At 46.4% G+C, this 72,089-nt stretch overlaps 1 protein-coding gene across 1 annotated transcript; it reads right to left on the bottom strand.

The window, feature by feature from the left end:
• Nucleotides 1-37,828: 37,828 nt before the first annotated feature.
• LOC119449001 (phospholipid-transporting ATPase ABCA3) lies at nucleotides 37,829-52,318 on the bottom strand. Its single transcript, XM_037712200.2, has 8 exons — nucleotides 51,994-52,318; nucleotides 51,013-51,155; nucleotides 49,074-49,209; nucleotides 46,339-46,607; nucleotides 45,105-45,342; nucleotides 41,850-42,023; nucleotides 39,694-39,872; nucleotides 37,829-37,840 (listed from the first exon to the last, which is right to left on the bottom strand). Exons 1-8 carry the CDS (start codon nucleotides 52,316-52,318, stop codon nucleotides 37,829-37,831), a joined length of 1,476 nt encoding a protein of 491 aa, XP_037568128.2.
• Between the last annotated feature and the right edge of the window lie 19,771 nt (nucleotides 52,319-72,089).

The following is a 72,089-nucleotide window of genomic DNA, read 5'->3' on the forward strand; positions in this document are numbered from 1 at the left end:
AGCCACATACGTTGTAGTGAACGCTTCTGATTTAAGATATAAAAAAATGTAAGTTCACTGAGCTTATCTATATTTATTTTCGTGACGTTTTGTAGAAGTGCACAACTCCTTGTTCTATAACACTGCTAGAAGGCAAAAGCTTATGAAATTTGTGAAATTAGGTAACATTCATTTAGAATTATTTATTTCATTTTGCGACTATTATTGGCATGTCCAGAAGAGGTTGGACAGGGAATATGGTGCCAGTTACAAGCAGCACAACCACTTGTAACGGCTTGCAATCGAACTTTGAAATGGATTATTTTTCGGAGAAAGAAATAATTGAAATATGGGAGTAATGAGAAACTTAAAATACATACTGAAGCTTGTTTTCAGGCAATAAACACGCATTGTGGGAAGACGCCTACCATGAGCAGTTCACGATACCTAGAATAGGGCAGTTGCTTTTCTCAATTTTCATAATTAATCGCCCACGTAAAGGAAGAGAAGAACCACACTGACAGCGTCTAAACTGCTGCAATCAGAGATGGAAAAAGCAATAATGCCTTCAACAGCGTGACAATTTAACAAGCGTGAATAGAGAGCGAAGATTCTGTCGAGCTGAAGAAGTAGTTATGGCTGTAGAGAACACAAGAACGAAAGCGTAGAGATCGTTTTTCAATACCAAGAAGCAATTGGTTGGCTCCTTCACAGGTCCCATTGCAAAAAACTGCAGTCTAAATCTCCTAAAGCGCATGAGGACATCGAGAATGAGACCTTGTTTTAAATGAGAAATTTACTCAGTACTAAAAAAAATACCTATTTCGGCTTCTCTGCTTAAACCAGAGGAAACGAAGGTTAGGGGTCGCAAATGTTCGTTTTTCCGAAGGACCAAAACAGGATGAATACGCAAAAGATACCACACCTAATGGCACGCATGTGTCAACAAACCACTCGCGGACTAATGTCTTGAACCGCGCCAAATTTATCGCATGCGCTATAAAGAAAAGTTTGGAATGGGGACTGTGTAATGCAATCAAGCGCACAACTTTTCGACTCCAATTATTTTCGAGCGTGCGACATTTGTCAGTAGTCTTCTGTAGCATTTTACACGCTGTGTACGTGTGAAAACTGCTTGGAAAAACGGTAAAGAAGGTGCGTTTCGTCCGCTTTTCAATAAACTCAACAAGGGTGCCTGCGTAAGCGACTCCTTACGGCACTATTGCGCAGAAAACATAACTCGTCTTTGTTGTTTTGTTACGTTTTGGCTTTACAGAATACAATATTACCCTTGGCGCTTCGAGCTGTCAGGTGTAACAGAAACATACACGTAGATGATTCTTATAAGCACGGCGGTGACAGCTAAAGGTACCAGTGACGGTAATAAAATAAAAAAAAAACTTCAATTTTTGATGCCTCGCTACACAAGCTTCAGCCAATATAAATAGGGAGTGCTGAAGATGAATGCAGAAAAAGAACCACATCAGTGAGAGCTTTATCCTCGCAGAATTCGGTGCATCATGAACACAATGCTCAGTGCGTGACGTTATTTCTTAAACAAGATGAGTCTCAAGTGTATTCTATGTGCCCCCATATTGGTTATATTTATTTTTCCGAGAAATTAACAATTCGTATCCGCTACTTGATGGCATGCTTAATATTATTCTCTGAAAAAATACAACTTACCATAATATTTTGTCTAATCCTTTTTTTGTGCGGTTAAGTTCATAGTAATACGATTTAAATATAATTGGCTATACAATATACCGCTACTACTGCTATATACTACATATGCTATATACTGCTACAGTTAAATTTCGCATAATTTTCCCCAAAGGCTTCCTTAACATCTTGAAATCTCTAATATGATGTTCTCTTGGTAAACGCCTCGGATGCAAAATTATGAAGAAGGCCTGCGGACTTCTTTTTAAAGAATACGTTCAATTACCGATGCCGGGCAGTCTTTCTACGGTGAGGATCTGTTGTAATAATTGTTTTACAAGCTCTGATAAGTCAGTGAAACACCCGATTACGCGAAAATGTTGCCTAACAATGTCATTGCCAGATCCTGAGCATTATGCTGCAGAATTCCAAGAAGCGTTGCGTCAAGCGTGATACTTTCAACAGCAAAAAAAAAAAGAAAGGAATTAAACGACCACTGAAAACTCTTCTACTCAAGTCATTTTGCTTATTCGCCCCAATACGACTCGGTCGCCTTAGAGAATTCATTGCAACGTTTCTTTTTTTTTATGACGTGGCGGCCAGCTTCTGTTCTATATTCAACTGACGTGAACCTGGCGATGCCTTGGTACTACAAACGACTGCGCCAGAACAGCCTTCTGGGAAAAAAAAGCAAGAATACTTTTCAAAACTTGGTCTTTGTTTTCCTTCCTTCACCATAATCTTCAGTAACTTGTTCAAGTTAGGAAGTCAATCCAGTCACAGCTAACATGCTTATATTTTTATTCCTTTCTGTGAAACTGAACCCACTTTCAAGGTTTTATTGTATTGGTGCTCTATCAATATATCGATGGGTGTTTCCTCTAAGGTGATTAGTGTGCCGTAGCCATACACACTGCTCTGCGACATATTCCGCAGCCTTGCCACCATGCACTTGCTCAGCGCCAGTGCGGTAGTCAACATAGCACCAATTTAGAAATAACGGAGTCGATGAGTTTGTGGTCTTAATGAAGTTTAGGTACCTTAATTAAACTAAGTTACAAAAGATTACTCATTGACACTACAATACAATTTAAAAAGTCGTTCTGAGCTTATGAGAAAACAGATTTTGGAAGTGCATAATGATTTTGTTAAGATGCGTAGAAAGAGTGATGAAGTAATTATGCATTATAGTTAACTGTTCGCTGTAGACATATACACTTTATAAAGAATGCAAAAAAACAAACATATATTCCAATACGCAAACCAGGAATCAAAATATATCCCACTAATGAAACACCTAACTCCCCAGCTTGCACTATTTGCAAACTGCCCATGCATATAATTCTTCCGCAAATAACAATACACTTAGAAAAACAAAGTATAATGCCATGTTGTCAATACCAACACACTGAACTAGTAGAAGACTTAGCTCATAGAATAGCTAACAGAAAAAAAAATACTCCTAACCTTATTCGACTGCTGTAAGGTCTTCGATCGTGTAAGGTCTTCAATCGTGTAATAACACAAAAAATGATTAATAATCTATAAAGCAATCAGGTTCAGTGGTACATTGGATCAGCGACCATGAGCATACCCAATTTAAAAGGACAGGCCTTATCACAAAGTTCACATCCTAGTTTTTTCTTTAAAGTTAGCAAGTTTCCTTCATTACATAGGACATTATGAAGCGTTGTTCATTAGAGGAACAAATGGAGCATTAGGAGCAAAGAAGTCGTTTTTTCGCATGCACAGGACTCATCAGAGATGGCGCATGATCTCTGTATAGCCTGTGAAATATGACTTACTAAGCGACATAGCCTGCTCGACTACGCAGGTTCTGAAGCTTTACGTCTAAATGTGCCGTCTGGGTTAAAAATATAGAGTGATATGTGTGCAATTTTATGTTTACTTGGGTGAAGTTGACGTTCGGAAACATTTGAAAAGTATTCGAAAATATTCGCAATTACACGCAGTGACTATTCCAGTTAAAATCGAATCGAATAGGGCACTATTAGATACGTTAGTGGATTGTTTCGAATATTTGCACACTCGTACAACCAATGTTTCAAAACCCGAATGAAGACTTACCGCACGCAAAGACGACCTAACGCTAACGGAACACTATTTTTACAATAAATGTTCTAGGAATTTTTTTTCTCTTCTTACCGATGGAGAATGTAAGAGCTTCGAGCCTTCTGGTACTAACATCACATAAGTGTAACCCTTTTTCATGAGTGTAAGATCATGTAGAGAATAAATAGTGCATAAGTTTACTAGACATGTACCGTAAATCATTTTAATGCGATTAGGTTTGTTTGCAAGGATTGAATTCTTGGTTTGTTGGTGCGACATTATTTACATATAGTTTTAGCGCGGAAAATTTGCCACATGTTTTTCGCAATGTTTCGTCTATCTATCTATCTATCTATCTATCTATCTATCTATCTATCTATCTATCTATCTATCCAACTATCTATCTATGTAGCCGCTTTCGCAAACACAGAAGCCCAAGTTGTCTTTCAGCTACGGCGACCGGGTATGGCGTCAAGGTCGTGATCCCGTCGTGGTCCTTTCATTGTCGGCCTTCCAGCTTCATTTGAATCTCGACGTCATCGTCGTGCCTACTACATCGACCAAGGGGCCTGAGTTGTCGAATAGCTTGGCCCAGTGGGCGTGTGATCGTGATCGTGATGGCGTCATAGTCATTACGTTGTCGTCAATCCACATACGCCACCCGACTCTCGTCACGCCATCGTCGTAATACAGTCGTCATGCATTCGTTGTAATGCATCATGGTGATGCCATCGTTGCCGTTCTGCCGTCGTCTTTGCAGCTTCGTCATCCGACCCTCGTCACATCGCCGTCGTCCCGTCATCGCTGCCATTGTATCGTCGACATGATTTTGTAATGCCGTCGTCGTGATACGTTCCCGGTAGTTCCATTGTCGTCATTTTAGCTACGTCACGCGACTGTGATCACGCTGTCGTCATGACGCCGTTGCCGTCACACAGTCGTTGTCATACCGCATCCGTCATGCTCATGGTCGAGATGTCGTCATCGCCTTTTCGTCGTCGTTATTCTAGCTTCGTCCTTTGACTCTAGTCATGCCTTCGTAGTCACGCCTTCTACGATGACACTGTGGCCTAAGCTGTCTAATATCTTGGGCTACTAGGCACGTGGCAATGGTGATCAACATTTGAACATGGGTTGTCAACATGTGAAACGCAACAAACAAGAAGCAACCTTGCGTATGAAGAGTGTCGGTGGCAAAATGAAGAGGAGTGAGGGGCTGCGCAATTTTTCACGGTTATTTATGCGAGCCGTGTGGACACGGGTCAGTGGAGACCAAAGTGGTATGACATGAAATATGGATAATAATGTGGATCGCTAAATACCGAGGTTGGCTTGGAACAGGAATAGGATAGTCAGCGTAAGCTATCCACATTGAGATCAGGGGCCGTAGTTTCCTATGTTTGTTTTTCTTGTACTCAGTGCGCTTGTTGCCAGCCTTCCCACCGTGTAGTGGATCCATTTATTCGGAGGGCGCCGTTGCGGCAAATTTACGCAACATCGTTAGTACCACCACAATATCACAAAATACCACCCCAAAACACACTGAAACATTTCGTCAATCCCGGTGCTCACATGCAAAGTGACGGGTGTTACGATGGTTACAACGCCAGGTGCTATTCGGAGGGACGTTTAGCTATGGTAAGCTGTAAAGCTGGCTATTCAAATACATGTCAAGCGCAGAAATACTTTTTCTCGGATAACCCCCGGGACCGATTTTAATAAAATGAGGGATTTGAGTGAGAAAGGTAAATAGTTGTGATTTTAGTAAGTAGACGTTGGGTCCCCAATGTATATAAAATTATTTCTACAGTTTAGTAAGATTTAAACTATAGCAGCACGAAGTTTACAAACCCGCAACTTTGCACAAAAAACAGATATCGCTGTTCTGTAAACTGCATCCTATGTTTGGAATAATACGTCAAGCCGAATATACCGGCCGCCATGGACAGAATCATCCCTATATATCAGACGGAATGTAGAGACATAAAGCAAAACTTTCCGAAAGATTCGCTCTGTTCCTCACATTCCAAACAACACGATACCATGGTCGCTTAACCCATAATACAACATAGCGCTACTGGCCATAACGGATAATTTTCAAAGTCATACATAGCACATGCGTAGCGCTGTCATGGTTTTTCAGAAGCAATATTTAAAATGTAATTCAACCGTCCGACACAACGTCATTGATTAAAGCGTGGGTGATATCATTTATTCGATAATTCCATGCTGGGGTGTGAAGAGACAACATCCATAATACATGAACTCCTTCAAGTAAAGTTTTCCATCCCTAATAACGTGCGCACTCAAGGTAGGGGTGTGTTATAAGTGGCACTGAACCGGATAGTAACGTCCAGAAGACGACAAGAAAAGGAGGAAAGAAAAGAGCACGGTAGGAGCTAATGTGATTAAAAGCCTGCATTTTCATGCTGCATTGCACATTCGTATGAAAAAAAAAATGAATAGAGAAAAAGCGAAGGATAGGACTACGGCTGCTAAGTCGATTATGCGATGAATGGCGTCGTTAACTTCACCTATGTGCCGTGACGCATCTCTGAGCAGCTTGTGGGAGACTGCCCTGCGCAGCTCCGATCCCACCCTGCAGGACCGAGTCCTGAGGTGGGCTGAGGAGGTAGCGGAGGCCTACCACGACTGGTAGGCGGACGTCTGGCAGCACAAGGTGCTAAGACTGGAGCACACAGGCCTCCCTCTCTCCCCCCCCGGCCCCTCCCCTTTCTTAAAAAGGGAAATAAAAGTTCATTCATTCATTCATTCGGCGAAAAATGCGTTTGGTTCGTACGTGGGCTTTTTGCAGAGGAGAAATGGTAATGGTGATTGGAACCGCCTCCGCTCTCTCGTGTCATTGATAACACTTATTACCACGCTGCCTCTCATTCAGAAAGCGTCGAAAGAAGCTTCTGGCTATCCGCTTACGATACCGGCTTACTATGCTCACAAGATGCACTTAGCATGCAAAAGAGCGACTTGGCGTTGTCTTTTAAGTGAGCTTGCTGCTAGGATGAAGATTATGTATCACCGTTACCTTAGGACAAAGTTTCTGGAGCAACTTTAATGTATCTCAACAGTGTCCTGTTCTTTTCCAATTTGTTCTTCTGTGTTAATATGTCGTTGAGAAGAAGGTGAGTATCCTAGAAAAAAAAGTACAACAATTAGGATCGTCCGAGGGATATACTAACCTTGTTGGGGATTTACACATATTCATGTTATACAAAAAAGGTAATGAATGTGCAGTACATTAAAAAAGGCAAATTTGTGTGCATTTCCTTGCTTTTGAACATATTTTCTTGTAACCTATAGCAGTCATGTGCCAAGGAACAAAAAATTTGAAAGGAAGAAACAAGACAACCGTGACAGATTTGAAGAATTGAACAGCTATACTGCACGTCACATTTTCATATATTCTATCTTTGTGAGCCTCTTCTCTACGGCATTACCATAAGTATGTTGCTGCAGCTGCTGTGAGTTATATAATTAAATCAGGACGATTTCCTTGCCAAATTTGGAGATTTTATATGACATCATTCTTTTTAGCTATTCAAAATTTCTAAATAGTCCTTCTGTTTTAGACTCGTGTAACCTTTTTCTTAAATCACCCGATTCTCGGCCAATCCCCTATAGTGGGTATGAGCCACTCTCTCAAGAAAGCAAGCAAGCAAGCAAGCAAGCAAACAAACAAACAAACAAACAAAAACAAACAAACAAACAAACATGTCACATCAAATAATACTCGTAGTTGATCGAACATGAGGGTAAAACTCATTTAACGAGAGATGACATACAGCGCGTTTTTTAGCCATACACTTTTTTCTTCTTTTAATTGCCGGTGGCAGACAGGATAGTTCAAGTCATCGAGCTGGATTCCTCAGAGTAGCACCTTACTGGAACTAGCAATCATATTGCATGATCAAATAATCAAAGAAAATTCTGGAATTACCAAGTTGATTATTTACTTGATGGCACATACTGCAATTCATTCATTGCAACCAATAAGCTCGCAAGGCGTATATACTTGGAAGTAATCGCCAGGGTGACAAGAGTTCCGAGGTATTCAATCCAAAGTTGTGCAACGAATTATAATGGCGTGCCATTACGTGTGCGCTTCAGCGCATAAAACGGCTGCTTATTCATAAAGAAAGTGGAACAATAGTGCATTTCTTGCCGCAATTTTTAAATCGGATATCTCAGAACCCATACGGTCCTTATAATTCGTTCCAAGGGTCGTACGATTAGCTTTCCAAGGCAACCCATAAGCATGATGGCATGACGACGACCGCATCTCGACACTGCTATGGTGACAACTTTCTAACGACAGCGGCATGACGAGAGTCGGATGGTGCGTTTAAGATGACCACGACGGTGTCACAATGACGCTAAGACAACGAATGCATAATGACGACGAAGTGACGATGTTGCAATGTCGACGATTGAATTACATTACAAAATGATTACAACGATCGCGTGACTACCAATGTTTCGCGGAGATTGTAGATTGCGTGACGACCATAGTATGACGATGATAGTTTGATGAGGACCTCATGACGAGAGTCAGATAACGAAGCTAGGGCCGTATTCTGAAACGTTGCACTTTGGCGATATTTCTTTCTCGCTTTCAGGCGTGCGATGATTGGCTGTTTTAGCGAAATTGGATCAGCTGATTGGCTGGTTGAACCCGACGTCATTCAATTTTGCTCAGCCAACCAATCAGCGCGCCTGAAAGCGAAGAAGAAATATCGCCGAAGTGGAACGTTTCAGAATACGGCCCCTGGAGGGATGCCATATAGGAACGAGCACGAAGGCCTCCGACGACAGCGAGACAACTAATGCATGACGATGGTTGGACGCCGGTGGCGTGACGACCACGGCATGACGAGAGTCGGACGGCAGAGCTGGAATTATGACGACACAACGACCACGCTGGCAACACAACCACGAGCACGTACGAGTAGCCCAAACTGTTAGACAACTTCGGCTTGTGAGTCGGCCTAGAAGGCGCGATTCAGCTGACGACGCTGGAATCACGACGATCGAACGACCAGTACGGCCTCACAACCACGAGCGCATACGTAGGGGCCGAAGCTGTCAGGCAACTTGGGCTACTACGTCGGTGTAAGGGGGCTAGGTAGGTAGGTAGGTAGGTTGAACCGCAGCGATGGCCTAGCGGTAGAGCATCCGCCTCGTATGCGGGAGGTACCGAGTTCAAATCCCGGTGCCGCCGGGAACCCACCGGTTTTTCTGATGGGTAGAGATGTCCCCTGGCCTGGTGCTCGGCTGTCGTGGGGGTCCACATCTCGAAAGAGGGCCCAATAGAGATTTCAGCTGTTGTCTCAGGGCGCCTCTTGTCCAACCACAGACGGCCTTGTAGACGAGCATCCGCCGCGGCTGTGGGAGGCAAATGCTGCCGCCGGGTACCTACCGGTAAAATAGGTACAAGCGCGCTCCCGGCCTGGTGCTCAGCCATTATGGGACCTGAATGCTTGGAAAGGGGTGTTTGACCTCAACCCGAAGGTGCCCCCACCTCAATAGGTGCTTGGGGCGCCACATGGGAAATGACCGCCATGGGAGCGGCCCAGACACCACTTGATTTCAGTGCTCACGTTGGTTTCGACGGGAATTCAGGGCGCAGGCTCCTTTCCCAAGCGTATCACCCCTGAAGGAAGCCGAACGCCAGACCGGGGTACGCTTGTACCCTTTTCAACCAGTGGGTGCCCGGCGGCGGTGAGAATCGAACCCACAGCCTCCCGCAGCCGAGGCGGGCGTTCTACCACTAGGCCACGGCCTAGTGGTAGAACGCCCGGTAGGTAGGTAGGTAGGTAGGTAGGTAGGTGTACCTAGATAGGCTCAAAACGCCCGAAGAAGGCAAAAATGCTAATCGCACGAAACGACGCAATGACAAGTGAAGAAAGTGCAGGAAGACAGCAGGAATATTGATAATAATAGCCAGGCCCCCGTCCGCGCCAGCCTCATTTGGAGACCCATTCCGCAGGGCTCGGATGGAGGTCGCTCCCCGGTTCTCACGGCTACGCTTTGTCGACTTAGCGGGCACAGCAGCGAGCACTACTGGCGATTACCTGAAGGCGCTTATCTTGACGTCCCAGCTTCTGCGGCTATGCTTCGTCAGCGCAGCGGACTGGTCTCAGCAGTCGAGCCACGTGAATATGTCATTGTTTCAACCTGGGCATTGCGCAAAGCCGACGTCGGAACCAGCGACGCCTTAATGATAGCCACAATGTAGAGTGCAGCTACACTTCGTCGGAGTCAGCACTGTCGAATCGACACGTCTGTTTCAACGATGTATGGAGGGAATCCTAAGCATTCAAAGCTTTTAGCTCCCGTCGTCGGTGACCTTAAAGTGACTTCAAGCCAGAAGCCAGAGCCGTTATTCGGGCACTCAGGCGAGAACATCCGGGCATCGTTGCGAGGACAAAACGCGATCACACAGGCAACCAGTCAAAACTTAGGAAAATGCGGTCTCTGACCCCCAACCCTTTGTGCAGCTAGGACCGCATTACATACACTAGTTACTGCCCAAAGAAGTTACAAAAATATTGCTTCCGATCTCTTCCTAGTGTTTGTTCACAATATCAGTCAAGCTGTAACTTCTAGTACGCTGGAGCTTTATTTGTCACTTAAGTTAGCGACGTTCAAAAGGCGCATACAGGGGCCGTATTCTGGATTAGCATTTGGACGTGCTTTCTCGTTAACAATTTAGCGTCTGTCTTGGCCAAGAGGAATTTAAGGATGACCCAAATTGTCTTGGTGCTCAGCTGCAGGTTGCCCTGAAGTCTTGTACACGCCTGATTCCAATATTGGCTCCCTAGTTTCTTTGCATATTGTTCTGCTTCCTTGGTAAATTAGGTAATGAGATTCTTGAGCCTTCTTTTTAACTTTTGAGGTACCCAGCGTTTTACGAGTTCCCTGCGTGCCTCCCACAGATGGAGTAAGCGGGGGTCTACCGCTAGGATCTAGTTCGTAAGCGGGATCGTATTGGTGCGTTTAGAGGCCCTTTCCGTTATGCATTTGGTCCATGTTTCAATGTCTTACAAGCTCGTTGGTGAGTCTTCCGAGCGGAAAACGTTATATGATGTCTTGTGATGGGGGATGGTCATCTTTATTATGTAATGGTCGCTACCCAATGCTTCGTATAGGCTCCTCTATTCCGGATTCCTGATTACCCTGGAAAAAGTGAGGTCTGGGCTCGTAGCTTTGCACGCACTATTACCAATGCGGATGGGTACTTGAGGGTCATTAGGAGGGTGAGAAGGTGTTCCTGGGCGGCATTGTGCACATCCTCCCTTTATTGAGGATGGAATGGTACCCCGGGCTGCGTGGGGTGCATTAAAATCGCCAACTACTAACACCTTGTGTCCGTTCGTTGCCTTCTTTACGTCGTGTAGGAATTTGTCGAAGTCTTTAAATAGGTCCGTGGGGGGGTCTGTATCTGTTGGGGATTAGGAGGCTTAGTTGTGTTTTCTTGTCTGTCACGATCGTGATGCAGACATGTTCAATGCGGTGATTTATTAAGTGTTGTTGAGATGTGCCGTGATTTCCTTAGCTATTAGGCCTACCCAGCGCTGTTTTGTCTGGTGCGGCTCTTTAACGTTATGGGAATTTATTCAAAGTAGCTGTATGGCTCTCTGTACGGGAAGCTGTGCGGCCGCTGCGAATAATTGGTTTGAATTATCGAGCTGGCGCAGAAATTCTTAGGCGACTGCAAACAAATTCGTCTTTGCCTTGGCTTGGCTATCACCTAGGCGATTCGACGGGTACACTGAAACTAAAACTGTCAATTAAACATGTTTTAAAAATATAACATATGGTGCGCGTACAACCCTCACCAAAATGTTGAACTTTTAACGGTAAAATCGGGGTGCTGGTTATATGCAAACTTCGACTGGAGCTGTGGCTTCACGACAGCGCGAAATTCGTCTCGAGATGCTGTTTCATATCAGTGCAGGTCACACTGCCGTGAAACCATCTTTAGGGCGAAGTTCTCCGCCATCAGTGTCGCCGAATAGGTGACGAAAAGAGCTGTTGGCTGAAGATACGACATAACCCATTCATGCATCCGCAAATTGATACTGTTTTCACTAACATTTTGCCATTGAACACAGTGTTGTCTTGAGGTGAGACTTGTACACGGAGATATGCGCATTTTCGTTCAAATATTTAGAAAACTTGGACTACTAAAATTGCAGGAGAAGTGATATCGAATAGTATTTCAATCGATTGCATATCAAATACTCGCACAATCCTAAAATAAGGTGATGTGACATTCTGGGCCCAGAACACTGCATCCCTAACCACGATGGGAGCACTACTCTTCCGTACGGCTGAGCAGCAGAGCTTTTAAATTTGCATCGAGGAGCGCCAGCGTTGGGTGTTCTTGTGGCGGCAAAGGGTTGAAAATTAAGAACCACGCTAACGAGAAGTCAGAGTGGCGTCCGCAGTAACTCTGCAAGGAAGCCGAAATGAAATAATTCATTATAAAATTAGCCACTATGTAACTTCATCGTTTGAAGACGGACGGTTGCTCAGCGCAATGTATAGTGCAATAAAATAATAGGAAAACGCAGGTGTACAAACTGAATCAGTGATGGTGACAAACTCATTACCAACGTTACGATATGTGCCACAGCAAAAAAGCGCTCAGCAAAACGTGGATCGCATTCTGCTTGTAAATGAGTAATAGTCACCCAAAAGGATTTATTTTCCTCGTGAAAAATTTGCCCAAGGTCAGTGACATCCTTTGTTCCACATATATTAATTTCTTCAATCCACTTTCCTGGGAACATCTGTGTTGTTTGGATTTCAACTCGTGCTTGTTCGGTCATGTTCTCTATCACACAAGCTAGGGTTGCCGACACTACTGGAAAGCGACGGTAATGAAACCGACTGTATCGCGAGCCAACACAATTAAAGTAGCTTGGGAATCCATACTATTCCTCGGTTTGCTCTGTTGGTCCTCATGTTTACGGGAACCACACTCCGAAAACTGCCTGGACATTTCTTGGTGTGCTACTTTTCTTTCTGTCGCGAAGACGCTTGGTACCCAAGTTTGTAATTTCTCCAAGATGGCGTCACAGACGTGAAATAAACAGCGCGTATAAATGAAAGCGGGATGTGATGGTTATTCATATGAACATATCTCATCAAAGAGAAAATTTTCTTCCAGCCGACAGTACCACGAAGATGCAATCGAATTCCGGTACGAATGACTAATATAAGCTTCACAGATAAAGACAACTTCTTCCTGGGGGTTCGAGCGCTGTGCCAATGTCCTTTCGGGTGGTCGCTGTAGCATCTGAGCTAACGAGGAAGCTGATAGGTCGCAGAGCATGGCCAAGTTGACTGAGAGCTTAAATATTAGGGGCGTTGAACATAGTAAATTATGGGCCAGGAAATTGTCTCACTACCACAGGGAGCATAGAATACAAGAGACACAAAACTCTAATCAATTGATGGGCTACTTCTCCGCAGAGTAGAATATCGTACTTAGATCATTCACAAAAGGAAATACCGCAATATTTTGCTTATATGCGCGCCGAATGGTACAACACAGTAAGTTTTCTAACTGCAGATCAACACTGATAAAAAGAAAAAGAACTGCTGGGTGGATGGCACGTACTTAATGGCTGCAATATCCATTTTCGTCCTTATGGGGAACTTTAAAAAAATGATCACAAGTGAACGAATAAAGCAAAAATCATAGACAGTATATCAACTTGTCATAGAAGCTACTAAGCTGATGCGGTGAAAATAACGAGACTGACATATTCCTAATGGTACAAAAACGTGAAGTATAAAGCGCAGCTTGCTGAACAAAGCCCGCTTTGCTGTGTAGCCGAGTGAACTGGGTCGATATCAGCGTAATCAAATATTTTAGAATACATGTTTCGCATTCAATTCACATGACGCCGCAGCACTTGACCTGCTTCGCTTTTCCAGAGTCGTTTCCTCTGCGCGATGGTATTGAAGAGACGCACCGACGGCTAAAAGAAGTCGGCGCATCTTTTTTTTTCCATATATAGATAGTAAGCACGACGGTACAATCACATCTCATTGCCTTCTGTACCGTTTACATGTGCTGTAAGGCCCTCTTGTTTGCAATAAAAGACGACTGCCTCTAGAACATCCACTGCTGCCTGAACGAGAGTTTAGCTAGGAGCAAACAAAGGTTATGGGTGAGCGTGTCTCCTGCTCTAGCACACTTCAGCTCCATTCTACGCGAACTTCCCATTGTGCAGACAAGAAAGACCGAGTGCAATCACTGCCAGACTTGTGCGTAATTTTTATCTGGTGTACAGCGATTCAAAGGAGGGAACCCAAAGCCCAGGTTTACAATAAACGTTTATTTGTACTGTGAGACGTGAACTCATACAATACAATAGTATTTCGGAGACGCTGCTCGACACTGCCCCTAAAATAAAAACCTGAAGGGTTGGTGATTAGATTCCTATGGCAACAACAAAATGGAAATATTTCATTGACATTGTCTACCACGCTCTAGGAAGAGGCGAGAATTACCGCTGATAAGGAAATGCACGAGCAGCGTGTGTAGGTCTTCCGGCGTGAACCTTGCAAGAATTTCAGTGATGCGACTATGGCTGTTAGAAGGCGAGCTGGCAAGACACACGCGACAGTTAGCTGCGCTTATTTGCAGGGCCGGTATTTTGTAGCAATGCCTTTCCGGTAATAATGCCTTTTCGCGCTTATCGCGCTTTGTCAGTGGTCAGAGCGACGGTCCGCTCGCGTTATCAGCGGGATCAGCCGGCCATGAGCGGTGGATGATAAGACTAGTATAGAATAAGTCATAAGGCATCGCTACAAAATCGCGGCCCAGGACGTCGTATGGAGGATAAAACGATAGATAAATTTTCCGCGGAAACTCCTTGTGGGTGTGAACATGTGTCTGAAATAGTGTTCGTCGCCCGGGTGAAGCAGCAGGTATCGAAAGGAAATGGGTGCTCAAGACGAAAGACGGGGCTTGACCCTATGGGGGCAACCATATGCACGCGATAATGAAACGAAAGCCATAATTGTGGCTGTCGAAGCGAAGCGACACGCAGACCCTGTACCGCTGTAGCGTCGAGGCGTGCTGTAACCACGTGGATGCGACGTCGCGAATAACGTAACGACAAATTAGCATTGTTGTGCAAATGAACACAATCGCGTACCCATAAAGAAATCTCGTACGTATCCACGAAGCACATGTTTAAAGAAAGGTGTACGTATTAAGTCTAGCTTTAATATCCGGCAGTCTCCAGTAGAAATGTAAGCCATGCCACCAGTGCGAGCAAACCTCAAAACACTTTTGCGCCTCTCGATGACGTCTCCCACTTAGCAGCGTGAAAACAAAGGATATTTCAATAAGAACGACAGAAGAACGCCTATATATGCCCTCAGCTTGCTGAATTTACTATTTATTATTATTATTTTTTTTGCTTGATGGCACAGCAGAGAGAAATTGTCAAGAGCGAATTCAGATAGAAGCGGGCGGACTGGTTGGGGCCATGTTATTCCGCATTCACGTGGTCCCCTGCGCAAGTCACCACGCAGACATCCGGAAGACAAGCGAAATTTTCAGCCCGGCAAAAACCGGGACGAGAGAAGCGACATAGATGGATTCATCTCTGCCAAGGCAAAATCTGTCACTCGTCGCCGTCACTTGTTGCCGTCACTAGAAAATCGGGTGCATGTGGTGTTGCGTAAAAAGAAGAAAATAGGTGATGTTATTTGTACGTTGGATGGAAATATTTCAGCAAGCGTGACAGAACGATAAATAATATCACAGTTGATGGTGTCGGGTCCTGTATAGCTGGATTACATACACAACAATACTGAATGAATGCGTTCAGGGAGGCCATTGTAAGCGCGTGTGTCGGTCCAAGCCTGCGCAACGCGGCGATGGAGAGCTCTTCAAGTTGTATGCGAAGCGCAGTTACGCGGGTCTCCTAGGCTGGGTTGCCTGGCAAGCAATTTATCGAGAAGCAGGCCTTCTCTAGGAGGTTCCTCCGAAGAATAACATCAACGCGGTAAAATAGTAATGCGAAGCTGCTCAAGCAGCTATAACTAAAATGACGCTGCGTTTAAAAATATTGACACTTGCATTCCAGTACCCTCTGTTTTAGATGACTTTTTTAAATTATGCTCTCGGCAGCAAATTTATACAAAAAACGAAATGTAATCTACACCGGAAAAGACAGCATGACATTAAGTATAGGGGCGTTCAAAGGAGCTGCTCATTAGGAGGAAGCCTTCTCTCGGGAGCTCCTATCTAAATACTTGGGTAGCAAGAAAGGCAGGAGTTGTTTTCCTCGGAAACCACTGCGCCGCTTTTGCTTATGTTTGTCGCGTTTAAAAGATGAGTTGAAATCTAGTACCTTTAACGAGTGATTTTTTTATGTACTAGCGATCTCTTTTATTATATAATTTTGCACGAAACTCAAGTACAATGCAAATAAATGTTGAATTCAGCAATAAAAGAGGTTTCAGAATTTTGCAAACTGCACATAATACTACATCTAAAGGGACAAACGTCATGTAATACTCATCATTCCAAAATATATTGCTAACGTGTCAGTAGTGCGTTAGCAATACCATTGTACACATTGTAACTATTTCCCTTGAACCTGTAAACTCATATATTAGATTTATCCGCGTAAAGCTTTTGAGATCAGTTTTAGTGCAAGGTTATGGATTTATAAACTTTGTATAAAAACTTCTGTTTGCAACTTACCGTTCTCTGCCAATTTTCGCAAGCTTAAATGGTCCCGAATCAAAATCTTTTTTCGCTGATTCAATGTCATTTTTGTTGAGTCATGCTCATAACTATGACTACTATCATCATTGTTTAGTGTTTCCATAACTTAGTACCCACCTCCGAACCGATTTCAGTGTTTTTTAAATGTTGTTCTTTTTTTGCTGGGTGATTGTCATTTTAGGCGGCTGTTTCATGACCTACATGACGCGCATGTCATGACATCCATGTAATGACCTATTATTTATGTTCGTCATACACTCTTGTCATACAATGTCAATTTTGGTACCTACCAAGTTAACGAAACCACCATGAGAGCGCCAAAATATAGGCGGATGTTTCACGACCTACATGACACGTATGCCATGACATTCATGTCATGACGTATCATTAATGCTCGTTATACTCTTGCGGCGGAGGCCAGTGAACCCCTGGATGGAGGGCCCCACTCATAAAACTCCATGACCCATTCCCCTTTTTCCTTCATTAATTTTTTTCAGTTTTTCAACCATTCACTCATTCATCCCCATGACTGTAGCACGAACGTATAAAAGAATGGCAGACCGATGTATGAAAAAGAAAGTTTCGCAGATAAAAGAAACGTCGCCCTGCTCTGTGGGCTCAACCTGGGACCAACGTCTTTCTCGTGTGGTCGCTCTACTATTTGAGCGAACCAGGAAGCTAGCAAATCACCTGACGTGGCCGAATTATATGACAACGGGAATTACAGCGACACCGAATATGGGAAATCATTTGGCAAACACATGTCTCATGACTACAGAAAATATACAATCCAAAGACCAAAGAAAAAAGTTGATACGAGCTATGCAATACGTCACCACATAGCAGAAAGACGCAACCTCATTATTGTTAAAAAACTCCCACCCATTTTTCTTGCTGATGTATGTGTCGAATAATGCGATGCAGTACGTTTTCAGTCTAGAGAGAAAGGCTAGCACTGTGAAAAACAAAAGAAATGGCTGGGCGGAAGGCACGTAGTTTATGGCTGTAGCATCCATCCTTCTTATGCAGAATATAAAGAAAACAAAGCATAACTATGCATGAAACTAAAGTATAAGTAAAGTGAAATACGTAGTATGTGGACAAGTTGTAGGAGGTACTAAGAGCTTGAGGTGAAAATTACGAGAAGTAAACAAATTTTTAATATACAGCGCAGCATGCCCGTAGAAGGCCGCGGTGTTGACGTGTGAACGCATCCACTGTCTGGACAGTAACGTAGTCAATATTTTAGGATACAAGATCGGCATTCGTTTCAAATGCCACTGCAGTACTTTAGCTGCTTTATATTTCGCGCTGCGAATTATTCTGTGTCCGTGTATAGAATGCGCACCGAATTCTAAAGGAAGCCGCCGCATCTTTTTTTAGTAAGCATGAGGAAGCAATCACATCTCTCAATGTCGTCTGCCGTCGACAAGCACTGTAGGGCCTTCTTTTGTACAATAACAGACGGCTGTCTGCCGAACATCTAAGGCCGCATGAACGAGACTTCAACGATGAGCAAACAATGTCACAGGCAACCATGCCTTCCGCTCTTGCACGGTTCAGCTCTTTTCTGGGCGAACGTCCTATTGTGCAAACAAGAATACGTCAGTGCACCGCTGCCAGAGATGTCTGCCGATTTTATCCAGTGTAGACTGACAGAAATACAGAAAATATACCATGCAAAAGATAAACGAAAGAATACACAAAGCTGCAACTTACCACAAACCTTGATTTATGTTGTGAGATATCGACTGATACATTGCTTTGTTTTTTTAGAGCAGCGGCGCGAAACAGCCACAAGGAGAGAACAGATGATGATTAGATTCACATCGCAACAGTGAAGGGCACTAATTTCGCTTACACATACTACCCCCTCAAGGGAGACGCGGGTGTAATAGCAGGTTAGAAAATGTTGCAGCGGCGAATGCTAGGCTTTAGCCGATAAACTTGGAGAACAGCGGTGACGCCTGTCAGTAGAGGAACTGGCAGGAGTGATGCCACCATTAACAGCCCTTATTTTCAGGACAGCGTGTGGAACAAGATCACCATGGAGAAATGTCCCGCAGACACTCATTGTCGGAGACGCACAGGCGTCTATAATGCCATTCATCGCCTATAGCGAACCAAGCCGAGACGTCTCATCATAGCAAACTTGCCTTGTCTTCCTAAATTATCAGGTGTCGAGTGCTGTCCTCTGTTGCCGTGGTAATCACTAAGCGTCACCACATGACGACAGTGAAAGGGAGCTAATATATCAATAGCAATCTTTTCCTAAGGTTTCTCAAGGAGAGCTACCAGCTGCAGATGTGCTCTAGTTGGCCGCGCGGACTGGTCGCAGGATTTGTCAGCAGTACCGGTTTTTACAAGTGCTTCAATATGTTCATCCATCTGTGGCTACCTGTACAATTCTCGGATTTGCCAATTCGTGCGGCTATTTCCGCATGGAATTCGTGTACGACGTCCATCAAACGACGAGTAACTGTACCAGGCTGGAACCACTACTGTCTCGCCGATAAAATATTTCATGTCCAACAGAGATTTCAGTGCATATAAGATATAGCTTGAAATCCGCTTGTAAGGATTTTTTGTCAGGCCAAGACGACGAAGTGAACTCCGTGACCTGTGCAGTAATATTGTCATTCGCACTTGCTGCTTGAAGTTATTGCAACGTTACCATAGGAGAATGAAGGTAAGCACAGTCATATTCAACAGCATCATCGTTGAGAACTTCGTGCAAAGGCAGTTGAGATATTGCATCAACCGCGAAGTTGTCACTGCACTTGCGGTAATCTGGGGTACTTGTAGCAGAGTAGGTGCGCTGACCAACGTGAGGTGCACGAGGGGTGATGTTCTGTTCATTTTGTTGACAAGGTGTCAAGGTGCGTCGTTCGTTTACAAGAAAATTAGTGGCCTTGAAAAGAAAATTTCGTACATTTCGGTCTGGGTGGGAATGGAACTCGCGCCTCCCCGGTGTGAGACGAACACGCAGCTTTTTCTTTTTATTGCTGACGGAACGTTCAGGTAGCAAGCACAAATTATTTGACCACGTGACGTGTGCAATCAGTCACGCACTAGGCACGCCTCTAGTAAATCAGAACCGTGGAGCAGCCGTGGCTTCAAATTGAAAGAAAAAAGTTGCAGTGGCTTAGCTCGGCTATACCAGGATATACGTAGCGTTAGCAAAGGTTCAGCTGATTATTCTTAGCTTTCTTGGTTGTCTCCGACGCTCAACCGCTAATTGCCAGGCAACTACTTCGGGATCCGATGAGTCAAGCTTCTCCGTTCTTCTGCGCTGTTGAGCAGCATTTGCGCTCTCCTTCTCCATGGCTATACCACACTGGCAAACGCCAGTCAGAAGCGCAGCGGCTCGAGCGCAGTGTCAGACGGCGACTGCACAGCGAGCGCGCGTCGGCGCCAGTGCGTCTACCACGGCTACGACGTCACTCCTCTGGAATGCGCAGACCGGCGGCGGTGAGTCGCGCGCGGCGGCGGCGGAGTGCGCGAGAGGTGCCGGCTCCGGTGGCTCCGGTGCGCAAGCCGTGTGACATCACTGATCCTTGCGCATGTGCAGCACGGCTCTTGATGTGCCGCGCGAAACGGGCTTGGCTAGGCCAGTGTAGCTAACGCTACAAAAGAGATTGATACAATTGGAAGCCGCAGCTGCTCCACGGTCCTGGCTTACTAAAGGCGTGCTTGGTGTTGGCTGATTGCACAAGTCACTTGGTGACACAGACACGCTCGGGCCAGTGCTGGCTCCGATTACAGCGTTTCCATATGTTGTTGCTAATCTCGTATGTGGCTCCTACCCACTACGGGGGATTGCCCAAGAAATGAATGGATTATTCCAGTTTAATGTGAAGCGTAAATTGAGCCTAAATATCCGAATATATTTGGAATTGGCGCAGCATAATGTAAAATTATCTGTAAAAATAAAATTAGTAAATTCCGATTCATTGAATAATAATTAATCTAAAAGTACACACAGGCAAAGACAGAACTTAGCAGGGCATTTGGTTGGATTCTATAAGAAATTTAGGGTCAACGAAGCAAGCATCTCTATGGCTGAATGCCAAAGTTGAGGCCCGAAGCGAAAGAATGTCAGGTTCTGTTATGTACAGGCCGAGTCTTCGAAAAATTATTTCCTACAATCTTCTTCTTGTCGCAGTAAAGTGGTGAAAAGATGGAAGAACGTGATGTATTGTCTCTTCCTCTTTAGAAAACGACCAGAGAGAGGAGGGAACTAAACCCGACCTGTGTAAGTAGAAATTTATGGAGGGAACGCGGCAACGTAATTTGGTGAGACGAAGCATCTTTGTCTTACAGGAGTCTCTACGCCAGGGAAATGCCAGGTGCTTACAATCTGGAGAAGAAGTCGGAGCTTGGTTTCGTAAGGCTTTCATAAATGATCGCATACGAAATCTAGCCGCCGTGATGTGTGCTGTCACTGGTAGAACAGAAAGAACTAGGCCAAAAAGTATTTGCCAGTGAATGGTCAGTTTCATTAAAAACAAATATTTATGGACACGTACCCAAATCAAATGAACGCATTGTAGATGGGCAGGAACTAGCAAGTGAAAAAGCGAATCACTAGTAGCGGTAAGGGAATATTATACAGATAGTGGGTCTGTAAGAATATAAGATGTTGTATTCGTTACGTCTAGTTTACGTATAGCTATAAATACTGCTAAAAACAAAACCAGTAAACTAGGCACAAAATCAGTCAATCTTATAGAAAAAGACCATTCGAATCCTGGACAAAATATTTCAATACCAGTCTTTTCCTCGCATTGTGATGAATATGTCGCAATGACAATATTTGTTGCTAGATTGCTTAGATGGTCGTGTAATATGCCATTTAAGATGCCGAAAAGTAGTAGTTTCGCATTGCTTCGAAAAATACTGTCCCTCCCTCTGCGAAGGCGCTGACGGCACTGGCCCTGTACCAGTAGCTGCGCCGATTTAAGTGAATTCTTTCATGGGCTCCGCTGCAATCAGGCTTTCGCCTTCAAATTTTGCAATTGTGTAACACTTGCTTATTTTTTTGGACGCGTGGAACTCTATTCAGTAGCTCTTGGCCAAGCAAATGGTTCGATGCCTTGAAGCAATTCGCGTAAAGGCTCCACAACATCCGAAAAATGTAGCACAAACTTGGAGTAAAATGGCCAAGCAGGCAATGAAGTTTGCTGATGTTTCAAGGCACAGGAGCTTGCTCTGATGTTTCCATATATGATGCTAGTGACAAGAGCGATTTGCCGTTCACAATGTGCCCAGGAAACGGGAGTTTTCTGATGTTAGACACAATTCTTTTTGAGATTGAGGCCAGTCTTATAGGATCGTTAAAAATGGCGTGAAGGTTCGCCGGGTGACCTTCTGAAAAACGACCATAGAAAATAGTACTGTCAATGTAAAGAAGTACTCCTTTGGATTTTTTGAATATCACATGCATAATATTTCGCAATGCTGATGCAGCTGAAGCCTAGCCGAAACAATCTCTTATGAACCGAAAGCGTCGATCATGCGGGATTAGGCTAGTCAAATGCTTACTCTCGGGGCTCAGGTCTCCTTTGCGGTAAGCAGATGGTAAACCAGCTGGAAAAAGCCGGCAGATCCCACGTCCTGTGGGAATCGGTGTTATGCGAAGCAGTGTGCCTGCCAAGTTAACGAAACGACCATGAGAGAAGTAAGACGTAGGCGGCTCTTTCATGACCTACATGACACGCATGTCATGACATTCATGTCATGAGTACTCAGGAGTCCCTTTAGCTACACCTAAGAAACTTGAAGGCGAAAGTCTTAGTCATGCTCATCACTATGACTTCTACCATCATCCTTTAGTGTTTCCTTCACTTAGTACCCACGTCAGAACCCATTTCAGTGGCATTTCATTTTTAGTCTTTTTTCGCTGAGTCATTGTCATTTTTGCTCAGTCATGTTTATGACTTGTATTTCTACCATCATCCTTTAGTGTTTCCTTCACTTAGTGCTTACGTGCGAACTCATTTCAGTGGTTATTGAGTATAAATTTTTTTTCACTGAGTCATTGTCTCTTTTGCTGAATCATGCTCATGAGTATAATTTCTACCACCATTCTTTAGTGTTTCCTTCACTTTGTCACCACGACTGAACCAATTCCAGTGGATTTGTAGTGCTAATTTTTTTTCGATGAGACATTGTCGTTTTTGCTAAGTCATGGTCATGACTTCTACTATAATCCATTAGTGTGTCCTTCACTTAGTGACCACAACCTAACCCATTCCAGTGGATTTTGAGTGCTAATCTTTTTTTTGCTGAGTCACGTCAATTTTGCTAAGTCATAGTAATGACTATGACTTCTACCTCTTCCTTTAGCCTTTAATTCACTGAGTGCCCACGTTCGAACCCGTTCAAGTGGTTTTTGAGTGCTAATCTTTTTTCGCTGGGTCATTGTCGGTTTTGTTGAGTCATGCTCATGATTTTGATTTCTACCAGCATCCTTGAGTGTTCTCTTCACTTAGTGCTCACGTCCGAAACCTATCACTTATGTTCGTCATACACTCCTGTCATACTATGGCAATTATGGTACCTACCAAGTTAAAGAAACGACCATGAGAGCAGCAAGACGTAGGCGGCTGTTTCATGACCTACATGATACGCATGTCATGACATTCATCTCCTGACATATCATTTATTTTCGTCATATACTCTTGTCATAGTATGCCAATTTTGGTATATATTAAGCTAACGAAACGACCGTGAGAACACAAATACGTAGGCGGCTAGATAGATAGATAGATAGATAGATAGATAGATAGATAGATAGATAGATAGATAGATAGATAGATAGATAGATGCTGTCAAAGTAGCAAATGTTCGCCAAGAAATGCTTCGCATTTAAAACCACCTGGAGCTAGCTAAACTGTGCAGCCGCTCCCCTATTTGTCAAAGTGGATAGCTGTCGGAAATTGTAGCTCTGTTGAGTTCTGTCACATCAACGCACAATCACATTGATCGGATCTTATTCCGAAACTCAACTATTGGAGAATCTCACTCAGGGGCGTCAACATCCTTAATAATGCATTGTGCTACCTATCTCTGCAATCAAGCTGACAGTTGGTCGCGGATAGTAATCGGAATGCGTCTGGCATTGCTGGCGACGCGCTACATGAACTCACTATAAGTTTCGGTTCCTTGGAAAGCCCATGTTGCTTGGTGAACAGATGTTCGTATTCTGAACGCAGCGCAGGTGGCAGAATAGGTTTGCTAGGTGTCAATGAGAGACACCGAGATATTGTGCTATGGCTTCATGAATGATGCAGGCTGACATATTGCGGTGTCATACTCTTACGTGAATAATATACATGGAGTTAAATTTAAAGTCAGGGCACTACAGCCAGCATGTTAAATGTCTTCCTGACATGAGCACACTCGGGAGTTACGACGTGTGCACTTAAGTAATGATCAATCAACTCAGTGGCTCCTCCTCTTCCGCTCTCTTCAAAAGGACCTAACAGAATTTGTTGAAGTTGGTTATGACCGATAGAAGTATGAAAGATAGGCAATGCATTGTAATTTTACGGGGCCGCAAAAGTGCCAAAAAGCCACCAAATGGTCGTTATCACTAGCGTCAAACGTATAGCACTGTCGCAGATAACGTGCGAGGTTTTACATAGGTCTCTTTTATTGATAGTACATAAAATATTAGCGATATCAGTATGAATGTTTTGAAGCCTCGCAGAGGGCACTCGGGCAGCAAAGCTAGGGAGTTTTCAAAATTTGGAAAGCAGCTTTGAAAGAAATTAATCAACCATCTATACGACCCAACCACGCAGGGCATTTACCTAAAAATTGATTTATCCTAATGGAGGTGACACCAAATAAATAATTTGGTAAAACACCGAATTTTCGCACCTGAAACTTCCAAATTACTGAAAGCTCAAAATTAAGCATACGATATGCTTCATATAAGAGGATGGTTAAAAGTATGCTCTAATTGAAATTCTAGATAAATAAATAACTAGACAGCACCATAACCATTGGTAGAAAGGCGTCGCCTTCATAAACGTGTTGTCACTTGGGAACACGTTTGTCTAAGTATGGAATACAGGTGCAACTTGTGTATCGGTGTCATATAATAGTCGGACGATGGAGCGCAGAGAACCAAAGCTGCCGCAATGCTGCCGCAACTTTTATGCAAAGTAATTTCGTAGTACATAAAAATGCAGGAAAACAAACTTATGTTCTCTTAAGCAATTTTCAACGTGTTTCAGTGTTCCTCACATATAACTGAGATTTCAGGAAGCGGAATGTCCCGAACGGCTCCAACCATGCAGTAGCATGACGACCCTAACCGAAGGTCGCACCGAGATTAATTCAAATTCCCTTTCTTGTAGCTTATTATTCAATGCGCAGAACGAAACACTCAGTCCAACCTGCAATCGTTCACGCTATCCCGCAGTCTTTTGCAGCATTTATGCATGATAGACGTAAAGGTTCCTTAATTATCGCCTCAGGGAACATCCTCGCACCCTAAAGTCTCCAGGCGCGCGCAAGTTTCTATTCCATGCTGCGTTGTACGCTTACTGCCCTTATTCCAAGCATTCAAGAGCTACCAAACAAGCTAAAACAAAAACAAACCCAATAATTTGGGAGCTTAGGCAAATTGGCAGGAGAGACCCCACGCGAGAGCTCCTCAGCACTTAATCTGCTTGCAAAAGATATGACCGGTCGAGATAATACCAAAGCGTGCTTAATTATCTTCTTGCATTTTTGGTGCATCTCTTTTCACTTCAGTTTTGGTTGAGCTACTTTCTCAACTTGCCGTAAACTAGAGCTCTATTCTTCAAGTAGCGTGATCTATCGCAAACTGCCTATTTTCGGGGGGAAAGAACAACCTCTTGCTTAGCTCCCTCGAGGATTTTCTCTTGTTCTTATTTTTCGTACTGTTGCCTCACGACCTTAGCATTTTCTCAGTAGCATAATGATACGCAATAAAAGCAAGCGCAGTTATCCAAGTAGCACCAAAAGAGGAGTAAGATCTGCATTTTGTTAGAAGCCTTGCGTGGATTGTGAGGAGACATAAAACCAGCATTTTTGTTATGCTTTCAAGAGACAACTCCCCTATGTGGTACCATAATTCTTCAATAAGTAGAGCTTTAATTTGTGTGGTTAGTACGTTAGATAACTTGAAGGTAACAGCGCTAAAGAGCGGATAATCATGGGAGGGGACAAACATGGCACTGTGGCAAAGCGTCCCGTGCCTGTCATTTCTCGTAATTATTCGGTTTTTAGAGCTGTTACATTCAAATCTCTCTACTAAATTTGTTGCCGAAATCTGGGCATGGGTCCATAATTGCTAAACTGTTTGAACGAGGAAAGTAAAGTGGCGCGCCTGGTTGCAGATGCTTTCCACTTGAGCCTAGGATATCGAAGAGGCTGCACACTAAGTAAAAATTAAGCAAATCCAACGTACGTTTTGGGGTTTTGTGAAAAAATGCTTTAGTATAATGGTTAAATAAAGTATATGCAACTTAAATGCGTTTGCGTTTGCTTTTGTCCTTTGCAACGTGGAATGTCATTAAATCTTTTGTTTATCTACTTCAAAGGTCACAACTGTAATCTTGTGCAACCTTCATGCTTATTCAGAAAAAATAAACGAATGACAGTGCTCGAATATGCGAATAACACGCATGACAAATGTGGACTGGCGACGACACCGTGAGGCTGACAGCATGACGACAATGGGATGGCGACATTCAAATCACTAGAATCAGACGACCACGACAGTGCCCAGGAAGACATGACAGATGGATGGATGTTATGAGCGTCCCCTTTGAAACGGGGTGGTGTGTTGTTCCACCAAGCTCGACAATGATGTGACAACGCTAGACGACGACGGCATTGGGACGATGGCGGCAGGACAACAAAAATATGGAGACTCCGGAGTGATCACGAAAGTATGTCGAGGGAAAGACCACAATGCGATGAAAAAGCTTCAAATATGATGACCCAATGACGGACATGGAGCGACTGTGATAGAATGGCGACGCCAGTATGACCACAAAGGTATGACGAGAACAGGATGATGAAGAACAAAGCGCGGCGATGGAATGATGATAGAAGACATTTTCCTGGTACTTGCATCCTGAGCATATTTACCTTCTTATACATATTCACAAATATATCTGGGGAGGAAACGACAATGAACGCCAGACCCGGGGGTTACCTTCGCTTTAAAAACACATCGGTCAAATAAGGTGAACTTCCTCAAATAGCTTAGTGACCATTCCCTAGGAGGACCTATCCTTCATCAAGGCAGCCTGGTCATTTTCTTTGTGTGTTGTCGCTCTTAGATTGAGAGTGGCGCAGTGTCTGCGTACAAAGCCAGTGTGAGGCGACATAGTCACACAGCGTCTACGCCAGCGTTACCGGTGGCCGAGTGTCATCTGAGTGTGAGAAACGGCAACTTTAGCAAGCAACGAAACGAGTCCTGGAGCGCCGTTCTACCAGCAACTGGCTGGTGGCGTGCAGTGTCAATGTATAGAATTTTAATGTAAATGGCTTTCTCTGGCTCTTTTGAAGATTCGTTGTCGGCGGGCGCACTTTCCAGCGGATGAAAAAGCGTTAGTGCAAAGAGAATGTGCCCTTGCTCAACTAAGCTAAATGGCGTGTTAGCAGCCATGCGCCAACTGCATTACCTATTTTAAAAGCACGTGCTGTCATGCGAGACCTTTATGGCGTCTGAAGGTTTCAATGCTGTGGTCGGTGGTGGCGCTGTGTCGCGTTGCACCACCGCATGGGCTGAGTTTTTCCACAGAGTGAGGGATCTGCTTAACTTCAAATCAAATCACGGAGGAACATCTGGCGTCTGTGAAGTAAACGAGCGGACAGCTACAGGCAAGTGCGGAGGCATTGTCATACCATCGCCTTCCCCGTGTCGTCATCATGCTGTATTCGCGCCGACTTTATCTCGTTACCGCTGTCGTCACAACGCCACCGCCATCGCTGTCCTGCTTTCATGTCTTCTACCAAACACAATTTCATTAGGGTTTTATTCCAGTCTCCTGAAGTCAATTTGATTCATCATCATCGTCAGCCTATATTTATGTCCACTGCAGGACGAAGGGCTCTGCCTGTGATCTCCAATTACCTCTGTCTTGTGCTGGCTGATTCCAACTTGCGCCTGCAAATTTCCTAACCCCGCCTAGTTTTCTGCCATCCTCAACTGCGCTTCCCTTCTCTTGGTATCTATTCTGTAACTGTAGTGGTCCACAGGTAATCCATCCTACACACTACATGGCCTGCCCAGCGCCATTTTTTCCACTTAACGTCAACTAGAATATCGGCTATCCCCGTTTGTTCTCGGATCGACACCGCTCTGTTCCTGTCTCTTAACGTTCTTAGGCCTAACATTTTTCGTTCCATCGCTCTTTGTGCGGTCCTTAACTTTTTTCGAGCTTCTTTGTTCACCTCCAAGTTTCTGCCGCATATGTTAGCACCGGTAGAATGCAATGATTGTACACTTTTCTTTTCAACGACAGTGGTAAGCTCCCTGTCAGGATTTGGTAATCCCTGCTGTATGCACTCCAACACAGTTTTATTCTTCCCTAAATTTCTTTCTCATGATTAGGGTACCCTGTGAGTAATTGACCTAGCTAAAGGTACTCCTTTACAGACTCCAGAGGCTGACTGGCGATCCTGAATTCTTGTTCCCTTGCCAGGCTATTGAACATTGTGTTCGTCTTCAGTGTTTTATTCTTCAGCCACACTCTTAAACTTTCTCTGTTAAGGTCTTTAGTCATGTTTAACTGTTTGCGCAAGTCATAATTTGTGGTTCGTATCCAGAAACTATCACCGTCAGCAATGAAGAAAGTAAAAAGAAAATAAACTTTCTTGCCGAGGCAAGATTCGAAGCCGCGTACCCGCGGTCCCAAGGCAAGCGTCGTAACCACTAGGCTATACAGCCACTTCTTTTTAAATGGTATTTATTCCATCATGCATATGCGAGAAAAATGCTGTCTGCAGAAACGTGCAAGCACCAGCCAACACATCTGATATTCATGGCCTAGAAAGGACCTTAAATCTCGTTAAGCACACCCTGAATGCACAAAACTACAAGTAGCTTTGATTTTAAAAAGGTGGCAAGTAGCTTTGATCCTAAAATGGTGGCAACGACAAGCAATGTAACAAGAGATGGTACCAGTCCGGTTGAAACTCTGTCAAGTCACACATGTCCTTCAAGTGACCAATCATTTGAGCGTAGTGAAATTTCGACGAAACAACAGGTTGAGTGTTTCTGCCTAACATGCGCGTCTTCCATAAGCTGTGTAGTCCAATTAAGAAAAACATATCAAAAGGCACGTCTTCTCCGTGGGGTGCAATCAAGTATCGGATGGTATGGTGATTCAAAATGAAGTCTTTCTTGAGAGTTATTTGGAGCACATCCCAATATAATATTGCGCCTTTAGAACTTATGAAGCAACGCTCTATAGTCTCAGGTACATCACAAAGGTGACAATTCACATTGGATACAAACATTTCTTTTTTGTGCAACCAAGTTTTGACAGGTAATGTTTCACTGTGTAAATTCAATAAAAACGTTTTTGTACATGGGGATAAAGGCATCTGGCGGACTCGTTTAAGTACGTCATTCCCTGGCAAACTGGAGAATGTATAACGGTAAAGGGGAGGTGGCAACATCATTGATATCAAATCTTTGTACAGTTGTTTTCTGGGCACTGTGTAGAGATAATCAGTTAAAAATCGAACCAAGAGAAGCTGCGCAGCGAAATATTCTTCATACATGAAACCCCACAAACTAGGTATTTCAGAATATTGGGACGAAACTACCAGATTGGGTAATGCATCGAATAGGTTAACTTGTATCAATAATCGTAGTATTGCGTGTGAAGTATCTCGAAAAAAGAAGAAACGCCAAACAATCTGTCGCACATATAGATGCACTAGGCCAAGTTCGCAGGCACATACGGGTATAAAGATATTATCTCATCTCACAGGCGTAAAGGTAGAGGACCACACAAAAGTTGCAAATATTCTATGAAATCGTTGAATATAAGTCCGGGCACAATGAAGTATCTGTAGTACATAAAATATTTTTGTAGCCAGGAACAAGTTATAAGCCACCGTCCTGCCAAATATAGATAGGCGGTGTGGCTTAAAGGTATCCCCATGGCGTTGAAATGCCGATACACGTTCCCGCCAAAAATGTGCACTAAGCTTATATGCATCAAAAGGTACACCAAGGTATTTAGGTGGCACGGTTGTTCATTCTATACAAGCATATTGAGTCGGTGCACATCTCCATAAACCAAACCAAAGACCTGAGCTTTTTCACCATTTATCTGGGCTCTAGAAGCCACACGAAACTCTTCAGTCAATGATAGAACCTTGTCAATGCTCGGTTTCTCTGAGCAGAAAAAGGCAGGATCATCGGCGTAAGCCAATACTTTAAGTTCATTGCCCAAAATGTTAAAGTCATGAATGTCAGTGCATTTTAGAATGCTTAGACACAATGGTTCTAAATAAAGGGCAAATAATAGTGGTGACAACGGACCAACCTGTTTTACAGAGGAAAGAATATACACCAACTCGGACAGATCACTGTTTACAATGATACTGGTAGAACAGTACGTGTAGCACATGCGAACACCTTTGTAAACAACGGAGCCAACATTGACGTGTTCTAAATGTTTGAAAAGAAACGCATGGTTCACTCGGTCAAATGCTTTTGTTAAATGAATCTGAAGCAATGCAGAGTGATTACAGTGGGACGAGCAGTACAGAAGAGATTTTCGGACTAGATGCAAGTTTGTTTGTATGGAACGGCCTTTTAATCCGCAATTCTGGTGAGGTCCAGTAAGTAATGTCATTGCATACTGGAGTGGATTAGATAATACTTTTGCATAAATTTTGTCGTCTACATTCGTCAGTGTAATGGGTCTATAGCACTCTACAAACCGCAATTTTTCTTTCTCACTACTTTTAGGGATTAAGATCATATGACTTTTGGTAAATGATTGGGGTCAGCAATCATCATCAAAACTATCAGTAAATATATTAAGTAAAACAAGGCTTAATATAAAGTTAAAGGCTTTATAAAATTCTCCGAAGATTCCATCAGGACCTGGTGTTTTGAAAAGCGGTAACTGATCAATGGCAGGTTCTATTTCTTGTTGGGTAAGTGGTCAACTAATAACAGAACCAATCCTTTGAGAGAGGGTTAACTAGTTAGACGAAATGTGTCAGAACATCAGGATTTGGCATGTGAGCTAAGCTGAACAGCGTTGCATAATATACTTGAAATTCTTTGATAATCTCTTCCGTTTTTGTCACAAGCACGCCATTAGAATTTATATCTGAGATATGCTTTGAATTTGCTTGCCGACGCTCATCAAGTAACGCCTGGTGCGTTGGTTCTTCTGAGTGCAAAGCACGGGTTGTACGAGAGCGAATGCGAGCACCTCTATAACGTTCAGCATCGTATTTTCGAAGCTGGCTTTTAACAAGGGTAATTGCATTTATATATGCGCCAGGCGTTTCTGATTCCAGCTCATGAAGGTTATAAAGGTTTTTCCGCAACATGTTTTCTTCGCACTTTCTGACATACGACCTGATCGAGCTAATTCGATTGCGATGTCTCGAATTTCCAGTTTAAATATTTCCCAGGCTGCAAATGAGCGTAAATTCTTAGAAAAGCAAGATGCTAGCAATGAACGTACACGAGATATGAAGTCTCTATCACCAATTAGGCTTACATTAAGCTTTCATAGTTCCCACTTCGGTTTGAAATTAATGCGACCATTATCACCAAACCAGGCAATCACCATGCAGTGGTCAGAGAATGAAATAGGCTGCACTTCACATGAAATCTGGCAATTTAGTAATGCTGAAGAAACATATATGCGATCCAGAAGAGCATGGGAGAGGCCTTGGAAATGTGTGTAAGAGTACAAATTCCCAGCACAAGACCAAATATCGATAAGGCCAGCGTTATCAGTGATGAATGTTAGCACTTCAGCACTCCTATCCCGCCTGATAACTGACTGAGCAGGATCATATGGATTGCATACACAATTGAAGTCTCCCATGAGAACGACAGAACAATCGCAATCTAGCACGTTAGTCAAAGCTTCAAAAAACTTAAATCGATTAGCTTCATCACGGTACACCATGAAACTGAAAATCGCAACTTGTGAAGCGGCCTTGGCTGTGGACGTTATGAATGAGATCAGAAAAATGAATATTTCTCTTTAGAAACAAAAAACAACCCATGGAAAGGCCAACAAAGTGTGATACGCAAACAAAGAAGTTTGTGAGGAAAGGCTGCAGGGCATTGCCGGTCATCTCATCGCTCTGCAACTTTGTCTCTTGAATGGCGACAAAATCAAGGCTGTACAGCCACGCTTGCGGAACAAGCATTTATGCGAACTATTTAATTGCGTTCGAGTGTAGTCATCCTCGTCCACAGCTGGCGCATTCGCACGTACTCGTGCCAATGCTCTGCGAGGTGAATAAGAGGTATTGCTCGCTATGCTCGGAAGAGAGTTAAAGAAAATGAGAGCGAGTGAGAGAGAGAGATACATTCATGGAGCGGGTCTGCTGGAACGTGTTGTCGGCATTGCAATGCGGTGAAACGCGGTGTCGGCATTTCGGCAAGCTTCGCTATCTGGCGCTTTGCGCGGCCTAGTGCAAGCTTTCGCCTTTTGTATTGCGATAGCAATTGTATGGACACTCCAAGGGGATTTCTGTCGTCGGCGACGTCGCCGTGGTTCCGCGTAAAGTCCAATGTCGATGAAATCGTAGTCGTGAGCCGTATGCTGTATGTGCGAGTGAAAGCGCGCGAGGGAGGGGCGCTTTCAGTGAGAGCGAACGCACAGCGGACAGCAAATGCGACTTCTTCCGCGAAAGGCCGACGTTGCGAGGCGAGAAGGTGGTAAAGACTTCGGACGTTGCTCGACGTGTGTCCCGTTCTAATCTCGTCGAAAACCTTCGAACCGCCACCAGAGGCACCGGCAACAGTCACCAACGCCACGCGCGTTCACTGCGAACGCGGGCAAAACGCCCACGGCGTTCGCAACAGTTCTGCGCGTTGCTGGCGCTGCTGCATGTCCAACTTGTGCAATTGATAAAACTACTATCCTAACTCCGTATAGCTCTCTACAAATTTGCTATCGCAATTGATTGTTCGCCTTTCGGGTGAAACTGCGATTTTTTTTGTTGTGCTCCCGAGGGTTTCGACCTGAATTTAGGGCGCAAGTTCTTCTCCAAAGTGTATCACCCGTGAAGGAAACCGAATGCCATGCCGGGGTACATTTGCGCCCATTTGAACCAGTGGCTGCCCGGCAGCGGTGGGAATCCAACCCACAGCCTCCCGCTGCCGAGGCGGGTGATGTACAAGTACGCCACAGTTGCGTTGGTGGCTGCGTTTGTGTTCTGCGTGCTATATACTTAACGGTAATGGTGTACGCCAAGTCTGCTACGACTGGTGCGACCGATACTATGCAAGTGCGTCGAAGGATTAATTCCGAGACTATGCGCCGATTAGCTGCATCTGAAACAGACGAGCAAAGTCAACGCCTTTTGGTAGCGGTAGCGGAGACAAGGCGTAACAAGGGTTCCAGAAGGACAGCAAGCCGCCGATCTACCAGTCCGCGCAACAAATGGACTGTGTATGTGCCGTTATTCAATGAAAGTCTGTCACGCCAACGATTTAGCGAGATGCGCCTTGAACGTAATAGTTTGTACCGCTCTTCAATGAACTTATCGCCAACTTCGGTCACTCAGTATTTGCGGACTCTCGCACGTGCGGGGTGCGACGGCTTTGTGTGTCTGTGTGGGCGCACGGACCAACAACCAGTTAATTTGGACACTTACCGACACGAACGAAGGACTCAAGGTGAGCGATATTTACCTCACCTTCGTTCCTTTCTGTGTGAAACGCTAAGAACAGTAGCGGGAAACGCGTAAGCCAACAGCATGTCCACCTGGGCTTGATCGCCTTTTTCGCCATATGGACGTCGATGAAGAGCTTCCCGGCCCTTCTCAGGAGCCGATATGTCTAACCAATGAAACGGACGAGAGGGAAATCTCGTCTCCGCAGACAAGTTCGGATGAACAACCGGCGTCTGGCGACGCGTCTCTCGGAAACGAGTATTGCGACGAGAACCATTCGGAACGCCGCGCTTGGACTGAGGACGCTTGGCACACCGTCCTCTCGCGCAGGCAACAGAAGAAACAGTTAAAGCGGAAATCCGACATGGAGAAGACTGCGAATGCAAACGAGAAATCGAAAAGCGATCCACTCGCCGAAAAAGAAAATTTAAAAGTCACGCCAAACAGGGATTACGACGGATGAAACGCCGCGGCCCACCTCCTCTGCCAAAAGAGGATATCAAGATTATTCTGAGGCCACACAGGGGTCTTTTGGTGAAAAACATATTGGGACTGGAACTCTCCAGGGCGGTGATAGATGCCTGCCAACAAAGTTTCAACGGCAACGACTTTTTGTTGCGGATCCACCCAGGATCAAACATTGTAATCTTATCCACGCCAAGCGAAGACGTGGCGAGTAAGCTGCGAGAGATCAGCCAATTAAACATCAGGGGGACAACTCACTCCTTCAACGCATACGTGGCCGACCCCGAAGGCGTCCTGCGGGGAATAGTTCACGGAATACCAGCCGGAACTTCGCAGGCTGAGCTTATGGAGAACCTGCGTGTTCGGACACAAGGAGTGAAAATTGAGAGAGCAAGAATGTTGGGCTCGTCAAAGACGGCAATAATCACATTCACGGGCCGTGTACTGCCAAGGAGCGTATACATGATGGGAGCCGAGTTAATCTGCTACCCATACAAGCCAACAGTACAGGTATGCAAGATATGCCTCTTAACCGGACACCGAACGGATGTATGTCCAACTCCAAATGTCAACGTGTGCCCCAAGTGCGGGGCAAGAGAACCAACGCTAGGACACCACTGCACCCCCAAGTGTGCCATCTGTGACGGGGAGCACCCTACGGGAGACAGTCTATGCAAGAAAAAACTTAAAAGCGTTGCTCCTCCCAGAAAATCCAGGATGAAGCAGCCAAAAAAGAGGGGAGACCAACCTGAGTGGACCTGCGATGCCAACTCGGACAGCGAATTCCCTCAACTGGAACTGCACAAGCATCGATGGTTCAGCTCGGAACGGGAGGAACAGCACCAGTCGAGATCAAGATCCCAATCCTCATCGAGTTCCAGATCAATATCTCAATCTAGGAACCAGTGGCAAATCAACAACGGCAGCTCGGTATCTGCTCACCCTGGGTCATCCAGCCTAAAGAAACAGAACAAAAGCGGAGGACCCCAGACCAAGACGGGCTCTCTCCAGGCCAAGGAATCAAAAGACCCGCAAGCCGCCGGTCGGACAAACAAAAATCAGGTGAGCTGGGCGAGAGTAGTATCTCCCAGTGCTCCGGTAACAGAAAATCCGCAATATAAAAATTATTAGAAGAAAATAAGAGGCTGACGCAAGAGGTCAAGCAGCTCAGGAAACAAATGGCCGAGGAGCGAAATGATTTACAGGCGGCAATATCTTCATTAGAGAGAAGGCTAGAGGCTAAGCTGCAGCCACCACCACAATTTCCGAAAGGGACAGCTGGAGGCTGTAGTGAGAGCACAAGCGATACACCGTCAATAAACCGCGTGAATTCAAGGGGAACAGTGACGTCAGGTGAAGGAGAGGAAGGGAGGATGGACGAAAATACCACCACCACCCCGAACGTTATACTAAATAACAACGATCAATTAACGCAGCAAATACAGGCACAGTTACAGGAAAACAGGCAGGGTATCGCTAACGTTAATAAACTCCTACAAGATTTCATGATGGAAATCAAACTTTTCGTCGGAGAGGAATTGAGAACTCAACGACAGTACGTAAACGAAGCCGTGGGAAGTTTGCAGAGGGCGATAAACAAGCGCCCTCGCTCGGCCTCCGCGGGCAGGAGCAAACAATCAAAGGCGGAGCGCGACGACACGGAAGCGCCCATACATCATGGCCAAAAATAATTTAAAAAGTGCAGAACAATTAGAGATCTGGCAGTGGAATTGCCGCACTTTTCACAAGCGCGCAGCTGCACTCCAGAATTATATAAACTCGGCACCAATTCAACCGGACGTAGTATGCTTGCAAGAAATTGGCACCAAAATGGTCAAGCTGCGCGGATACTACACCCTGCAAAACCCTAATTATCCCCGCATAGCCACGCTGGTGAGTAAAACGATTGCGGCAAAGGCAGATTATATAGAAAGTCTTAAATTCAATCATCAAATAATCAGCTTATTCCCCCAAAAGAGGGGCAAAGCGAGGACTGTAATAGTGAACTTATACAGTCCTCCAAAAGAGAGAGATGTGGATTTTAGCGAGCTCCTCGCGCAAGCGGTTAATATCACGGGCACCAAGGACCGCCTATTGGTGTTGGGCGATTTTAACGCACCTAACAGCGCATGGGGTTATATAAAAGACTCACCCAAGGGAACGCGTCTCGAGCACGCTGCGTCTAGGCTGGGTCTGACCTTAATAACGCTTCCCACCTCGCCCACAAGAGTAGGCAACAGTGTAAGTAGGGACACGTTCCCAGACCTCACTTTCACCTTCAACATCAAAGACGCTTCCTGGACAAATCTGGAGGAAAATCTAGGAAGCGACCATTATATCATCAGCGTCTCCCTATCGACACCCAAACTGCGCAGAGTCATAGGGGACGCGAGGATCACAGATTGGGCGGAATTCAGAAAATGGGATCCCCCACCCGAATCCGTACCGGAATCAATTGAGGCTTGGTCTGAGTACATAAAATCGGTACACGCAAACACAACGAAGAAAATAGCAAGAACCATAGAGGCACCGGCAGTAGATAGCCACCTGTTACGCCTATGGGAGATCAGGCGAAGCCTTCTGAAGCGGTGGAGAAGTCAACGACTGAATAGGAAACTCTTGCGCAGGATCGCGGCTCTGGCAGAGGAAGCAAACGAACACGCAAGCAAATTGGCAACTGAGGGATGGGTCAGCTTTTGCAGCTTCGCTTCAGGGCACACTAAGCACTGCTAAAACTTGGACCATCCTGAGGAACATCCTTGACCCAGATAAGTCCAAATCCGCGACCAACCGAACAATGCAGAAAATCGCGGAAGACTTCCCGGGCACGGATGACGACCTCATAAAGGCTCTCAAGGCCAGATACATTGGCGAGAGTGCAACCACAACAAATTCGACAAATCAAATCAGTTACACGGGAGCAAAAAATGAAAACCTAGACGCGCCGATAACAAAGGCGGAGGTCTTTGCGGCAGCCCAGGCGGCCAAGAGGAACACAGCCCCCGGTGAGGACCAAATTACAAATGCCATGATCAGGAACCTTAGTGACAAAGTCATAGAGGACCTAACAAATAAATTTAATGAACACTATTGGCTTAAAGGAAAGATCCCTGAAGAATGGAAAAAGGCCAAAATTATAACCATTCCAAAACCCGGGAAGAAGCCTTCCCTGCAGGCACTCAGACCCATATCACTGACGTCATGCATGGGAAAGCTTTTCGAACGGGTCATTCACACCAGACTTCAAAATTTCATAGAGGACGGGGGCCTGTTCCTGGCTACCATGCTGGGCTTCCGCAGTCGCCTCTCGACACAGGACGCTTTCCTCCTGTTACAGGAAGAGGTCCTAAAAGGCGTTCCCACGGGTGGGGAGCATTTGCTGCTTGCTCTCGACCTGAAGGGGGCTTTTGATAATATATCTCACGAGGCTATACTCTCAGAGTTAAATATAATTGGTTGCGGCGAAAACATATTCAACTATATAAGGGCTTTCCTCACAGAGAGGACGGCAACAATTGGTATCTCACAAGTAAAGTCTGAACCTTTCCAAATGCCAAACAAGGGCACGCCTCAGGGAGCCATCATATCTCCTTTGTTGTTTAACATCGCCATGCGTAGACTCGCGCGGGCCTTGGACGGTGTCCCGCAGCTAGGTTACACCCTCTACGCGGATGACATCACTCTATGGGCCACGCGCGGGTCTCTGGCCAGCAAGGAGCAGACCCTGCAGGAGGCGGCCCTGGTCGTAGAAAACTTTGCCAGAGCCAGCGGTCTCAGCTGCGCCCCCGAAAAGTCGGAGGTGATCCGTATACATGGAAAACGTTACAAAAGTAACGGACAAATAGAAATCCAAATCGAAAATCAGAAAATTAAAGAGGTCACCGTTGCTCGTATCCTGGGTTTCTGGGTTCAGAGCAACGGTAGGGCAGATTACACAATTGGTCTCCTAAAATCGGCAACCAAACAGGTGGCTAGGATGATTCAGAGGATCACCTTCCACAAAAAGGGGATGAAGGAAACCGACACTCTACGTTTAGTGCAGGCGCTCGTAATAAGTAAGTTGACATACAGCTTGCCCTTCCACACGCTCAACAAGAGCGAGGAAGGGCAAGTAGACTCTATCATTAGAGGGATCTACAAGGCGGCATTAGGTTTACCGGTAGCCACTGCGACAGACAGGCTCCTCGGGATCGGCGTGCATAACACGTACGCCGAGCTCAAGGCTGCTACATTAATCTCTCAAAGGAACCGTCTCAGCCAGACGAGGTCGGGAAGGGAGATTCTGATAAGGACGGGCTTTCCACCGCATCCCCAAAACTTGGACGAGGTGCTAGTGGACATGCCAGAATCCGTTCGACGCAACATCTCGGTAGCCCCTATCCCGAAGAATATGGCCAAAGAAAGGCATAAAAAAAGGAGAGAGGAACGAATAAAATGGCTCCGAAAACTAGTCAGAGGCAATGACAACGTACTCTACGCAGACGCTTCGAGATATAATTGGAAGCGCGCAGTGGTTACAGTAATCAATAGCGACACGAGTAGCATGGTATCAAGCGCCTCCCTGTACACGTCCTCGATCGCCAAAGCCGAGTGTTTCGCCATCGCCTTGGCAATTAAACATGGGGAGCGAAAAGTCGGGAAGGCCTACATCACCATCATCTCGGATTCCCAGGAGGCGTGCCGACTCTTTACGAACGGCCGCCTCCCATTAAAAATACGCAACTTATTAGGAAGGGAACTAAAAAACACTTATAGGCTGGTCTGGTGCCCGGGACATGCTGGCCTAGAGGGTAACGAGAGGGCGGACGCTCTAGCTCGAGAGCTCACGAACCGAGCGGAGCACCAGCCGCCCTCCCAATTACAACCACCCCACACGACACTGCATGGCCTTCGCGGGGAGGAAGACAGTGATCCTGCTCGGTTGGATCCGCGCGAGATTCTTGCTCATCAGCGAGGCGCACGGCAAAAGTATGGCGTCCCCCACAAATCTCTTGAAGTGGAAGACGCAATGGACCTCCGTAGAATTCAAACGGGGGTCTATCCAAATTTATTGCGACTGCACAAAATTTTTCCAACCTTGTACGGGCACGATTGTCCGTGGTGTCGCGAATCGCCACCGACCCTCTACCACGTCTCATGGGGATGTAGTAAAAGGCCAGAGAAATTAAATTCCTTACAGGATAGGTACAGACTAGAAAGCTCTCCGGAGCAATGGGAGGCACTCCTCGCTAGCTCAGACCCGGAAGTGCAACTAGCGCTTCTGGGCCACGTCCGGCTGGCGGCAGAAGCCAGTGGAGCCCTGGACTTGGGGCCCCACCCATCTAGCGCCTAAATCCCTTCCCTTTTACCTCAATAAATGTTAGTCTCTCTCGTTATCGCGCTTGGCGGACCGCTACCCGGTTAGCCCTAGCGCAGCGGGCGCGCGTACTCGATCGGTCTTGCGGCGAGCCTTGGCCCGTAAGCGCCGTGACTGTAGCAGTGAGCTGTACCTTGGGTGAATAAACCCGTGTTTGTTGGCGATCTGACTCCGGAGCCTTCTCTGCGCCGTGTCGGAGAGTCGACGAACCCTGCCGTAGCGCCTTTGTGCGTTGCGGAGTGGAGGAGCGTCGTGCCTTTCCTGACCGTCGCTCGTAGGGTAAGCCTTGTGCAAACCCATCTCCACAATTTAAGTTGTAAATGTATATGGCCAATAAAACTGAATCTTACTTCGTGTAGTTTTTTAGTACATCGATATCGCTATAAATGCCTCGTCTTTCGGGCGAGACGGTGACTTTAAAAGAAAAAAAAGAAAATATCATCATTTGCATGTATACCTTGGCGAATATGGCTAAACAGCGAATCCTCACCTTAATCAAAGACAGTCGCCAGCTGATCCTCGGCTGACTGGCGGCCAGCACCTCCACGTACCAGAGCACCACGATGTACATAAAGGTATCGAAGACAAGCAGCAGTATGACCGACATTAACGACAGGCCTTGACCAGGGTTGGGGTTCACGTCAAGGTTGCGCCACTGGATACCGTCACCTGGAGAGCATAATAGCTTAGGAAATGTGTATAAACAGCATGCTCGTGCTTAAATTTGTAGCGTGGATGGATGGAGGCTACATGACAAAGTATAACAAAGAAATAAGGAATAGTTTTTTAAAAAAATGATTGAAGCAAGTGGCTTAACGCATGGTGCAGAACGCAAACTACTCTTGTGTTCTATTGTATTCTCCTTCGGTGATTTCTGCGCATAGGAACGATGTACACAAGGATGATGCGTCAGCTAACATTGGGTCCACTATTCCTCTAACTCCCTGGTAGCGCAAAGGTTTTTTTTTTTCGTACTAGAGAGGTGGTTTAACAATGTAAAGTATTTGGGCAGTTGGTGTTGATGAAAACATTAGAATGGCGCAAAACACAAGACGAAGTAGGAGCATACAGATCAAACGAAAAGAATCGACACACGCAAGCGTTGTTGCCTGTATAAAAACTTTCATTTAAGAAGGCTCATCTTTGTCCTTTCACCTCGTCCATCCGGTGTTAATGCACCATTCACAAGTACATGGCAAGAGGTTTAGATGACGTTCTTCAGGGAGAAATAAGAAAAACCACCACCTTAATAGTTAACCCTAATAGTGCGGATTAGGACGTCCTGCAGATTAATCGAAATACAGTGTGGTGTTACAAGACCTTTTGCATAATGCAACAACCCTGCGTGCACAGAGTGCGGGCTCCCGCCACCATTGTGAATGACAGACATGCATGGGAGAGCCGCCGCGGATGCGCAAAAGAACAGTTCGTGGGCCGCACCGCATGCAGTCTACCACAATTCTCGCTGAATTTGCTGCAGTGTTCTGACATGATGCCTAATAACGTGGCCCTGCAAACGCAAGCTTCCCCGCAAGGGGATGGGTGGAATGTCTTGGCATATTCCTAAGCCTGTACCACGAAAGTGCTTTTTATTATACTACAAAGCAAAAGCTTCGACGGGGAAAGGCCTTTACTCTAGGAGCTAACTACAACTCATTTGTCATCTCTTACGCCATTCTGGATTGGAACAGAGCAAACTTCCCGAAAAAGAGGGAAATAAGCTATAAGGAGTGTGGCATGATTTGATTTATTATTTAGTGATGTAACTATATCCCGCGCATTCTCCTTATAGCTTACCTGACAAGTGGACTCGCACGCGCTAGAGTATTCCTAAGTTTCACCTGGTCAGCTTGTCGCAGCTATCCTTGCCCGGCATCTCATTATTGGCACAAGAAACATGACCTCTGTTATTACACAGCTTTAGGAGAGTGACGCAGCTCAATTACGACGAGCTCCCATACGAGTGTGAGGCACGGATAAATATGCATGTGTGCTAGAAGTGCTGCGAGTTGGGCTATAGTTGGTTATATAAATTCTTAATTTTCTTAAAGCGATGTTTTTGAACACAAAACGCAGAACAGGACAAAAGCAAGAGCGTAACTAACTGTTCGATTTCGTACGCGTTATCGCTACATGTGTATGTCTAGGTAGATAACAGGGTAAATCTTTCCCCCAGACTTGAAGCATGCGCTTCTCCTTCGCTTTCATATGGACGAGCGGTCAGCATGGCCACACAACGGCCAAGTTCACAGGAGAAGTACAGCTTTTTTTTTTTTCCCAGGAGAAGTCGGTGCGTTGAACGCCACATTGAATGTTTCGCACTATGTACCTCACGGCTCGACCTGTCCACGAATAGTGCACACTGCTTGTATAGCGACCGTGCCCACCGCAGCAGTAGATCGGTACGCCTAATTTCAGTGAAAGAACGCTGGAGAAAGAGCACAAAACATACAAGCACGTTGTGGGGCAGGCGATCGGCTACTAGAGCTTGCCCATGCCTATCCTTTCTTAATGGTGGCCGAAATACAGCGCCTTCTGTTTCCAGCACAGAATTGTCCGCTTTACGCAAGTCCCCTATCTCATGGCCCCTGCGTAATGGACATGAAAAAAGATCCATCGTTGTGGAAGTGCAACGGAGGAACTCACCACTCGCTTCGAGTAACGTGGTCACGGTGATGCCCACGGGCAGTGCAGTGTTGCAGAGCAGACAGGCGGCCACCAATGTGGGAAGCGTGTGGTCGTCGTTAATCGAGAAGAAGAACAGGAAGGGCGAGAAAGTCGTGATGTAGGCCACGGCCAGCGCCGCCACCGAAGTGTTCGCTGCGTGGGACAACAGAGAAGGCACAAAAGTCAAACTTATGGTCCAATCGTAGCGGCGCTGGTTGAGCACAAGACTTGTTCACAGACCTCAAGGTCGAAGTCACAGACTGAACGCATCGCTGTTTACAAAAGTTTCGGGAGAATATCGCCTGCAAACTTTTCTGCTTCTCAAGTATTGATAGCGTTACCAGTAAATTTGGTCAAGTGAAGAAGAAACATTAATGATGCACAGTTGAAGTTCAAAGTGAGTCACGTGTGCTTCGTATGTTTTAATGCATCAAAAACTTAAGTATGTCATTATTGTATGCAGGACAAGGCATCCTTCATTAAAATACACCGCTAAGATATGCGATCAAAATTTCCTGGGACCATAGCCGGTAGCGCTGTTAGCAAGCGGACAAGAGTTTCTGCCACAGCAGCAGCAATTTACGCTCAGGCCATGGATAGCCTGCAGTTGAGAAGTAATCCGAATTGCTGCAAAACGGAAATGTCCATCGCTGCACAGCTTAAATTCCGCAATTGCAACACGGGCTCTAAACATGTATGTTAGGGAACATCGGTGATTCGCTAATTAAGCCTCATGAAGATTCGAATGGTTAGAGTGCACCTTTGTGTTTAATTTCAATGCACTGATAAAAAAAAAGGATCCTGTGTAGCACACCATTTTAACACGAAAGTGTTTTATGCCGGGTTCGGCTGATTTCCGGCAACGGATGTAACGGATGTGACGTCGGCTCCGGCTCCACCATCTAGGAGCGGTGAAGCGAAGTACTGCATCGTGACACTAACGAGCGCCGACAGGGAGCACTTCGGTAGCCGCAGCGCAGCGGAGGCTCCAACGCGGTGTAGCCATAGAATAAAGAACCAAGTGTAGCCTCGTGCATAGAGTTTCATACGATAATTATACAATAAATAATCATACAGTAAAAAAAAAGATCAGCCCTTGCACTGGGGTGGAGATGGAAGACCAGCGAAACTGTACTATGGTGGGGATTATGTATTTCCAATTATGACTATTAAGATGTGATGGTGTAATTGGTTATTTGAGCTATTAAAGAATGAGAAATATATATCTGGTGGTTTTCTTTTATTTCGTGACCACAAGGACAATGGCCTTATGGTCGCTACGGTACACCGTCATAGTGTGTACGACAAAGGTTGGCGCGTTCTTCATAAACACGTCACCAACGCCGCGCGCTGTCGGTGCGAACGCGTACAAAACGCCGCCGCCGTCGCCAACAGTACTGCGCGTTGCTGGTGCTGCTCCCCTCCCTCCCTCCCGTCCCCCCAGGGCCTTTCGCGCGCCGGAAGAAGTTGCAATTTCTCTCCACCGTGCGTTTGCTCCCTATGAAAGCGCGCGTCCCTCGCGCGCTTTCACTCGCACATACAGCATACGGCCAATGAGAGTTTTTGTCTACACGCGGACACAACCATCGGAGACTGATCCCTTAACAGCTTTGCTGTAAAAACACTATTAAAATAGTCCGATTGCAGGATTCTAACACATAACCACTAGCAGAGCAGCTCAATTATTGCGATAGCAATTATATGGACACTCAAAAGCAGATTTCTGCCGTCGGCGTCGCCGTCGCCGTCGCCGTGAGGTTCCGTATGACGTCAATGGAGATGAAATCGTCGCCGATGATGATGATAAGTGGTTCTTGAGGGAAAGGGAAAGGTTGGCGCTATCTTCTGCAGCCCTTGAGGGAGCACGGCTCAGCGCCATCGAACGCTGTATGTGCGAGTGAAAGGGCGCGAGGGACGCGCGCTTTCACGGGGAGTGAACCCACGGTGGAGAACAAACGCGCGTTCTGCGCCGTGCTCCCTTAAGGGCTGCAGAAGTAGGCGTCTCTTTCCTCCTTTACAATCACCATATATGTAGAGCAAACGCGCCCCCCTCCCCCACGCGCCAGACACCGTGGACGAGGGGGGAGGGGGAGGGAAGGGAGGCGACGTTTAGCTGCGGCACCAAGTGCCTATTTATATCAGAGGCTCCGGCAACAGTCACCAACGCCCCACGCATTTTGAGCGAACGCGGGCAAAACGCCGACGGCGTCGACAACAGTTCTGCGTGTTGCCGGTGCTGCTGCATGTCCAAGTTTATACAGCTCATAAAGCTAATATCATTACTCCGTATAGCTCTCTACAATTTTGCTATCGCAATTGATGCTTCGCCTTTCAGGTGAAACTGCGACAACTTTTTTTAAACAATGCTAGGAGGCATTGGTTTAAACCATTTCGCCACGGACGCATGGATCGACAAGCGACCTAAAACTCCCTTATGAATTTTTCGCGGGCAAGCCAGTACATTGAGACGCTTGTCGCGCTTCGATTTGGCCACCTCGACAAGCTGAACCGTTGTAATTAGTAACGACTGTGCGCTTTCGCAGAGTCTTTTGCATTTCGAAAAGTATAGAGTGCTCTGAAATTTACGGCAATGAAGGCATCTAAAGCGCAATAAACAAAGGCAAAAGAACGTCTAAGTCTACAAGCACGAAGATCAGACAAATCCATGTACTGCTGTGTCCTTGTCTAGGCAGTTAGCGTCGGATTAACCTGTGGCGCCTTATCGCCTATGGATTGCGGCTCCAACGTGCACCAGCAGTGCATCGCCTACTGCTTCGCTTGCGATGGCACCACCTAAGACTACTGCTGCGCTAAAAGGCGCAGAAAGGCAACGACATCCCCAGGCGAATCTCGCTTTGCTCCGGCGAGTGACACGCCAGCGTGAAGCAGAATGCGCAAGGTACGAACTCTGCCATTGGCATTCTTGCAGCTGTGCGCGTCGCATTTTGACTAGCTGCCGTAGCCACTACGGAGCCGGACCAGATTGCTCGCACCTTCGCCCAAGCCACTCGCCAGCAGGACGCCGTGGGCAAAACAAACCGGCCCGCAAAACGTGTGCCTTTCGCTGCAGCGGACCGTGAGTTCCCGAATCAAACATGTAACAGCTTCTGTGAATACACGTCGTGTTCTGCCTATTCCTATGAGAAAGAGGGATCAACCATAATTTTTGTCTTCTTGCAATGTTTTTGGTTTCGGTGCTGTTGCCAGCCACAACTCTGCAGTCGTCGGGCGTACCATTGTTGAAGAACGATCCGACGAAAAATGAGAACGAAGTCGAGCTGGCCGAATACGCGACAAGTAGCAGGAAGAAGACGGCCGGGTCGCTGTTGCGCAGCACAGGCCCGTGGCTCGAGAGCGGCGCCGTGACCACGATCACCAGCAGCCCGGAGCTGGCAGTCATCACGGCCAAGGTGGCGAAGAACCAGGCCGCGTAGTTTAGCCAGGGGTTCACGCCCATCATCTCAAGCAGGTCCTGGTGGTAGCGGCAGAGAAAGGTATTTTACATTGCGCAGCATGGTACACTGAACCTGTGAACGAGCTGAACATTAGAGACTTTTAGTATTGCGGAAAATGCTTGCGTTAGCGTTAGCGTGTTACGCACGCTAAACCTTTGCGGAACGCTGTTCGATAGAGTTTTAGTATAGCGTAAGACAACGATGCGCCGCTAAGCGCAAAACCATCTAGCTGCGAGTAGTCAAAGCAGCAAACTGAGCAGCTCGACAACCAAACTAGCCGTGTTGATCCACGCCAAGCCTTGAAACGAGCCTGCATGTCAAGCGTTCGAGCCGAGGGTGCCACCATGTTTGCAACGCTAAAAACTTAGCGAGCGTTTAGCGTCTCCGCTATATTTCTGAAATAGCGGACGCACGCTATCCGCAAAACTGAAATAGCGTTCTGAGCATGCGCAGTCTGAGCCCGCTATTTTATTGCGTTTAGCGTGGTGCCATTTCCGCAATACTAAAACTGTCTATTATTTATAACACGCAAACGCAAACGCAAACGCACGCACGCACGCACGCACGCACGCACGCACGCAAACACACACACACACGCACACACACACACACACACACACACACACACGCACGCACGCACGCACGCACGCACACACACACACACACACACACACACACACACACACACACACACACACACACACACACACACACACACACACACACACACACACCACGCACACACGCACGCGCACACGCACTCCAACACGCACAAAGACAAGCTCGAATATTTAAGCGCGGATATATTGCACACCACCCCGAAACAAAGCAGAAAAAATAGGGCACCAATCTAGGAATTTAGAATACGGAAAGACGAGGAAAACGGCGTAGTATAGAAGTGTACGCGAACTTGGAGACGACTTTAGAAAAGCTTGTAATGTGCATCCCTTTTATACGACTCTATTGGCATCAGAGGCAGCGCAGTTCTTGTTACAGGGCGGAGAAGGGCGGACCTTCATGCCAGACTCCTTCTCGTAGCCGACCTGGCGGACGGCGGCCAGCGATGGGTAGATGAAGCTGAGCAGCACAATGATGGGCAGGAAGTACTGGACGATGAAGTAGAAGCTGTCCACCGTGTGCGGCGGTAGCGGGAACCGCTGGAGCCTCAGGTGCGTGATCGGTGGAGGCTCTTCCGGGTAGTGCTGCTCCTGCGCCTGCAGGAACTCGAGTGTGTGCTTGAACACCTGCCGCTGCAGGTACAGGAAGCCCTCGGTCACGTAACCTGCGCGACCGCGACCCAAATCAAACCAATGGTCCACCGTGGCGTCAAGGCCAGAATTATTACTTGCAATGCAGGGTGCTTTGTTCAAAGGTTATATACATATCATACGTATAGGGTAATCAGCTTCCTGTAGAATGTTTCCAATTAATGATATATAGGCACGGCAGTACAGGGCAACTAGAATAGTGAATGTACCGTGTGCGTGCACGTCTTCATATATGTTATGCAGAATACTTGGTTAAACATGCGAAACCACAAATAACGCTCCGGCTGTAGCCAAGAGCCATCGCAGACATTTTATAAAACAACGTATAGACAGGATGCAGGCGGCAGTTGGTTAACGCTTTTAATTACAGCTGCCTACGGTGCTCAATTATATAGACATAACTCACATTGCTGCTGTGCATTTCGCAGACAGGTAAATGTCTGTAGAATTTCCTGAGCAAGGAAGGCGCTGCACCTTTCAGGGCATAGTTTCGTTTCACAAGAAAATTGAAGAAAAAAAATGGAGGACGCTTAAGCTTCGCCTTGAAGAGTAGAACGCGATAGCGCTATCGGGACCCGTTCGCATCGCATCGTTCGCATACGGCAAGTAGGCTTCATTCACTGCAACAACACTGAAAGTGGGAAAGCCAGCTTACAACAACCAAGCTTACACCAATCCCCTTAAAGTCGGCTTCACTTTTAAACTGAAATGCATTGCTGGAAAGATATTTTTCTAGGGCCAATGTACAGTAGTCATATTAAAATGTGGACGCCCTAGCACCTTTTTAAATTTTATTTATTGTTTACTATTGCCCCGACGCGCGCAGGTCTGGTAGAAAGGCTGGAAAAGGGGTTTGTGTTTGAGTTTCCTCGTAGCAGAATTAGGTTTTCTCGTACATTCAAATTACAATCCGACGACGATTGGTAAACAATCCAATGGCGAATCCGACGCGGAATGGTAAAGTCGTACTTTACCATTTTTCTGACGGATTTCACTGTGAGAAAGTCAATTTTTGTTCACCAAAACCTTGCACCACGTGGAGGGCCTGCGCGGTTGATGTGGTTGGATAATTTTCTCCACCACCCGCGATCACACGCCGGTTGCCGATGCCGAATTTTCTGCGACACGCGGCCCTAAACGCTATCGCGTTAAAAGGTAGTGAGGAATATGAAGTGTTCTATTGTAATTAAAAATACGGTATTGATATCAACGAGCAGCCCACTTAGATATAAGTGCGTTGGTGGTGTGGTATCGGGCCTCGCACGGCGAGGCGGCCCGACGCGCAGACCTACGTGGTGAGGCCTGACGGCCGGGGCGCTGAGCGCCGCAGAGAAACGAGACGACCTCTGATGGGGGCCAAACATTGGAGGACGCTTAAGCTTTACCTTTAAGAGTGGAACGAGATAGCGTTATCGGGACCCGTTCGCGTCGCATTTTTTCTTTGAGTCGGTTTCACTGCAACACTGAACGTGGGAAAGCCAGCTTACAAAGATGAAGTTTACACCGATCCCCTTAAAGTCTGCTTCACTTTTAAACAGAAACGCATTGCTGGGAAGACGTTTTTCTAGGGGCTATATAAGTCGTCTTTTATTAAAATGTGAAGGCCCTAGGACCTTCTTTATTATTGTATTAATTGCTATTTCCCCGACTCGCGCGCGTGTCCAAAACGCCAAGTCCGACGCAGGCCAAGTCCCAATTTGACCTGCCGAGGATGCGAGCGCCATCTGGATAAGATTATCGCGAGTAGCATACCTGAGGGCGCCACTGTTGGTATGGTAGAAATGCTGGCAAAAGGGGTTTGCGTTTGAGTTTCCTCGTAACAGAATGTTTTCTCGTACTTTCAAATAACAGTCCGACGCCGCCATGTCTGTGGGTTGTGGTTAAGTCGTACTTTACCATTTTTCTGACGGATTTCACTGTGAGAAATTAAATTTTTGTTCACTAACACTTTGCACCATGCGGAGGGCCTGCGTGGTCGGGGTGGTTCAGAATGATTTCTCCTGCTCTACACCTTGCGCCACGCGGAGCGCCTGCGCGGTCAGGATGTTTCGGGATAATTTTCTCCGCCACGGACGCCGACATCTACGCCGACGCCGTATTTTCTGCGACACGGGGCCCTTAACGCTATCGCGTTAAAGACGACTCAGTTTATTCGGAGAGGGGCAAGGAATCAGCGTTCGCACTGATTACAACATTAGGCGCAGCGGGGCGCCAGTGGTCAGGATCAATTCGAAACCGAAACAAACAGCATACAACATAATGGCGTAATGCCATAATGGTGGCATAATGAAGTGCGTAGTGGCGCCGGTGACATGAAATTGCACCTCCTTCGGCTGTAATCTTCGGATTGACTTCTGCAATAACTCTTAGCAGAAAGTGTAAAAGCTCACAAAGTTGTGGCCATATTTCCAAAGTTCCTAAGTAGCGGCCACATCTGGGTATTACCTGGTGCGGACAAAAAAAGAAACCTGCATGGTCACCTGGACTACCGTCAAACTTGGTCTCAGGATGACGCGGGGAGAACAAGGGTAACATGGGAAAGTTGCTGTCGGTGCTCCACGACTGGTAGGGCTCCGCCTGCGACAGCCTCATCCGAGGAGCCGCTTTGAGTCGGATCTGCAGAGATTCAAAACGTAAGTCGCAGCTCTGTTTGGAGGTGCGGGGCATCAAACCTGCTCGTGGGACAAAGGAACGACAGCAGAGCAGTGGGAACAAACAAAAGGGCATTTACTGCGCATTCTATACGCCAATGCTAGCTAGCCGAATTACTACCAATAAATCGAGCATCCCGATGGACGCTGACGAATTGAGAAAGTCCGACTCGTCGCGACAGAATATCTAGCGAATATGCTAGCCCTCCATGCTGGACACCAGCACGTAGTCGTTTGCGTTTACAGTCATGCGAACGGTGGCGCGTTCGAACGATCATGTTCCGCCATCGCGGTGTCCCACTCCAAAGCCTTTCGCAGGACGGTCCCGCGAAGCACGCAAAAAGTCTGCGCACACAGCCGACCCCAAGTCAAAGAAGACGAGGCTATTCCCTTTTTGCAACTCAAAAAGTGAACAGCAGCGCAACACTCGTGCCATCTCTCGACTATTCTGCACAGGGCTTAAAGTCTCCCTTTAGTGGAGGGGGGCCCTCATAGGGCGGTGACCAGTATAGCGCTAGCACGCGCTCGCACGCGCGCCCACACACACACACACACACACACACACACACACACACACACACACACACACACACACACACACACACACACACACACACACACACACACACACACACACACACACACACACACACACACACACACACACACACACACACACACACACACACACACACACACACACACACACACACTGTGTGTGTGTGTGTGTGTGTGTGTGTGTGTGTGTGTGTGTGTGTGTGTGTGTGTACATCATGCATTCCTTCATCATCAGCTTATATTTATGTCCACTGCAGGACGAAGGCCTCTCCCTGTGATCTCCAGTTACCCTTGGCTTGCGCTAGCAGATTCCAACTGGCGCCTGCAAATTTCCTAACTTCATCACCCCCGGTTCAACCCACCTAGTTCTCTGGCATCCTCGACTGCGCTTGCCTTCTTTTGGTATGCATTCTGTAACTCTAATGGTACACCGGTTATCCATCCTACGCATTACATGGCCTGCCCAGCTCCATTTTTTTCCGCTTAATGTCAACTAGAATATCGGCTATTCCCGTTTGTTCGCTGATTCACACCACTCTCTTCCTGTCTCTTAACGTTAAGCATAACATTTTTCGTTCCATCGCTCTTCGTGCGGTCCTTAACTTGTTCTCGAGCTTCGTTAACCTCAAAGTTTCTGCCCCATATGTTAGCACCGCTAGAATGCAATGATTGTACACTTTTCTTTTAGTGTTTTTTTAGTTTTCTTTTAGTATCTCTAGTGTTCCTATAATCAATGCCGTAGTTGGCAATTGCTTGCTCACCAGCCTGCTTTTTCCCCACTTTTGCATTGAAGTCGCCCATGACTACAGTATGCTGAATTTGCACCTTTCTCATTCCTAATTCAACATCTTCATAGAACTGTTCTATTTCTTCATCATCGTGACTGGAGGTTGGGGAGTAAACGTGTACTACCTTCATTCTGTACCTCCTAGTCAGCTGTATTACGACGACTGCGACTTGATATATATATATATCCCGAGACCCTCTGTCTTTAAGCACTGATTCTGCAACTACAAACCACCAACGGTACATAGCTACGCGGTGCAGTCGGATTACAGCCGAACCAAGTGTCATGCGGGAAGAGCATCAAGGGATACGAGAGTGTAGCATCCCCAGAAAAGGCATTCCAGTTTGCCCAATGGGCGGGAACTCAATCCCCAAAATGAGCTCTAATATGGTGTAAAGAGCATTGGCAGCTTGTGATACTTGCCTTGAAATGGATGTCCAGGGGCAATGTCCCACTTGCGTTCAGATTGAGGCCGACAAAGACGACGCCTCCCAGGATGGAGTCCCGGTGCGCCATCGCGGCCGTGTAGTGGTTTACCATAGCCTCCTCCGTCTTGAATCCTTGCACTGGAGGTGTGTTACTCTCTTCGCCAAATACTCATGACAATGAACTAGAGGTGCAGATTGTAAGACGTATTTTGAAACTCGAACTGATCCGCGACACCACATCGCCACACTAATACCTGCTTGCCGATATTTTCTTCGTGCGGATGAATATGCGGAGCCCAACCCCGACGCTGACGGCGAAAATTTGCTTGGAGTGTCCTTATAATTGCTATCGAAATAATAATTCCGGCAGAACCCATCTCACGATGAACGTCGACGTTGATACGATTATCATTGAAGCAATGTAGCGACACCGTATTGTCAACGTAGAAACGCGTTATCTATGAGGCGTGCATGCAGCCTTGCTCCTCTCACGCTTCCCACCGGACACGCTGCGACATATATAGTGGCGCCGCCGCGAAGCTTACGCGTGGCGTGTGCGTGCGTATGTATTCAGACAAGATTGACTGAATATGGATGTCGAGGGTTCAATTCCACCCAGCGCCTGTGGAATCTCAGAAGGTTTTTTTTACGTTGGAAAGCTGCACATACCCAGTGACCCAATTTGGTCCAACGGTTGGTTTCAAACCCGGTTCCTTCAGCACAGCAGCCCGATGCTCTAGGCATTCAACCTTGGACTGCTCAGTAACTCAAGTTAGTGGGAAACGGGTAGAGACAGCGACAGATAGCTACCGGAAGTATCCTTAAACGCTGATTGCATTAATAATAATCAGCGCCGCAATAGACAAACTGCACGCTTGCGAATGCGCATTTAGGATGCAGGCAAAAAGAGCAGACTACTACGTTGACACTACACGCTGTTGGTTGGTATAGAATTATTGTTCGCAAAGTTCCTTACCCATGAGGGGCGGGTTGGAGTTTTCGGCAATCGCCCCGAGCACAGCTGCGGTGGCGTTGGTCTCCGGCGCGTAGAGCAGCAGCCAGCGAGGTGCGCTGGGCGGTGGCACGTGGAAGCGCGGCGGCAGCCTCTGCACGGGGAACGGCTCGAAGTGCGTCACGTTCAGCACGCGCGAGTAGTCCATGTGTTGGCGTGCGAACACCAGCGTCAGGGACACCGCGGCGGGCGCCAGCAGCTCCATGATGAAGGCGACCCAGTGGCGCTTCACCACGATCACGTAGCACTTCCACACTAGCAGCCACAGGTGCGTCCACGACACTCCCATAGTGGATCTCTGCACAGCCTCGGACCCAGCAGCACCGCACTCGGTTGTCAAACGGGCTCAGTATCCAGGCGCTAATGAAAAGAAAATGCATGAATTAAAATGAAGTTGGACGTGTTAACGTTAAATACCAAATCACATACTATAAGAGGCGCCGTAAGGAGCGTCCCGCTTTAGTTTTACCGGCGCACTTAACATGCATCCAAATCCCCGTATAAGAGCGCTTTGCCTCCATCGGAATGCGGCTGCGGTGGCAGGGAATCGAACCCGTGACGTCGTCTTCAACAGCCGAATACCGTAGCTAGTGAGCCACCGCGGCTGGTGACGGCAGGCTTGGAAAAGGGCCCGAGTACGGGCTCAAACTGTAAAATGCGTGGCAATACAGTACGCAGAGCGTTTGTAGTAAAAACGTATCGCAGAGCCGATATGTTCTCGCTACAAAAGCGCAGCCAGTTTGCGCCGGTCACTTGGGCTGGGTTTGTGTTGAGCTTTAGCGAGTGGCTGCGTTGGACCAAAAAACGAGAAAAAAGGGAGGGGACGAAAGATAGGGAGGGGGATGGATGTGCCTCGTTTGAGACATACAGACCTCTTTAAGGCCCAGTTGAGTCGCGAACAAGCAAGCCCACCTGAGGGTATAGCAGTCTTGCTGCCGGGTTGGGCCAGGGACAAAGCAGCGCTTCCTTGCTTCCGAACGGCTGCGCGAGGACGTAATTGTGAGAGGGCCGTGCAGCGAGCATGGCCACGAGGGCGGCACGGTCGCAGCTTCTTCTTCTACCATTCTTCCAGATAGCCACACGGCGCGCACTGGCAGTTGAGCTTGGTTGAGCTTTGTTCAATCTTACATTAGAGCTGAATAAAGTATGAGAAACTTTCAGAAGGGAAGAAGTGCGGATCACGAACAGAAACCATATAACTACAAATTGGCCACGACTGTCAGAAGGAAAGATCTGAAGGGAGCATTTTGTACCTGCATTTGGGGTGAGGCAATACAGAAGGAATAAACAGATACACGAAGGAACGAAACACGACAAAGGCGAAGATTGCTCGTGCATTATCTCGACGCCACTCTGCCAATCCCCCGTAGTGGGTTGTGCCATACATATAGGCACCAAACCAAATCATACCAAATCTGCCGCTGTCAATGTTTACCAAATAGCTGAGCTTCCTGTCCTCAAGTAAAAAAAAATCACGGTGGGCGCGCGTAGATTTTTTTAATGCGCTTACTATCTTTTATTTTTTAGCTTATACATATAAATGTATATATAGTGTAGGATATTTTGGCTTTCGATTTTTCGGCCTGCACCGGAGGGTGGTGGGAGGTGGATTGTCAGGATTAAGTATCGAGGTGGACATATAACGATCATGCAGGAATGATGTTGCTCTGCTATTTCCCGGATAGAGATGGGTTACCTTCTCTGCAGCAAGGCCAAGGTGACACAGTCAGTGAGCGAGCACTATGAAAAATGATCGCGATACTAGGACACACAAAGCTGCGTCCATGCTTCCACTATATATTATATTTTTGCGCTGGAGGAGGATGAATAAACTTTATTTATAGATGTGAGCCGAAAGTGGAATCATCTGATCTGGGCGGTGTCCCTATAGTCCAGCATTCCGCGGGCCTGAGCCGATAGCTTGGCCCATTTCACCAGGCGATGCAGGTCCTCAAGGCTCGGGCTTGTGAGTTGGGCCTCCCACTGCTCGACGGTTGGTCCTGTGAAGGGTGGTACCGATGAGTTGCGCCCACACTCCCATACCGTGTCGTAAATGGTATTGGGCGCAGAGTAGAATGTGCAGTTGTAATTGTAGGCCATAGGGTATACATGATGTGCAGCATTGTGCCATGCGGAAATGCGCCTGTCTGTAGCTCCTGGAACATCACCGCCTCTACTCTGGTCAGCTTGGGGTGCGGGGTCCTCCTACCCAGCCTGTAGTGACTCAGTATGTCTGTTTGCCTTTTCGGCAAGCCATCGTGTGGGTCGACCTGCGCTCGTGTACCTGGTGGGATAGCCCAGAGAATGTGATCTCGAGCACTGGCGTGAGCCGCTAGATTACCCGCTGGGGACTCGTGTCCCGGGGCCTATACAATGTATGTTTCTTGAACATTTCATTGTTTGTTCAGGATGTCCAGGGCTTGTTTCGAAATGTGACCTGTTTGGCAGTTTCTCCATTCTGTTTGTGAATCCGTGATGACTGTTATGTGTTCTTGTCGCTCGCTTGTCGTGACCGCCAGGGCTATCGCCGTTTCTCCGCGGAGTCGGTGTCTCGAGTGTACACCGATACCGCCGTTACCTCTTATCCCAGGTCGTTGATCACGCTGACAACGTCTGCCGCTCTGTTGCCTTTATTTATTGACTTTTTTTTATAATGCGTGGTTGCTTTTCCTGCTGGAAAATCTAAAAGGACACCCAACTGGAATTGGAATCTTGGATTCCAATGACAAGAGTTGACCAAGCCAGTATGTGCTTTCGAGCAAGTTCTTTCAGGGCAAAACATTATTCATCACCTGTCGCTACCAGCAACCATCATGCACTCATTTCTTTTTCTTTTATTCAAATTGCTCCGAATGCCAGCAAAATGGCGGTATTACATAGAGGCGGTGGGGAGAGGGGAATATAAAATTAATTAAATTCTGGAATTTTACTTGCCAAAACCACGACATGATTATGAGTCACGCCGTAGTGGGGGACTCCAGATTAATTTTTCCACCAAATGGGGTTCTTTAACGGGCACCCTATGCACGGTACACGGGCGTTTTTGCATTTCGCCCCGATCGAAAACCGGACGTAGCGGCCGGAATTCGATCCCGCGCCTTCGGGTTTAGCAGTGCGCAACGCCATATAGCCACTACACCGCAATGGCGGGTGGGAGAGCGAATTCACAAAGCCACTTTCATAGCACCATCCCACCACCCTAGAACAAAGACGAGTGCAATTCCAACGTATAAATAATATAACTTTTTGTTGGGCTAGTTGGTGCATGTTACTGAAGTACTCAAGCGCCAAACAGACGACACAAGAAGAGACACGGACGAGCGCTTACTAACAACTCATTCTTTATTGACAGGAACGCACAAGAATACATACGCAAATCTGGCAGCACAACTCACACGTTGTCGAAAATCACATGGTAACAGGGCACAAGGCGATAAAGCAATTGTAAAAAATGACGAATCTCGAATAAAAGATGACGTTCGTGGCCCTTCTTTCAAATGTGGAAGGCTTCCTTTAGCTCACGGGCAACGCTGTCTCAACTTCTGTCCAGAACAATGCTATCTCTTAGGCGAGGCTCGCACCCGCACTCTTTGCAATGGATGGCCAAATTGGAACCGGTCCCTTTTTCCTGTGAGCGTTCATGTTCTTTTAGCCTTTCATTTAAACATCGCTCCGTTTATCGAATGTAAACCTTCTTTGCATGAGAGCGGAATTTGATAAACCACCTCTTCCTTGCAACTGACAAGTGGATGGGTATGCTGGGTTCCGCAGGTCTCGCGTTCTGTTTTCTGGTTGTTAACACGAGCGCACAATGTAGCTAGTTACAGATGGTACAGCGCATTTCTTCTCAATACATGCCTGAACAGCTAAAACAGCTCCTTGAGTGGGATAGAATAGAAAAGATCTTTAACTGTGACCGAGAAAAAGTTACCTACGCTGGGGCTGCAAAAATCCTCGGTCGATGTTAAAGATTTTCTGGTCAATTGGGTTCCCGGACGCGCCGACATCCCATGGAAGCAACAAAACAGCGCACCAAGCTTCTTTGGTGTTCTTTGGCAACAACTTGTGGCGGTTATCTAACTTGTGGTAGCTATCGGGTGGCAGCTATCTAAAGAAAACTGAGCAATTATGTCAGTTATTGTACTTCCAATCGATAAAATCTGGAGAAAACGTCGTCCTCTCCTGAGCAAGGCGATCGAAGAAGTTGTCATTGAGTCATGTCAGTGGCTCGTGTCAATTTTGCACGTAGTGCGACCTCGTGAAGTAGTAGTCCATATAACAGCCATATGAAGCACACGAATGCAGCGTTAGCAACATTTTAGACTTTTAATGTTGTGAAAACAAAGCTCTACGGAGTGACAAATTGATGGTGTGGCTTAACCCACTATCGTAAAAAAATATAAGAAATTAAAAATGATTCATTTTCTAATGTAATTAAAAACTGCATGGCTATATGCCTCGAGAAATACAAATTGGGAACGATGGCTACTAATTAAAAATTAAAAAAAAACACGAGGCGCGTCTGCTTCATTACAATGAGACCAAAGTGTGTCGATGAATCGGCACTGCGACGACGTATAAAGCAAGCCGCAGGAAAGAAAAAAAGATTAGTTACGGAATTTTATGCACCAAAAACACGATTTTGAGGCACGCCGTAGATGGGGACTCCGGATTAGTTTCGACCAGCTGGGGTTCTTTAACGTGCCCCGAATGCGCGGGACGCCGGTGTTTTTTGCATTTCGCCCCCATCTAAATGCGGCCTCCGCGGCGGGGATTTCATCCCGCCACCTCGTGCTTAGCAACGCCACACCACAGCCGCTAAGCCACCGCGGCTGGTAAGCCGTGGGAGTTGTTTTCACTAAGAGTTAGTGTATGTATAGTTTATGAACAGCTGGTGAACAAGCTTGTTTCGATAAAACTAGATTCTGGGATGTTGCGTGCCAAAACCACGATCTCATTATGAGGCACGTCGTAGTAGGGACAGGCAGGCAGGCAATGAACCTTATTTTCGTAGTAGGGGACTGCAGATTAATTTGACCACAGTTCTTTAATGTGCACCTAAATCTAAATTCAAGAGGTTTTTTTTTTTTCAACCTTATTGAAATGCGGCGGCACCGCGGCCGAGATGGTAACAAAGACCTCGAACTGAGCTACTAAGTTACCGTGGCGGGTCAACGCTTCGATAAGGGGACTTGCCTAAGTCATATAGAAACTATACTTTAGTATCACTTAACACTGTTCCTCGGCTTCCCAGTATCCGTTGAATATAGTCTGGTCCAAATAGAAACTAACCGGGAGTGAATTACAGGCCCTCGTGCATTAGGAAGCCACTGTCCAGCTTAGGCGATCAAATTAGTGATCACCGAATCCAAACAACCAGACTGCCACCCGCAGTTTCTTTTAGGTATCATTAAGACACAGTATAAATTCTACTCATATAGAGCAGGTCAGGAAACACCGGATTCGCTTAAGCATACTGCCAATACAAAATAATTCAGGCTGGTCGACCACGTTACGACGAGATATTAATTTTATTGGGATCAAGATCTGGGCTTGGTGCTATATCTGTGGGATGCCAGTTATCGAGAAAATTTCGGTGGTAGGCAAAAGACGTAAGTTTCGTCCGAAAGACTTAAGTTTCGATTAGCCGGGATTCTGTGTTCCCACCGACGTCTCTGCATTCACTGGGTGTGAAAGAGCTCGTAAATTGTACTTCAGAGCCCGTATTCATAAAGCTTTTCGTTCGCTTACTGTTTGTCAGTACTATTTGTCATTGGCCAGCCGCCTACGCTAATAATATGTTCGACATACATATCGGCAGCCATGTGCTTTTACGCACACTTTTAACCTAAGTATCTTTTTGTAAATACGGGTGCTGTATTTCGTAAGGACGTTTATCTCTCGATTATGCTGTGTATTTCACTATCATCAGTCTCGCCGAATGGCCGATGCCAGCGATGGCAGAGGCGTGGTTTTGCGTGGGCCAATGACGACTGGCAAAAAATACAGAAAACGAAAATAATCGTTAGAAAATATGGCACCAGGTTGCGACACTAAATCTTTCCTTATAGTTCTGTCGACGTTATCTTGTGCAACGTCTGTGACAGAAATAGTATCCAGTTTGTGGGGCATTTCGTGGAACATTCGACATATAACGCGCAACCCGTGCAATGTCCTTCAGATGCGCCGTCTGTGTTTCCCGCAAGCCAGGCGTTCGCGATCTCTCACTCACGTTTCCTCCCAGATGTCCCCATCTGGGTCTGCAAAGGCTTTAATGGGGACATTCAGACTGCCCTTCAAGAGGCTGTCACACCGTACAGTCACATGCTGAGGCCATGGGGCTCCATTGCTCACCAGCAAAGTCCGAGTTCCTCGTAATTCTCCGCAAACCCAAACGCTCTGATCGGCCTTCTCCACCGCCTGCCACTTTTGACATTCGCCTCAATGGCGTCAGTATTCCTGAGGTGAAGACCATCCGCATCTTAGGAATGCTGCTGCAAAACACGCACAATGGGGCATGCACCATCAAGCTGAAAACAGCGGCGTACCATATGGCACGCCTAATTCGCAGAATCCCCCCCCCCCCCCCCCCCTTAAACACGGTTCTAAGGAAACAGCCCTCTGTAAGCTGATCCAGGCAATTATTCTCAGTCGCATCCCATACTCGCTTCCTTATCTGCATCTTCGTCAGACAGACAAGACCACGGTGGATTCCATCATCCGCCAAGCCTACAAGACGGCGCTTGGCAGCCCTCGCTATGCCAGCACCCAGCAGCTCCTCCACCTGGGCGTTCATAACACGGTGGATGAGCTCATCGAAGCCCACCGATCAGCGCAGCAACACTGTTTAGTGCTTACAACGACAGGCAGACATGTTCTTAATAAACTGGGCATACAGCCTGGCCACATTCACACGAGAAACAAGTCCCTTCTGCCTCTTGTCAGGACCAAGATTCTTGCCAAATCGCTCCCTAAGAATATCCTCGCAGGGATCCACCATGCGAAGCGTAGGGCTCGCGCGGACTGTCTGCATGACTCCTACAACAGCCCGCCAGATGTCCTCTACACGGACGCGGCTCGTTATCCTCCCTCTCCTAGCCACTCTCCCTTTGCATCCTGCGTGGTGACCGGCTCGGGGCGAATCGCTACCTCAGCGACCATCTCGACACCCACATCAGAAGCTGCAGAAGACGCAGCCATCGCTCTCGCCATGCTAAATCCGGACAACCGTGTAGTGGTCAGCGACACTAAGCAGGCTATCACTAACTTCCCTTCTCGGCAGAGTGACTTCATCCACCCTGTATCCCCTTCGTCCACTCTCTTCCTTCAAGGATGGCGATCCCATCGAACTGGTGTGGGTTCCGGTTCACGCGGGCAATCAGGGGAACGAGGCAGCCCACCTAACTGCTCGAGGTTTCGTCAGCCGAGTGGCGGGCCCCTTCGACCCCGATATGCCTAGCGAGAGCCTCACCACATACCACGACATCACGACATATTATCGCATGAGTAGGCGACTTTGCCCACCTCCTCACCCTCGTCTCACCCGCAAGCAGGCTACTGTCTGGCGTTAACTACACACAGGCTCTTTCTCTAATCCTTACATGCCTTCCCTCCTCCTTCTCAGCTCTTCCCATCTCCCTCACCGGAAGCGTGTGACAGCATCCTGCGATCAGCCGACTGCCGCATCCAGGCCGCAACCATCCTACATGCCCAGGACGTCGCGGGCTGGTTCCGTCGGCATGCCACTTAATGGGTAACCTGGCCAGTTCTGTCTTTGGCGAATAAAGTTGTTCTTTCTCTCTCTCTCTCCTCCCAGAGTTTCCTGGCACCTCTTATTGACGCCATCAGCACACATTGGTGATGATAACGGCTGCTTCTCGTAGCGTTGCCATGCGGAGACTGAAAATTGCAATATGCATTCTCATATTGGATGTTCCACATCCGCCCACCATGGCTCTGAGTGGCACTGGCTCGCACTCCCAGGGCTATATCTTGTTAAAACATAAATATCCAAGTTAGTGAAGGGATCGATAACCGTCGCCGTAGCACAATCGGTAGTGCAACGCACGCGTAACGCGAAGGTTCTGGGGTCGGCTCCCACCGGTGACAAGTTATCTTTTCGGCCACCTTTCATTTCCATTTTCTTTATTATTTTCTACATTCCAATTTGAACCACAGCTAATTTCCTTGATGCTTTCCGTGGCTTCATTGTCTGTTGACTTGATATGGTCACGATTAACAAACATCGAGCCCTTCGGTTTCCCTTCTCTTTCGTTCATATGAGATGTTCTCAGGAAACCTTCTAACAGAACGCGGGCAGAGTGGTGATCGACAGAGAGGCTTCTGTCGCCACGGAAACGTGGACGCAGCAGTAACTTGAGCCGGCGGGCAACTGCACTACAGGCTCGTGCCGGCATCTCAGCCTAAACAATGCGCTCTCGCTTGTCGCCGTTAACGGCGCTAAGAGAACACGATGAACGCCTCGCATCCTGTTTCCCGTGGCTATACAAACCCAGTCAGTGGCGATCAAGCTACGGCCACGCGTGCTTCTCTGCATTTAGGTGACATTTCTAGGAACATACTCAACAGTGGATACGAATATGCAGAAATGTACGAGGCGTCAGCTCAAGAAGGCGGCAAAAGCAACGCAAAAGCAGCGCTATGTCGAGCGTATACGGGGTCACCTTTTTAAAGTTTTTCGTAATTTTAAAGATCGCCTGTTGCAGATAACATAAGTCTAGTCCTTCAGCTGGATTATCCAAAGAGGCGGATATTACTTGCACGACAAATCCAAACACATATTCAACTAACTAACAAACATTCAATAATTAAGTGCTTAATTATTATAAACGGCACAGATTGCAATTTAAGAATTGCAGCCGGTGAACGTATACCTATACGTGTACAACTTGAAGGCGTATCTACTTTGAAAATTTTTTCAGAATGACATCACTTTCGAGGTAAAAAATAGCGTTGGAGATACCACTTTCGGGGTAAATGACACCACTCGCCGTAAAATGCACTGTTGCTCCACCTACTTTCTTTTAAAATTTAATTATGGGGTTTTACGTGCCAAACCTACTCTATGATTATGAAGCAGGCCGTAGTGGGGGACACAATGCACGATACACGGACGTTTTTGCATTTCGCCTCCATCGAAATACGACCGCCGCGGCCGGGATTCGATCACGTGACCTCGTGCTGAGCAGGACAACGCCAAAGTCACTAAGCAACCACAGCGGGTATTTACATTTTTACAAAACGCTCTTTTATGCATTGATGTCCAAAAGTAACTGGAACGCCCATGCATTTCGTCCCACACTTAGGAAATATTATCTCGAAACTGGTGCCATTCCAGAGATTCATTTCAAGTGAATACGTCTTGCTAGCTCACCATCTACTATTGTAAATTTCAATACGTACCATGAAGTTATAATTAAGAAGTTAATTACCACATAATGCCCCTATCTTTGGACAATGTAGCTCAAGGACAAGAATTATGCTATCTGCCACAGGCGATTATATAAAATCCGGGAAAGTTAAAAATGATCACCCCGTATATCTATACAGATGACTCGCGCCTACGTGCAGATACTTGTGGGGCAATCTTTATTAAAGTAGGAGGGGGGCAACAAGGAACGGCCGTTTTTGTCGGAGAGCGCAGATGCCTCTATCATATATAGTAGTCTCTACAAATAATTTCTGGAATAGCCGCGCGTTAACAGCCGAGAACTTAAAATATCGAGCGGATGATGCCCCCGTCGTTCACAGCAAGTTAGAAGGCTCTACGTCAATGGAAAATCGTCAGAAGCCTTATGGGAGCAGTTCAGCAATGGAATCGTTCGGTGACATGCGGGTGTTGTCTAAGGCCGTTACGCTGGTCAAGCTTGTCATTACGCTACCTCAAATACATGAGAATCCGGGCCGAATTCACAAAGCTTCTCGCTCGCACGTATTGTTTCCCATCGGCCAGCCACCTTCATTAACAATGGGTTTAGGACCAGGATTTTCAGAATTTTTCTCTTACAAACGCTTTTCTCGTAACAGCTCTTTTACCAATACGGGCCCTTATTTTGGCTTACAAAAACCAGGAGGAACAATAACACGTCCCAAAGTTACAACATGCCTCTGAAGGTCTGTGTCTTGGATCGAAACTGATTACTTTCGACTACTTCGTATTATTAAACAATCATCTGCATCCCGGTACGTGATCGTTCTTTTTTTTCTTCTAAATATACCCCACTGAAACACGGCTTATGTTCCAATATGTATAAGCATGATGTAGTAACAACAGGACGACATGAGACAGAGACAAGCGCTAACTTTCAACTCTTGTTGGAAATTGACACCCTTGCAACATAGCAAAACATAACACCCTTGCAACATAAGGGGACAACCATGCAACTATCACAGTCTGCCACCCTTCTGTGTAACACAGCAGCAGGGATTTGTAATCGAAGGTGAAACCTTGTTGGCAGCAGTGAAATGCCACATAAGCTGAACCATCACGACCACCATCGAAAAAGGACTAGGCTTCACTCCAATAGAGTCAACAACCTGTTAATCGTCAAATCAGCAATCAATCAAATATCCGGGCATATAGGCTTTGCTGCTAAGCTGACCTGTTAAAGGGCCTCTAAACCACTCTTAGATAGAAGGCAAGAAAGTGGTTTCTCTCTCGCCTTCGCTACCCTCTCCATGGGCGCTCTCTAGTCCTCGCCAATTACTCCTTGAGAAGACACGTAGACCCTACCGAACGTCACGTTGACGCTCTTCTTCCTCCTCTTCTTCTTCTTCTTCTTTTTTTTTTTTTTTTTGAAAACGCCATCGACTTACGTTTATCAGGACTCCACGCTTTTCGGCGACACACTGTTTCCTCTGCACGTGCAGTGCAAGAGCTACTACACGAGATGAAATCCGTTGATTGCACACGACACGTAAGAGAGACTACGAGGAACAGCGGGTGTGCAACTGCACGACAAAGCATGCCCGCGTGCAGACTTATCCAAAGTGTACACGTACCCTGGTAAACAGGCCAATTGACAGTTTTTACCTTGGTGACGTCACGTGCATCACCTTGTTGGCGTCACTACGCACGAAGAAAATATCGAAAAAGCTCGGAGAAGAGAACGAGATTGTCATTAGAATTATCACAGGTTGTTTAGGGGTCCTTTAAGTTGGCTTGGCAGTGCTCAGTTGGCTAAACGACACGCACATACACACAGATACTGCTTGCCTCAAGGAAAGAGGAGCTGATTTTATTAAACAGTACAAGAGGGTTGTGCAACGCAAAACAGTGCAAAGGAACGTCTGTTTTCTTCGACAACACATTGCCAGCCGCGGCGGACGTCAGCAAATTTGTGATAACAGACTGTTCGTCGTCTTTCCCTCTTTGAACATAATATACATGTATGATGTTACGTAATGTTGCGGAAAAATAATGGTTGTCCCAAAAGTCGAGTCACCTTACCAGAATTTCTTGGCAAAATCCAGGGCATACCCGCCAAGTAGGGGCTGGTTGGCAATTCTATACGTAGTGCATCATCCACCAGAGGATGGAGAGTCAGCTGTTTGCACTGTTTTTGCAACGCCCAGGGAACCCAAACGGTGCGCGCATCACCAACACAAGCACGAGACGACGGCGGATGCGGACCACAAGTGAGTGACAGCCACGAAGCAAGCAACCTCGGAGCGGAATGCAACGTTGAGGTCTTGTGCTCGCATGCTGTTGACAGACCCGCCAACCACGACTACTTGTAAAAAAGATAACACATAAAGGAAAAAAAAATGAGGGAATTTTCCCGAGCAAAACTTTTGAAGCGAGTAGGCATACGCTTGTTTGTGTTCCCTTAAGTGCCAAAGTTATTTCCGACACCTTCTGAGCTGGCGCCCTTCCTGTAACCGGTACGGTGTCTTTTTGTGATACGCGATACGCACAAGCGTACAGGCATCGCGTCTGCAAATGGCAGGAACACACGCGCAGTGTTCCCGAAAAAGTTTTTTCTTTCTTTCTTTCTTTCTTTTTATTTTTGTCAGTGCTGTTATGCGGATGCAAAACAACACACAAAAGGCGTTTTCCGGACTGTTCTTGCTCGCCCTCACAGGGGCTCTAAAATCGTCGCTTTGTAAGTTAGTTCAGACTGGTAAAGTATCCTTTCCAAAGTATATTTTTATTAATTTGGTGAGAAAATGCACGACGTTTCTAAAAAAAACGAAGGCAAAGTTTTCGTTACCGGAATTTCGCGCCCATATCTGAGCACCGGATGTCAATATGACGTCATGAATAAAGAAGTATTTTCTCAATATTGGGCTATTCTCACTCATGCAAGCATCTGGAAAGTTGAAAACTTGGTCTTTAGTTCCTTTAGAATGCATTGTAGTCTTGTTAGAAGAAGAAGAAGCCTACATTTATTGAGGTAAAAGGGAAGAGGTTTAGGAGCTAGATGGGTGGGGCCCCCAAGTCCAGGGTTCCACTGGCTTCTGCCGCCAGCCGGATGTGGCCCAAAAGCGCTAGTTGCACTTCCGGGTTTGAGCTAGCGAGGAGTGCCCCCCATTGCTCCGGAGAGCTTTCTAGTCGATACCTATCCTGTAAAGAATTTAGTTTCTCTGGCCTTTTACTACATCCCCATGAGACGTGGTAGAGGGTCGGTGGCGAGTCGCGACACCACGGACAATCGTGCCCGTACAAAGTTGGAAAATTTTTGTCTTGTTATTAAATTATATAGACACTCTAGTTGAATTCGTGCAGTCGGCTTCAGCGTGGCAGCGCGCGTCGTATGCTGTACCACGGCGCCTGGATAAAAAAAAAAGTTTATCCAGCGGCCCTGGCTGTACGTTAGAGCGAAATCTTGCGAGGGTGAGCCAAGAAGGATGGTGGCTTGATGCGGCGGCGTCTTCTCGCGCTCGCAAGGGAGGAAGGCGGGGAGATGTGCGCGCGCTAGGAGAGGGGGGTGGAGGGGGCAAGTTAGTGCGCAGCTCCTCTTCTACTCCAGCTGCTGCGGCTTAGTGCGACTGCGCGCATCCAACTTGGAGGCAGTCTGCGCTGGGTTCGAACGCTAGTCAACATGATAGCTCATGGCTTCGTGTGCGCCGTGTTCTCTAGCGCCTAGTTTTCTTTAAAGCGAGAGGCAGCAGAAAGGGCAATTCGATCGCCGCTGCTGCCGCTCTTCGTCACGCAAGCGTTCTGACTACGAGTGTCCGCGGTCATCGAGTGAGGTGTGGTCGTGTTTGGCTGTGCGCGCGTGACAACGTACTTGTTAGTTTAGTTAGTAAGCGAATGTTTGCAGCAGTTTATGCAGCTGATAAAACGACTAACCTTACTTTGTATAGCTGTCGGATAATTTGCTATCGCAATCAATCATTTGCCTGTCGGGTGAAACTGTGACTATTTTTTTTTTTACTGATGAGCAATTAACTAGATTCGAGTAGATGCTGGGCGGAAGTCCACGACGTCAGACAGGGGTGGCTCTAAAGAGGCGCAAGGGGAAAGCTCGGCGGCAAGCCCTCCTATATTTTCTCCTATATTTTCTCAATAGCCCCACTCCTGGCAATATGTAATGCCAAGTGATGGAATGCCCTCCTGCACCCCCACCCAAAATTGAGAATCAAGTTGAGATCAAGAAGAAATAAATAAACCTTTGCAAGTAGAAATTAGTGACAACAAAAATTTGCTATGAGGCGTTCGATGAAGTAAAATACACATCTGCTGGGAGACGCACTCTAGAACCACCTTCACCTTTCTTAGCTCGCTGCAGCCCCGCTCTGAGCACAGTGAGATAAACGTGTGATCACCTTAACGATTGCCTCCAGCGGCTTTTCCACACTTCAATAAACCACGCATGACCAGTCTGCATAATGGCTATCTTGGCTTTGGCTATGACAATTACCATACCTGGCTAATGATACCAACAGACATAATAAATATTAGCCACACTATGACAATGCTCAGTAAATGTTGACCATGGTTGCCAGGGTGTTTGTCAGACCATTTAAATGTGGCAGTGTCTAGCTAGTGCAGATGACTGACTGTCCCACTAGCACAACATGGTTTGTTATACGACGCATAATTCGCAGTGCGGAAATCTAAGCGACTTCTTAGGTGAAGTATTCGTATGACTGCAAATGCCTTTTTAGAGATCTATGTCTCGTTGTAACGAGACTTATTGCAATTACGCTATGAACATTATGGCAGCAACTCCCGCCACGTTTATTCCTAGCCTTTTCATTTATTCCTGGTGGGGTACTGCGAACACCCTTTGCAATAGACAGTGCTCTGACGCAGGTGGTCAAAATTAATCTGGAGCCCTTTACTACGGCGTGCCTTATAATCAGAACTGGTTTTCCCACGTAAAACCCCAGAAAGAAGAAGAAGTGGCACACATCGAACATTTACTTTGAACTTTCTTGCCCACCCATCGTGGTTGCTTAGTGGCTTTGATGTTGTGCTGCTAAGCACGAGGTCGCGAGATCAAATCCCGGCCACGGCGACAGCATTTCGATGGGGGAGAAGCGCAATAACACCCATGAACTTAGATTTAGGTGCACGTTAAGAGCCCCAGGTGTAGTCCGTAGTCCCCGACTACGGCGTGCCTCATAATCAGATCGTGGTTTTGATGAGTAAAACCCCATAATAATTATTATTATACCTTCTTTTGGCACACAATCGCGAAGTTTATGTTTGTTCTTTTCTTCGTGGGGCGGCTATTGTTAATTTACCCCTAAGAGATTAATTGCTTCCCTGGTTACCTTGTGCTTCGCGCTTAAGTCACACACACATATGAAAATCTAAATAAATATAAAATATATATACATAAGAAAATATCGGGATGATGCTAACATTCAGGTGCAAACGCAGTAATATATATATATATATATATATATATATATATATATATATATATATATATATATTATTGAGTTGAGTTCGCACCTGCACCGGCATGTGGGTACCATCGTGATATTTCTTATTTAAAAAAAAGGAAATTCAAATTTTAGTGCAGCTATTTGCAGGCAATTTAGTGTGTCTGGTTCCGGCTCGCTTCCAAGGCAGTGTCGCTGTCGTGACAGCGTGCGCAGTCTACACCGGATGACCTCGTGTCTCGTGAGGTTGTACATACACAGCCTTCAAGTTTCGTGCGCGCAAGTCGCGCCGCTTGAACGTTATAAGCGGCGTTTGAAGCGACCTCTGAGTGTGGTTTCTCTTCCTGAAAAGAGAAGCGTTGCGCTGCCTCGCATTTCCTGGCTTTGCTGCGCAGCGTTATTTCAACTAATGAAAAAAAAATGTTTCGGCGCGAACGTCAAAACAACACACGCAGCACAACAAGATAAGTGCTCACTGCTACTTCTTACAATGCATGGTGGTGATTGTGGCAACGTGCACGCATGTGCCCTATTGCAGGCCCTTGATGGCGGCATATACAGTGTGTCCCGACTGCGTATGCTGAAAATCTAGAAGCTAGAGTGCCTTAGCAACCGCGGTTGAACGCGATTGGCTGAAACGCTACAGGCGACGCTCTGATGTCACGCCGTGAAGATTATTGTCTTTGCTTGTCGCCGACGATAGGTTAGGTTAGGTTATCGTAAAAGGTGTTAGGCGGTGCGGCGTACTCTCACAGTGGTTGATTAACCCTGGCCCGAGCGATTATGCTGAGAAGAGCTCAAGCACATTGCATACTCAGCCCGAGAAGGCTGGCCACAATCATGAAAAGCGAGAAGTTGCATTTTTCAACTTTAGCCTAGCACATGCAGGACAAGACCACATACGCGTGTTATGGGGGTGCCCCAACAACCCACCCCTCCCCTCCCCTCTGATGAGCTCTTGCAGCCAACTCCCTCGCCAAAATCGTGGGATAGGAGCACAAACTTGTATATACAGACCAGGCTGGCGAACTGTTCTGCTAGCGTTGCGGCCCCCTGGGTACCAAGCAAGCCTGCCGTCCAGCCTGGCTACCGCATTCCCATTCCCATTTCGTTTTTAATTAAGCTTATCCATCCCCCACTTCCCCAAAGGGCGTCGAGCCCCACCGTCGGCGTTTCAGCCAATTGCGTTCAACCACGGTTGCAAGGGGATGTGCCTTCTGAATTGTCAATATATGTGTCCCGGCTAACGTTAAAAACAGAAATGTAAGAAAATACTGGTAGAATATATATGATTACGTGCACCTTAGGTCTTCAACTATCAGTCCCCTTCTGCCATTTCATTGTGTACCAATCGCCTGGCTCATAAAAAAATAATAATTAAACAATAATTTATTTCTTGAATTAAGGAGGTGATTTTCCATCGGAAAACTGTTACTGCGTCCTAAACATCCTATTCAGTCATTTTCAGTGCGTTATGAACTGCGGAAGCATTTTTTTTCCGGGATCTATTAGCTGCGCACGAAATACGCAAAGTGCGGCTGTGATGACGCGCCCGCGAGCCGCGACACTGAGCCGTGACACTAACACTGATTGCCCTTGTAGCCTATTTTTTCTAATACAATAATCCTCCTAAAACGTTCATCTGTTCCAATAATTCAACGTGTTTTGCCTATCCTTCTCGAGGAAACATTGATGGAATTACGCGGAATCCATGTCATTTCCGTAGAAGACATATATTTAACCGAATGCAGATGAATACTTTTCAGTAGGAAACGTTTTCATCTGCGTGAAAGCATTTCAGAGTACCAAGAGCTATAAAAGAAGTGTTTGCATGAAAATTTATACATGCTAAACACTCATTCTTTGATGAAAAAAAAAAAAAACGGTGACCCAGGAGGTCTAGCCATGAGATTCCTCTAATTTAAAATTTGAAGAAGAAGAACTGTGGCAGCAACTAATTTGTAATCGTAGAAATTGCATTCCTCACCAAGGACAGTTAAGATTGAATGTACGTTTATCTGCCTGTTCTTCGCTGCAATCTACGATGCCGTTCGCACACGTAAAAATAAATCCCAAGAAATCAATGCGGAATACCGATCTTACTAGCTAAAAAAAAATATGATAAATTTGTTATGAAACCAGTACACACATATTTCAGTAAGAGAAGTAATAAAAAGTCTCTTTATTTCTTAGCGCAGTTTGAAAATTGCGCTTACGGATGCAAGCCAGTTAGACCTGTTGGAAAGAATTCTGTGACCACGACAGTGTAGGTTTTGTAACTGAAGGAGAACTGAGTGAAACGTTCTGTCTCCTCCTATCGGCATTTCTCAAAAGTCCATCGTAAACGCGGTTAAAAATAAACAGCCACGTGCCAACGTCTCATATGCACTTTACTTTCGGTCTTTATCTTTCGTTTTTTCTGCATTTTATGACAGGTGCAAAAGATTTACGACAAAGAAGCACTGACGCGTGACGTTGTGCGCGGCCTCCCGTGTGCGTTAGCAAGCGCGTCGCCGGCGTTCTCCGTGAGCCCCTCCACTTCGTCAGCCGCGAACCAGAAGAGGCTCCAGCCTCTCTACGTGATTTGAATACTGTGTCAGGGCACACGATAGTATTTACACTCATGTTTTGTAGAATTTCTCACTTCGTGCACTTCAGCAAAAAAAAAAATAATAATAATAATGCACCATGCTGTCATGCCTAAGACAGTGCAGTGCGTCTTGGTTCGTCATAGTTCGCCATGTATTGGCAGCCCCAATCATGTCCTCGGCAAATCAATCCTGGCCAGCGCCTCCTCATCATCACTCAACTTCCAGCTATTTCTTTTGGCGCTCTTTCAGCATCTTCGGTTGGGCGTAGCTTCACTTTTTTTTTTCATTCCTCGGACGGAAGTGCTGCGCGTTTCTTCATACTTTTATACGATATTATCATATCGCAGCTCACCGTGCAGCCTACTGTTTGCACGGTACCAGCACTCGGCTGTCTATCAGTAAGGCCCTTGACCCCACGGGATGCAGGCTTTCGCCACATCGAATCAATATTTAGGAAAGCCAGGCAGCTAGAGCTTCCATCTATTTACCTTTTGATTTGAGGCTGTGAACTGGCTTTAGTACGTAGAGTGACGCATATTTATTCCAACAATTTTTAAAGAAGTTATCACTAAAAGTTTGCAAGAACGTCATGTTTTCGGCCCGCACCACTTAATAATACGCGTGAAATATTTGCTTCTATGATTCTTGAGGAAGAAAACAAATAACGCGCGCATTCATATTGTTCACTGTATAGATCTCCCGGAAACCATTGACGATCTTCCATACGTCAGTTTTGTTCTGAGAAGAAGGATTAACGAAATGGAACCCACCACACACCTCCAGAAGACTAATAATAAGTGAAAAGTAGCCTGGCACCGCCTAATGAATTCTTTTCTCGGAAAGGACCGAGATAAGAGAAATTAGAATGAACGTATGTGAGACGCGAACATTTGCAATTTATCCAAGCCTTGTAGCGACCCACAGTTGCCTCAACCACGTTTATAAAATAGTATTACACGCCAACATTTCGCAGCTGGGATAGACAGAATGGGTCGTCAGTGCTATTTTATTTGCATGGTTGGATCGAGAAGCTTGCTTCTTCAAAAGGGACTCCGCCCGACCGAGGCCGTCATTTACTCTAAATCTTCAACTCATGTACAACGTCGATGCGATTACTAACACGTACGTATACTATATACAAGAGGAAGCGTGATTAGTGTGTTCACTTAGCATACTTAAGAAGAAGAAAATCGTGATTTCTTCCTCTCGACGGCGTTTCGTACGATGTATATCAGCCGCTACTGATAGACATCGCACGAAGCCATTGCACTTTCGTTACACATGCACTACAATGTAATGACGTCCATACCTCTGTCTGAGACGCGCAAGCGCTCCACTGCAAAACGAAGAAAGAGTAATAAACAGCGAGGTTGAAGGTACTGATCTCGACATCTTGTGGCCTGCATGTTCTTGGGGTTTCTGATCTCCACGAGCACTGTCATTGGAAATTGCCAGCAGCGCACGCATATCACAATATTTGCATTGCAGCGCACTCCTTCAGTGCTCTACACAGAAGTGTGGACGTTTGTGCACCAATGAAACGCGAACGGGAAGAAATAAAAGAAAAATGAACGGTTCTTCAACGTGGTTACTTAAAACTGAGATAAAGGATCTGGGCATAGCCGGGCGCGGAGTGCGCTCTGGCCCGAAAAAATAAGTCTCTGCGAAGGAATCACACCTGTGTCATACACAATGGCGAATGTGGAAAGAGAAATTCGACTTCTGCAGAGCCGGATTCTCAAAACATTTTGTTCATTTTCGCTGGCCGGCCCCCTTCGTTAATAATTTGTCCGCGGCCTCAGAATTGGCTGGAATGTGCTCTAACGAAGAATATTGGCCTGAGACATCTTTGTGAACCCTAGTTCACTTTCTGGTGCTCACGTTTCATTTGAGCGTGACAGTACTTAATGCGTTATAAGAGCTTCGGTTAACACGTTGCATTTTATTGAGCTGGAACGAATACTGCTCAGACTGCAGTTTAATATTAAATAATGTGGTTTAATGTCCCAAAGTAACTCGGAGGCTATGGATGATGCCGTTGTGGGGAAGCCCCATTTCTTTTTCTCCGTTACCTGGGTTTCTCTAACGCGCATCCAAAGCGTACACGAGCGCGTTTCTATACATTTCGCTCCTGTTGGATTGCGGCTGCCATGGTCGAGAACACAACTCGCGAACTCGTGTTCACGAGCACAACGGCATAGCCACTCAGCCACCGTGGCGGGAAACTGCAGCTTTAATTTCGCCATAGAGGCTTCGTGGAGAAATGCGCAAAAACACGGAGTCATGTTGTTGGAATGCAGAGTGAGCGCTCGGATTACGCTATGCGCTTCAAAGACAGTTGTTACCTCATAAGTTCTACGCGGAATAAAAAAATAATAATTTACAGGAAAGACAATAAGGGATAATCAAGCAATGCGCACTGTGTCGTGCTGGTGTTCTTCCCGTCTCGTCGCACAGAGGAGCCAATTCCTTCAAAATGCTTGACGTGCATAGCACGACCATCTGCGGCCACAACGTCAGCGAAGAGGTTTACACATCTCTTTTGCTGGGCGTGAAGACATCGAGAAGAACTTAACAGATGGCAATACGAACGCTCCAACACGTTCAAGA

The sequence above is a fragment of the Dermacentor silvarum genome, chromosome 4, assembly GCF_013339745.2.
Source record: "Dermacentor silvarum isolate Dsil-2018 chromosome 4, BIME_Dsil_1.4, whole genome shotgun sequence".
NCBI classification, from domain to species: domain Eukaryota; kingdom Metazoa; phylum Arthropoda; class Arachnida; order Ixodida; family Ixodidae; genus Dermacentor; species Dermacentor silvarum.

Excerpts from the sequence above, each read along its gene's own strand:
- LOC119449001 (XM_037712200.2), bottom strand. The coding sequence starts at position 52,318 with ATGGGAGTGTCGTGGACGCACCTGTGGCTGCTAGTGTGGAAGTGCTAC. Across the intron at positions 51,156-51,993 it reads CTCCAACCCGCCCCTCATGG|TGCAAGGATTCAAGACGGAG; the intron begins GTAAGGAACTTT and ends ACACACCTCCAG. Across the intron at positions 42,024-45,104 it reads CGGATCGTTCTTCAACAATG|CGAACACTTCGGTGGCGGCG; the intron begins GTACGCCCGACG and ends TGTCCCACGCAG.